The sequence below is a fragment of the Triticum aestivum genome, chromosome 5D (genome assembly GCF_018294505.1).
Source record: "Triticum aestivum cultivar Chinese Spring chromosome 5D, IWGSC CS RefSeq v2.1, whole genome shotgun sequence".
Taxonomy (NCBI): domain Eukaryota; kingdom Viridiplantae; phylum Streptophyta; class Magnoliopsida; order Poales; family Poaceae; genus Triticum; species Triticum aestivum.
This window is the reverse complement of record NC_057808.1, coordinates 81,421,773-81,493,861: the sequence shown is the minus strand read 5'-3', so window position 1 is coordinate 81,493,861 and position 72,089 is coordinate 81,421,773. Positions and strand designations below refer to the sequence as shown.

The window sequence follows — 72,089 nt, the reverse complement described above, 5'->3', positions numbered from 1 at the left end:
TGAGTCTTGTCCGTTGTATTCAGCCTGGCCGGATTTGCTTTTAGTATATCCGGCGTGACGATCATTGTCACGCGTTGGGGCGCGCCCTCGTGATCCGTAGATCGATCTTGTATGTCCTGCTTTGTTTTCCAATACGTCTCGCAGGTCCTGCGTGTTGCCCCGGGCGTTGGTGTTTTCGTTTGGCTGGCGACGGGGTGCGGGCTGGACTTCGGGCTGATACGCCGTTCTGTCTCGGCCACGAGGTGGCCCATCAGCCGCATCATACGCTGGTAGTGTGGGTTTTAATGCTTCCTCCTCGAGTTGGGGTAGCAACCTGCGCTTTGGGTAACTCTTGGTTGGGCGCTCGAGTTCGTATTCCTCGGCCGCCAGGACCTCTGTCCATCTATCCGCTAGCAGATCTTGGTCAGCTCGAAGCTGTTGTTGCTTTTTCTTCAGGCTTTTTGCTGTGGCTGTAAGCCGGCGCTTGAAGCGCTCCTGTTCGACGGGATCCTCAGGCACGATAAATTCTTCGTCGCCGAGGCTCACCTCATCTTCAGAGAGAGGCATGTAATTATCATCCTCTGATTCTCCGTTTGCTGCCTGTTCCTTAGGGCTAGCTTGCCCATCCTCCCGCTCGAGGCCTGGCTGGAGGGGATTGTCTTCGTCTTCGGCACTATCCGGAGCGTTATTGTCTCTTGTGCCAGTATTGCTGCTTTTGCTATGGCGGGGCTTAGAGCGGCGCCGATGACGCCGGTGCTTAGATTGCTTCTCAGGGGGATTATCCTCCGTTGCCTTATTGCCACCGCTTTCCTTGGGGGTGTCCACCATGTATATATCACATGATGAGGTGGCAGTCCACCGCCCTGTGGGCGGTGGTTCCTGTTCGTCTCCTGCATCATCGTCCATATCGTCGATGTCTTCGGAGCCGAAATCGAGCATGTCGGTTAAGTCGTCAATAGTGGCTATCAAGTGGGTGGTGGGTGGGGAACGAATTTCTTCGTCGTCCGCTTCCCACTCAAGCCGGACATAGTTCGGCCAAGGGTCTCCTGACAAGGAGAGAGACCTTAATGACTTTAGCACGTCGCCCAGTGGCGAGTGCTGAAAGATATCCATGGAGGAAAACTCCATGATCGGTGCCCAATCAGATTCGATAGGCACGGACGCAGGCGGTTCGGAGCCCGTGGCCGGGGACGAATCCAAGTGTCCGGCAACACAGGTCTCATAGGAGGTGAAGTCAGTATTCGGCTCTACCGCCGCTGAGTGTGCGGCCTCCGTGGCGGGGTCCATCCACCCATCCCCGGATGGCGTGATCTGCTCCGGATTGAGGGCTGGAGTAGCTACAGGTGTGATCTCCCGAACACCGTCCGACGACAAAGCTAAGTCATGCTCATCGTGACTGTGCGGCGCACCTGACATGGGTTCGAATCCGTCAAAGATCAAGTCTCCGCGGATGTCGGTAGTATAGTTCAAGCTTCCAAACCTGACCTGATGTCCAGGGGCGTAGCTCTCGATCTGCTCTAGATGGCCAAGCGAGTTGGCCCGCAGTACGAAGCCGCCGAATACGAAGAGCTGTCCGGGGAGGAAAACCTCACCCTGGATCGCATCGTTGCCGATGATCGAAGGAGCCATCAAGCCTTATGGTCACGGCACAGTGGAACTCTCAATGAAAGCACCAATGTCGGTGTCAAAACCGGCGGATCTCGGGTAGGGGGTCCCGAACTGTGCGTCTAAGGTGGATGGTAACAGGACGCGGGGGACACAATGTTTACCCAGGTTCGGGCCCTCTCGATGGAGGTAATACCCTACTTCCTACTTGATTGATCTTGATGATATGAGTATTACAAGAGTTGATCTACCACGAGATCGTAGAGGCTAAACCCTAGAAGCTAGCCTATGATTATGATTGTTGTTGTCCTACGGACTAAACCCTCCGGCTTATATAGACACCGGAGGGGGCTAGGGTTACACAGAGTCGGTTACAAGGGAGGAGATCTACATATCCGAATTGCCAAGCTTGCCTTCCACGCAAAGGAGAGTCCCACCCGGACACGGGACGAAGTCTTCAATCTTGTATCTTCATAGTCCAACAGTCCGGCCAAAGTATATAGTCTGGCAGTCCGAGGACCCCCTAATCCAGGACTCCCTCAGACGTCATCGAGCTGAACGTGTGCAGAACTCGGAGGTGCCGTGCGTTCGGTGCTTGGATCGGTCGGATCGTGAAGACGTACGACTACATCAACCGCGTTGATAAACGCTTCCGCTTACAGTTACGAGGGTACGTAGACTACACTCTCCCCTCTCGTTGCTATGCATCACCATGATCTTGTGTGTGCGTAGGAAATTTTTGAAATTACTACATTCCCCAACAGTGGCATCCAAGCCTGGTTTTATGCATAGATGTTATATGCACGAGTAGAACACAAGTGAGTTGTGGGCGATACAAGTCATACTGCTTACCAGCATGTCACACTTTGGTTCGGCGGTATTGTTGGATGAAGCGGCCTGGACCGACATTACGCGTACGCTTACGCGAGACTGGTTCTACCGACGTGCTTTGCACACAGGTGGCTGGCGGGTGTCAGTTTCTCCAACTTTAGTTGAACCGAGTGTGGCTACGCCCGGTCCTTGAGAAGGTTAAAACAGTACTAACTTGACGAACTATCGTTGTGGTTTTGATGCGTAGGTAAGAACAGTTCTTGCTCAACCCGTAGCAGCCACGTAAAACTTGCAACAACAAAGTAGAGGACGTCTAACTTGTTTTTGCAGGGCATGTTGTGATGTGATATGGTCAAGGCATGATGCTATATTTTATTGTATGATATGATCATGTTTTGTAACTGAGTTATCGGCAACTGGCAGGAGCCATATGGTTGTCGCTTTATTGTATGCAATGCAATCGCCCTGTAATTGCTTTACTTTATCACTAAGCGGTAGCGATAGTCGTAGAAGCAATAGTTGGCGAGACGACAACGATGCTACGATGGAGATCAAGGTGTCGCGCCGGTGACGATGGTGATCATGACGGTGCTTCGGAGATGGAGATCACAAGCACAAGATGATGATGGCCATATCATATCACTTATATTGATTGCATGTGATGTTTATCTTTTATGCATCTTATTTTGCTTTGATTGACGGTAGCATTATAAGATGATCTCTCACTAAATTTCAAGATAAAAGTGTTCTCCCTGAGTATGCACCGTTGCCAAAGTTCGTCATGCCCAGACACCACGTGATGATCGGGTGTGATAAGCTCTACGTCCATCTACAACGGGTGCAAGCCAGTTTTGTACACGTAGAATACTCAGGTTAAACATGACGAGCCTAGCATATGCAGATATGGCCTCGGAACACTGAGACCGAAAGGTCAAGCGTGAATCATATAGTAGATATGATCAACATAGTGATGTTCACCATTGAAAACTACTCCATTTCACATGATGATTGGTTATGGTTTAGTTGATTTGGTTCACGTGATCACTTAGATGATTAGAGGGATGTCTATCTAAGTGGGAGTTCTTAAGTAATATGATTAATTGAACTTAAATTTATCATGAACTTAGTCCTGGTAGTATTAGCATATCTATGTTGTAGATTAATAGCTCGCCTTGTTGCTTCCCTATGTTTATTTTGATATGTTCCTAGAGAAAAACTATGTTGAAAAATGTTAGTAGCAATGATGCGGATTGGATCCGTGATCTGAGAATTATCCTCATTGCTGCACAGAAGAATTATGTCCTTGATGCACCGCTAGGTGACAGACCTATTGCACGAGCAGATGCAGACGTTATGAACGTTTGGCTAGCTCAATATGATGACTACTTGATAGTTTAGTGCACCATGCTTAACGGCTTAGAATCGGGCCTTCAAAGACGTTTTGAACGTCATGGACCATATGAGATGTTCCAGGAGTTGAAGTTAATATTTCAAGCAAATACCCGAGTTGAGAGATATGAAGTCTCCAACAAGTTCTATAGCTAAAAGATGGAGGAGAATAGCTCAAGCAGTGAGCATGTGCTCAGATTGTCTGGGACTACGATCGCTTGAATCAAGTGGGAGTTAATCTTCCAGATAAAATAGTGATTGACAGAATTCTCTAGTCACCATCACCAAGTTAGTAGAACTTCGTGATGAACTATAGTATGCAAGGGATGACGAAAACGATTCCCGAGCTTTTCATGATGATGAAATCGATGAAGGTAGAAATCAAGAAAGAGCATCAAGTGTTGATGATTAACAAGACCACTAGTTTCAAGAACAGGGGCAAAGGGAAGAAGGGGAACTTCAAGAAGAACAACAAGCAAGTTGCTTCTCGAGTGAAGAAGCCCAAGTCTGGACCTAAGCCTAAGACTAAGTGCATCTACTGCAAAGGGATTGGTCACTGGAAGCGGAACTACCCCAAGTAATTGGCGAATAAGAAGGATGGCAAAGTGAACATAAGTATATTTGATATACATGTTATTGATGTGTACTTTACTAGTGTTTATAGCAACCCCTCGGTATTTGATACTGGTTCAGTTGCTAAAAGTAGTAACTCAAAATGGGAGTTGCAGAATGAACAGAGACTAGTTAAAGGTGAAGTGACGATGTGTGTTGGAAGTGGTTCCAAGATTGATATGATCATCATCCCACACTCCCTATACTTTTGGGATTAGTGTTGAACCTAAATAAGTGTTATTTGGTGTTTGCGTTGAGCATGAATATGATTTGATCATGTTTATTGCAATACGGTTACTCATTTAAGTTAGAGAATAATTGTTGTTCTGTTTACATGAATAAAACCTTCTATGGTCATACACCCAATGAGAATGGTTTGTTGGATCTCGATCGTAGTGATACACATATTCATAATATTGAAGCCAAAAGATGAAAAGTTAATAATGATAGTGCACCTTATTTGCGGCACTGCCGTTTAGGTCATATTGGTGTAAAGCGCATGAAGAAACTCCATGCTGATGGGATTTTGGAATCACTTGATTATAATCACTTGATGCTTGCGAACCATGCCTTATGGGCAAGATGACTAAGACTCCGTTCTCCGGAACAATGGAGCAAGAAACAAACTTGTTGGAAATAATACATACTAATGTATACGGTCCGATGAGTGCTGAGGCTTGCGGTGGGTATCATTATTTTCTGACCTTCACAGATGATTTGAGCAGATATGGGTATATCTACTTGATAAAACATAAGTCTGAAACATTTGAAAAGTTCAAAGAATTTCAGAGTAAAGTAGAAAATCATCGTGACAAGAAAATAAAGTTTCTACGATCTGATCGCGGAGACGAATATTTGAGTTACGAGTTTGGTCTTCAATTAAAACAATGTGGAATAGTTTCACAAATTCGTGCCACCTGGAACACCACAGCATAATGGTGTGTCCGAACGTCATAACCGTACTTTATTGGATATAGTGCAATCTATGATGTTTCTTACCGATTTACCACTATCGTTTTGGGGTTATGCATTAGAGACAACTGCATTCATGTTAAAAAGGGCACCATCTAAATTCGTTGAGACGCCACCGTATGAACTGTGGTTTAGCAAGAAACCTAAGCTGTCGTTTCTTAAAGTTTGGGGTTGCGATGCTTATGTGAAAAAGTTTTCATCTTGATAAGCTCAAACCCAAATCGGAGAATTGTGTCTTCATAGGATACCCAAAGGAGACAGTTGGGTACACCTTCTATCTTAGATCCGAAGGCAAGACATTTGTTGCTAAGAATGGATCCTTTCTAGAGAAGGAGTTTCTCTCGAAAGAAGTGAGTGGGAGGAAAGTAGAACTTGATGAGGTAATTGTACCTTCTCCCTTATTGGAAAGTAGTTCATTACAGAAATCTGTTCCTGTGACTCCTACACCAATTAGAGAGGAAGCTAATGATGATGATCATGTAACTTCAGACCAAGTTACTACTGAACCTCGTAGGTCAACCAAAGTAAGATCCGCACCAGAGTGGTACGGTAATCCTGTTCTGGAGGTCATGTTACTTGACCATGACAAACCTACGAACTATGAGGAAGCGATGATGAGCCCAGATTCCGCGAGATGGCTTGAGGCCATGAAATATGAGACGGGATCCATGTATGAGAACAAAGTGTGGACTTTGGTTGACTTGCCTGATGATCGACAAGCCATAGAAAATAAATGGATCTTCAAGAGGAAGATGGATGCTGATAGTAGTGTTACTATCTACAAAGCTAGACTTGTCGAAAAAGGTTTTGACAAAGTTCAAGGTATTGACTACGATGAGATCTCACTCGTAGTGATGCTTAAGTCTGTCCGAATCATGTTAGCAAATTGCCACATTTTATGAAATCTGGCAAATGGATGTCAAAACTACATTCCTTAATGGATTTCTTAAAGAAGAGTTGTATATGATGCAACCAGAAGGTTTTGTCAATCCTAAAGGTGCTAACAAAATGTGCAAGCTCCAATGATCCATCTATGGATTGGTGCAAGCATCTCGGAGTTGGAATATACACTTTGATGAATTGATCAAAGCATATAGTTTTATATAGACTTGCGGTGAAGCCTGTATTTACAAGAAAGTGAGTGGGAGAACTACAGCATTTCTGATAAGTATATGTGAATGACATATTGTTAATCGAAAATAATGTAGAATTTTCTGGAAAGCATAAAGGAGTATTTGAAAGGAGTTTTTCAAATAAAGACCTCGGTGAAGCTGCTTACATATTGAGCATCAAGATCTATAGAGATAGATCAAAATGCTTGATAAGTTTTTTCAATGATTACATACCTTGACAAGATTTTGAAGTAGTTCAAAATGGAACAGTCAAAGAACAAGTTCTTGCCTGTATTACAAGGTGTGAAATTGAGTAAGACTCGAAACCCGACAACGGCAGAAGATAGAAAGAGAATGAAAGTCATTCCCTATGCCTCAGCCATAGGTTCTATAAAGTATGCCATGCTGTATACCAGATCTATTGTATACCCTACACTATTTTCGTAAAGGGAGTACAATAGTGATCTAGGAGTAGATCACTGGACATTGGTCAAAATTATCCTTAGAAGACTAAGGAAATATTTCTCGATTATGGAGGTGATAAAGAGTTCGTCGTAAAAAGTTACGTCGATGCAAGCTTTGACACCGATCTGGATGACTCTGAGTCTCGATCTGGATACATATTGAAAGTGGGAGCAATTAGCTAGAGTAGCTCCGTGCAGAGTATTGTAGACATAGAATATTTGCAAAATACATACGGCTCTGAATGAGGCAGGCCCGTTGACTAAACTTCTCTCACAAGCAAAACATGATCACACCTTAGTACTCTTTGGGTGTTAATAACATAGCGATGTGAACTAGATAATTGACTCTAGTAAACCCTTTGGTTGTTGGTCACATGACGATGTGAACTATGGGTGTTAATCACATGGTGATGTGAACTATTGGTGTTAAATCACATGGCAATGTGAACTAGATTATTGACTCTAGTGCAAGTGGGAGACTGAAGGAAATATGCCCTAGAGGCAATAATAAAGTTATTATTTATTTCCTTATTTCATGATAAATGTTTATTATTCATGCTAGAATTGTATTAACCGGAAGCATAATACTTGAGTGAATACATAGAAAAACAGAGTGTCACTAGTATGCCTCTACTTGACTAGCTCGTTGATCAAAGATGGTTGAGTTTCCTAGCCATAGACATGAGTTGTCATTTGATTAACGGGATCACATCATTAGGAGAATGATGTGATTGACTTGACCCATTCCGTTAGCTTAGCACTTGATCGTTTAGTATGTTGCTATTGCTTTCTTCATGACTTATACATGTTCCTATGACTATGAGATTATGCAACTCCCGTTTACCGGAGGAACACTTTGTGTGCTACCAAACGTCACAACATAACTGGGTGATTATAAATGTGCTCTACAGGTGTCTCCAAAGGTACTTGCTGGGTTGGCGTATTTCGAGATTAGGATTTGTCACTCCGATTGTCAGAGAGGTATCTCTGGGCCCACTCGGTAATGCACATCACTATAAGCCTTGCAAGCATTTTAATTAATGAGTTAGTTGCGAGATGATGTATTACGAAACGAGTAAAGAGACTTTCCGGTAACGAGATTGAACTAGGTATTGAGATACCGACGATCGAATCTCGGGCAAGTAACATACCGATGACAAAGGGAACAAACGTATGTTGTTATGCGGTTTGACCGATAAAGATCTTCGTAGAATATGTAGGGGCCAATATGGGCATCCAGGTTCCGCTATTGGTTATTGACCAGAGAAGTGCCTCGGTCATGTCTACATAGTTCTCGAACCCGTAGGGTCCGCACGCTTAATGTTTGTTGACGATATAGTATTATATGAGTTATGTATGTTGGTGACCGAATGTTGTTCGGAGTCCCGGATGAGATCACGGACATGACGAGGAGCTCCAGAATGGTCCAGAGGTAAAGATTCATATATTGGATGATATGGTTAGGTCAAGGGGTCAGGCCCACGGGGCTATAAGTCGGTGCAAAAGGAGTTTTGCGGAGGCCAGGGGGCCAAACGCCGGAGACCCTGGCGTCTGGCCCTGGGCCAGACACCGAGGCCCATGGCGTCTGGGCCAGACGCCAAGGATTGTGGCGTTTGGTCCTGGAGTCCGAGTGGGACTCTTGCCTTTCGGGAAAAACCGACTTTGAGGAGGCTTTTGCTCCAAGTTTCGACCCCAGGGCTCAACATATAAATAGAGGCGCAGGGCTAGCACCAAAGACACATCAAGAAACACCAAGCCATGTGCCGGCAACCCCGTCCCCTCTAGTTTATCCTCCGTTATAGTTTTCGTAGTGCTTAGGCGAAGCCCTGCGGAGATTGTTCTTCACCAACACCGTCACCACACCGTCGTGCTGCCGGAACTCATCTACTACTTCTCCCGTCTTGCTGGATCAAGAAGGCGAGGTCGTCATCGAGCTGAACGTGTGCAGAACTCGGAGGTGCTGTGTGTTCGGTACTTAGATCGGTCGGATCATGAAGACGTACGACTACATCAACCGCGTTGATAAACGCTTTCGCTTACGGTCTATGAGGGTACATAGACTACACTCTCCCCTCTCATTGCTATGCATCACCATGATCTTGCGTGTGCGTAGGAATTTTTTTAAATTACTACGTTCCCCAACAACAGCCACTACCAGTCCTCGTGCAACTTCGCGGCCTATGATGAAGTTGACAAAGGCGAAACAAGCACCAACCAGGTAAGAGTACAAAAACATCCATGAACATTGCAAACACATGCATATATACATATATCATCTAACCATTCTTTATTGAAGATTTCAAATATTTGACTTGCCAGGCATATGTATGAGACCCATCTCCAGAACCGGTCCAGCAGCAGCTATTGGTACATGACATGGACATGCTTAGCCGTGAGCTTGTCGCGTCAAAGAAGACTACAATGAAGGCACTTAACGAGTTGAATAACTCCCTGAAGAAAGAGAAGGACGATATGATCGACGAGATCTCCAATCTCTGCGATAAGAAATTGAAGCTCATCGACCAGAAGCAGCTACTGGTCACCGAGATCGAGTCTATGAAGAAGGAGATACGGCTCCTGAAGGCTGAGAGGGAGGAGCTAAAGACCCGCAAAGTCTATTTCAGGAAGGAGGGAGAGAGCAACGGGAACAAGTTGCGTGAGATGAGGATCATTCTTCATCATAGCTAGTTAGCGCGCGGATAACAAGTTGCGTGAGATCGATGATGATACTTTTGCTTGTATATAGAGCTAGCCACCGAATAACTTTTGCTTGTAGGTAGTAGCAAGCTAGTTACTGAAAACTGTAGTAATAGCTGGGTATATTTTATGGATTTGAAACTTACCACTAGAAGTTTAAATGGCTGCACATATACTAATCGCTGGGTATATTTTTTTATTGCTGAAAAATACAAATTGTTGGCGTTGCCTCACAATAAACGCCATAGATAACACAATATATTGCTGGCGTTAGCCAGGTGGTACGCCATCAGTACTAAAATACTGCTAACGTGTCTGCCAATGCCACCACTAAAATATTTTCACTAGCACCATATTGGTGGCGTTGGGTCTCTACGCCAGCAAGACACTCTTTGCCACGCCATAGCTAGGCTTTTTCCACTAGTGTACCTCTCGTTATGTTGAGATTGCTATTTTTTCTTTCTTCTTCCTTGCATATGCTAGTTTTTGTTTGCTATGATAATTTGTTTACTTATAAAATGCCTATGCATAGGAAGTATGTTAGACTTAAATATGTTTGTCACATGTTTCATGATGCTCTCTTCGTGTTTCAATTGCTATCTTTCATGTGAGCATCATTAAAATTATTAATGCCTAGCTAAAAGACTTTAAAGAAAAGCACTTGTTGGGAGACAACCCAATATTTTTCTTTTCTGTTTTTATGAGTTTACACATTATTACCTCTGTAGTAATTGTGTTTTGGTGTTTTAGTTTAGTGTTTGAGCCAAGTAAAGCCTATGGCGTACTTTGGTATATCGTTGATTTGATCTTGCTGAAAACAGAAACTTTTGCGCCCATTGCCAGAATTGTTAAAAATCACAGAAGCGTGATAAAATCCTGATTTTTCTACACAAGATTGATATATGAATTTCCTCCGTTTTCCTAATTTTCAGAATATTTGGAGGTATAGAAGTATACGAAGTTTTCAGATTACTACAGACTGTTCTGTTTTTGACAGATTCTGTTTTCTATGTCTTGTTTGCTTATTTTGATGAATCTATGGGTAGTATCATGGGGTATGGACCATGGAGAAGTTGAAATAAAGTAGATATTGCACTAATATAAATAAAGAATGAGTTCACAACAGTACCTAAAGTGGTAATTTATATTATTACACTAATGGATCTCATGAGTTTTCTGTTGAGTTTTGTGTTGTAAAGTTTTCAAGTTTTGGGTAAATATTTGATGGACTATGGAATAAGGAGTGGCAAAAGCCTAAGTTTGGGGATGCCCAAGGCACCCCAAGGTAATATTCAAGGACAACCAAGCATCTAAGCTTGGGGATGCCCTGGATGGCATCCCCTCTTTCGTCTTCAATCCATCGGTAAATTTACTTGAGGCTATATTTTTATTCACCACATGATATGTGTTTTGCTTGGAGCATCTTGTATGATATGAATCCTTGATTTTTAGTTTGCCACAATCATCCTTGCTGTACACAATTTTTGAGAGGGACACACATGAATCGTGAGTTTATTAGAATACTCTATGTGCTTCACTTATATCTTTTGAGCTAGGCAATTTGCTCTAGTGCTTCACTTATGTTTTTTTTTAGCACGGTGGTGGTTTTATTTTATAGAAATTGTTGAACTCTCATGATTCACTTATATTATTTTGAGAGTCTCTAAACAGCATGGTGATTTACTTAGGTTGTGAATTTAGTCCTAATATGATGGGCATCGAAGAGGGATATAATAAAAACTTCCATATAAAGAGCATTGAATACTATGAGAAGTTTGATTCCTTGCATATTGTTTTGAGATATAAATATGGTGATATTAGATTCATGCTAGTGAGTAATTGTAGATTGGTAGAAATACTTTTGTGAAAGTTTGTGATTCTTGTAGCATGCACGTATGGTGAACTGTTATGTAATGAAGTCGGAGCATGATTTATTTTTGATTGTCTTCCTTATGAGTGCTTGGTTTTGATGACTTGTAGATTTTTGCAATAAGTATGTGAGTTCTTTATGACTAATGTTGAGTCCACGGATTATACGCCCTCTCACCCTTCCACCATTGCTAGCCTCTCTAGGATTGCACAACTTTCGCCAGTGCATTACACCCACCATATACCCTTCCTCAAAATAGCCACCATACCTACCTATTATGGCATTTCCATAGCCATTCCGAGATATATTGCCATGCAACTTCCACCATTTCCATTTATTATGACACGCTTCATCATTGTTATATTGCTTTGCATGATCGTAAGATAGCTAGCATGATGTTTTCATGTCTTGTTCGTTTTTTTATATCATTGCTACGCCAGATCATTGCACATCCCGGTACACCGCCGGAGGCATTCATATAGAGTCATATTTTGTTTTAGTATCGAGTTGTAATTCTTGAGTTGTAAGTAAATAAAAGTGTGATGATCATCATTATTAGAGTATTGTCACATGTGAGGAAAGGATGATGGAAGCTATGATTCCCTCACAAGTTGGGATGAGTCTCAGGACTTTACAAAAAATAAAAGAGGCCAAAGAACCCCAAAAATGAGAAAAAAAGAGAAGGGACAATGTTACTATCCTTTTTCCACACTTGTGCTTGAAAGTAGCACCATGATCTTGTTGGGGATCGTTGCAGAAATTGAAAAAAATTCTATGCATCACCAAGATCAATCTATGGAGAGACTAGCAACGAGAGAGAGGGGAGTGTATCTTCACCCTTGAAGATTGCGATGCGGAAGCGTTACAAGAACGCGGATGAAGGAGTCGTACTCGCGGCGATTCAGATCGCGGTTGATTCCGATCTAAGCGCCGAACAACGGCGCCTCCGCGTTCAACACACGTACAGCTCAGGGAGGTCTCCTCCTTCTTGATCCAGCAAGGGGGAAGGAGAAGTTGGGGAAGAGCTCCGGCAGCACGACGGCGTGGTGGTGGAGCTTGCAGTTCTCCGGCAGGGCTTTGCCAAGCTCAACGGAGGAGGAGGGGGCGTTGGAGAGGGGGAGGGCTGCGCCTTGGATGTGGTGCTGCTGCCCTCCCTCCACCCCTCTATTTATAGGGTGAAGGGGGAAGGGGGGCGGCCCCCTCCAGATGGATCTAGAGGGGGCGGCGGCCAAGGGGAGGGGGCTTGCCCCCCAAGTCAAGGGGGGCGCCCCCTTTAGGGTTCCCCCAACCCTAGGCGCATGGGCCCTAGGGGGGGTGGCATGCAGCCCACTTAGGGGCTGGTTCCCTTCCACATACAGCCCATAGGGCCCTCCGGGGCAGGTGGACCCTCCCGGTGGACCGCCGGAACCCCTTCGATGGTCCCGGTACAATACCGATAAACCCCCGAACACTTCCGGTGACCGTATGATGACTTCCCATATATAAATCTTCACCTCCGGACCATTCCGGAACTCCTCGTGACGTCCGGGATCTCATCCGGGACTCCGAACAACATTCGGTAACTGCATACTATTTCCCATAACAACTCTAGCGTCACCGAACCTTAAGTGTGTAGACCCTACGGGTTCGGGAATCATGCAGACATGACCGAGACATCTCTCCGGCCAATAACCAACAGCGGGATCTGGATACCCATGTTGGCTCCCACATGTTCCACGATGATCTCATCGGATGAACCACGATGTCGGGGATTCAATCAATCCCGTACACAATTCCCTTTGTCTACCGGTATGATACTTGCCCGAGATTCGATCGTCGGTATCCCTATACCTTGTTCAATCTCGTTACCGGCAAGTCTCTTTACTCGTTCCGTAACACATCATCCCGTGATCAACTCCTTGGTCACATTGAGCTCATTATGATGATGCCTTACCGAGTGGGCCCAGAGATACCTCTCCGTCACACGGAGTGACAAATCCCAGTCTCGATTCGTGCCAACTCAACAGACACTTTCGGAGATACCCGTAGTGTGCCTTTATAGCCACCCAGTTACGTTGTGACGTTTGGCACACCCAAAGCATTCCTACGGTATCCGGGAGTTGCACAATCTCATGGTCTAAGGAAATGATACTTGACATTAGAAAAGCTTTAGCAGACGAACTATACGATCTTGTGCTATGCTTAGGATTGGGTCTTGTCCATCACATCATTCTCCTAATGATGTGATCCCGTTATCAACGACATCCAATGTCCATGGTCAGGAAACCGTAACCATCTATTGATCAACGAGCTAGTCAACTAGAGGCTCACTAGGGACATGTTGTGGTCTATGTATTCACACATGTATTACGATTTCCGGATAACACAATTATAGCATGAACAATAGACAATTATCATGAACAAGGAAATATAATAATAACCATTTTATTATTGCCTCTAGGGCATATTTCCAACAGTCTCCCACTTGCACTAGAGTCAATAATCTAGTTACATTGTGATGAATCGAACACCCATAGAGTTCTGGTGTTGATCATGTTTTGCTCGTGGAAGAGGTTTAGTCAACGGATCTGCGACATTCAGGTCCGTATGCACTTTACAAATATCTATGTCTCCATCTTGAACATTTTCACGAATGGAGTTGAAGCGACGCTTGATATGCCTGGTCTTCTTGTGAAACCTGGGCTCCTTGGCCAGGGCAATAGCTCCAGTGTTGTCACAGAAGAGAGCCATCGGGCCCGACGCATTGGGAATAACTCCTAGGTCGGTAATGAACTCCTTCATCCAGATTGCTTCATGTGCTGCCTCCGAGGCTGCCATGTACTCCGCTTCACATGTAGATCCCGCCACGACGCTTTGCTTGCAACTGCACCAGCTGACTGCCCCACCATTCAAAATATACACGTATCCGGTTTGTGACTTGGAGTCATCCAGATCTGTGTCGAAGCTAGCATCGACGTAACCCTTTACGACGAGCTCTTCGTCACCTCCATAAACGAGAAACATATCCTTAGTCCTTTTCAGGTACTTCAGGATATTCTTGACCGCTGTCCAGTGTTCCATGCCGGGATTACTTTGGTACCTTCCTACCAAACTTACGGCAAGGTTTACATCAGGTCTGGTACACAGCATGGCATACATAATAGACCCTATGGCCGAGGCATAGGGGATGACACTCATCTTTTCTCTATCTTCTGCCGTGGTCGGGCATTGAGCCGTGCTCAATCTCACACCTTGCAATACAGGCAAGAACCCCTTCTTGGACTGATCCATATTGAACTTCTTCAATATCTTGTCAAGGTATGTGCTTTGTGAAAGACCAATGGGGCGTCTCGATCTATCTCTATAGATCTTGATGCCTAATATATAAGCAACTTCTCCAAGGTCCTTCATTGAAAAACACTTATTCAAGTAGGCCTTTATGCTTTCCAAGAGTTCTATATCATTTCCCATCAATAGTGTCATCCACATATAATATGAGAAATGCTACAGAGCTCCCACTCACTTTCTTGTAAACACAGGCTTCTCCATAAGTCTGCGTAAACCCAAACGCTTTGATCATCTCATCAAAGCAAATGTTCCAACTCCGAGATGCTTGCACCAACCCATAGATTGAGTTGGAGCTTGCATACCTTGTCAGCATTCTTAGGATCGACAAAACCTTCCGGCTGCATCATATACAATTCTTCCTTAAGGAAACCATTAAGGAATGCTGTTTTGACGTCCATTTGCCATATCTCATAATCATAGAATGTGACAATTGCCAACATGATTCGGATGGACTTCAACTTCGCTACGGGTGAGAAGGTCTCATCGTAGTCAACCCCTTGAACTTGTCGATAACCCTTAGCGACAAGCCGAGCTTTATAGATGGTCACATTGCCATCCGCGTCCGTCTTCTTCTTAAAGATCCATTTATTTTCTATGGCTCGCCGATCATCGGGCAAGTCTGTCAAAGTACATACTTTGTTTTCATACATGGATCCTATCTCGGATTTCATGGCTTCAAGCCATTTGTTGGAATCTGGGCCCGCCATCGCTTCTTCATAGTTTGAAGGTTCACCGTTGTCTAACAACATTATTTCTACGACAGGGTTGCCATACCATTCTGGTGTGGAGCGTGTCCTTGTGGACGTACGAAGTTCAGTAGTAACTTGATCCAATGTTCCTCGATCATCATCATTAACTTCCTCTCTAGTCGGTGCAGGCACCACAGAAACATTTTCTTGAGCTGTGCTACTTTCCGGTTCAAGAGGCAGTACTTCATCAAGTTCTACTTTCCTCCCACTTACTTCTTTCGAGAGAAACTCTTTCTCTAGAAAGGATCCATTCTTGGCAACAAAGATCTTGCCTTCGGATCTGAGGTAGAAGGTATACCCAATAGTTTCCTTAGGGTATCCTATGAAGACGCATTTTTTCCGACTTGGGTTCGAGCTTTTCAGGTTGAAGTTTCTTGACATAAGCATCGCATCCCCAAACTTTCAGAAACGACAGCTTAGGTTTCTTCCCAAACCATAATTCATACGGTGTCGTCTCAACGGATTTCGACGGAGCCCTATTTAAAGTGAATGCGGCAGTCTCTAAAGCATAACCCCAAAATGATAGCGGTAGATCGGTAAGAGACATCATAGATCGCACCATATCTAATAGAGTGCGATTACGACGTTCGGACACACCATTACGCTGAGGTGTTCCAGGCGGCGTGAGTTGTGAAACAATTCCACATTTCCTTAAGTGCGTGCCAAATTCGTGACTCAAATATTCCCCTCCACGATCTGATCGTAAGAACTTTATTTTCCTGTCACGTTGATTCTCAACCTCACTCTGAAATTCCTTGAACTTTTCAAAGGTCTCAGACTTGTGTTTCATTAAGTAGACATACCCATATCTACTTAAGTCATCAGTGAGGGTGAGAACATAACGATAACCACCGCGAGCCTCAACGCTCATTGGACCGCACACATCAGTATGTATGATTTCCAATAAGTTGGTTGCTCGCTCCATTGTTCCGGAGAACGGAGTCTTGGTCATTTTGCCCATGAGGCATGGTTCGCACGTGTCAAATGATTCATAATCAAGACACTCCAAAAGTCCATCTGCATGGAGTTTCTTCATGCGTTTGACACCAATGTGACCAAGGCGGCAGTGCCACAAGTATGTGGGACTATCATTATCAACCTTACATCTTTTGGCATTCACACTATGAATATGTGTAACATCACGTTCGAGATTAAATAAGAATAAACCATTGACCAGCGGGGCATGACCATAAAACATATCTCTCATATAAATAGAACAACCATTATTCTCAGATTTAAATGAGTAGCCATCTCGCATTAAGCGAGATCCAGATACAATGTTCATGCTCAAAGCTGGCACTAAATAACAATTATTGAGGTTTAAAACTAATCCCGTAGGTAAATGTAGAGGTAGCGTGCCGACGGCGATCACATCGACCTTGGAACCATTCCCGACGCGCATCGTCACCTCGTCCTTCGCCAGTCTCCGCTTATTCCGCAGCTCCTGTTTTGAGTTACAAATATGAGCAACCGCACCGGTATCAAATACCCAGGAGCTACTACGAGTGCTGGTAAGGTACACATCAATAACATGTATATCATATATACCTTTGGTATTGCCGGCCTTCTTATCCGCTAAGTACTTGGGGCAGTTCCGCTTCCAGTGACCGTTTCCCTTGCAATAAAAGCACTCAGTCTCAGGCTTGGGTCCATGCTTTGGCTTCTTCCCGGCAACTGGCTTACCGGGCGCGGCAACTCCCTTGCCGTCCTTCTTGAAGTTCTTCTTACCCTTGCCTTTCTTGAAACTAGTGGTTTTATTGATCATCAACACTTGATGTTCCTTTTTGATCTCCACCTCCGCTGATTTCAGCATTGGATATACCTCAGGAATGGTTTTCTCCATCCCCTGCATATTGAAATTCATCACAAAGCTCTTGTAGCTAGGTGGGAGCGACTGAAGGATTCTGTCAACGACCGCGTCATCCGGGAGATTAACTCCCAGCTGAGACAAGCGGTTGTGCAACCCAGACATTTTGAGTATGTGCTCGCTGACAGAACTATTCTCCTCCATCTTACAACTGTAGAACTTGTCGGAGACTTCATATCTCTCGACCCGGGCATGAGCTTGGAAAACCATTTTCAGCTCTTGGAACATCTCATATGCTCCGTGCTGCTCAAAACGCTTTTGGAGCCCCGGTTCTAAGCTGTAAAGCATGCCGCACTGAACCAGGGAGTAATCATCACTACGCGACTGCCAGGCGTTCATAACGTCTTGAGTTGCTGGGAAAACAGGTGCTTCACCTAGCGGTGCTTCAAGGACATATGCTTTCTTGGCAGCTATGAGGATAATCCTCAGGTTACGGACCCAGTCCGTGTAGTTGCTACCATCGTCTTTCAGCTTGGTTTTCTCTAGGAACGCGTTGAAGTTGAGGGCAACATTAGCGTGGGCCATTTGATCTACAAGACATATTGCAAAGATTTTTAGACTATGTTCATGATAATTAAGTTCATCTAATCAAATTATTTAATGAACTCCCACTCAGATAGACATCCCTCTAGTCATCTAAGTGATACATGATCCGAGTCAACTAGGCCGTGTCTGATCATCACGTGAGACGGACTAGTCATCATCGGTGAACATCTTCATGTTGATCGCATCTTCTATACGACTCATGTTCGACCTTTCGGTCTTCCGTGTTCCGAGGCCATGTCTGTACATGCTAGGCTCGTCAAGTCAACCTAAGTGTATTGCGTGTGTAAATCTGGCTTACACCCGTTGTATGCGAACGTTAGAACCTATCACACCCGATCATCACGTGGTGCTTCGGAACAACGGACCTTAGCAACGGTGCACAGTTAGGGGGAACACTTTCTTGAAATTATTGCGAGGGATCATCTTATTTAAGCTACCGTCGTTCTAAGCAAACAAGATGTAAAACATGATAAACATCACATGCAATCAAATAGTGACATGATATGGCCAATATCATTTTGCTCCTTTTGATCTCCATCTTCGGGGCGCCATGATCATCATCGTCACCGGCATGACACCATGATCTCCATCATCGTGTCTTCATGAAGTTGTCTCGCCAACTATTACTTCTATTACTATGGCTAATGGTTAGCAATAAAGTAAAGTAATTACATGGCGTTTTTCAGTGACACGCAGGTCATACAATAAATTAAGACAACTCCTATGGCTCCTGCTGGTTGTCATACTCATCGACATGCAAGTCGTGATTCCTATTACAAGAACATGATCAATCTCATACATCACATATATCATTCATCACATCCTTTTGGCCATATCACATCACACGGCATATGCTGCAAGAACAAGTTAGACGTCCTCCAATTGTTGTTGCAAGTTTTTACGTGGCTGCTATAGGTTTCTAGCAAGAACGTTTCTTACCTACGCCAAAACCACAACGTGATATGCCAATTTCTATTTACCCTTCATAAGGACCCTTTTCATCGAATCTGATCCGACTAAAGTGGGAGAGACAGACACCTGCTAGCCACCTTATGCAACTAGTGCATGTCAGTCGGTGGAACCTGTCTCACGTAAGTTTACGTGTAAGGTCGGTCCGGGCTGCTTCATCCCACGATGCCGCCGAATCAAGATAAGACTAGTAACGGCAAGTAAATTGACAAAATCGACGCCCACAACAACTTGTGTTCTACTCGTGCATAGAAACTACGCATAGACCTAGCTCATGATGCCACTGTTGGGGATCGTTGCAGAAATTAAAAAAATTCTACGCATCACCAAGATCAATCTATGGAGAGACTAGCAATGAGAGAGAGGGGAGTGTATCTTCGTACCCTTGAAGATCGCGATGCGGAAGCGTTACAAGAATGCGGATGAAGGAGTCGTACTCGCAGCGATTCAGATCGCGGTTGATTCCGATCTAAGCGCCGAACAACGGCGCCTCCACGTTCAACACACGTACAGCCCGGGGACGTCTCCTCCTTCTTGATCCAGCAAGGGGGAAGGAGAAGTTGGGGAAGAGCTCCGGCAGCACGACGGCGTGGTGCTGGAGCTTGCAGTTCTCCGGCAGAGCTTCGCCAAGCTCAACGGAGGAGGAGGGGGTGTTGGAGAGGGGGAGGGCTGCGCCTTGAATGTGGTGCTGCTGCCCTCCCTCCACCCCTCTATTTATAGGGGGAAGGGGGCCGGCCCCCTCCAGATGGATCTAGAGGGGGGCGACGGCCAAGGGGAGGGGGCTTGCCCCCCAAGCCAAGGGGGGCGCCCCATTTAGGGTTCCCCCCCAACCCTAGGCGCATGGGCCCTAAGGGGGGTGGCGACCAGCCCACTTAGGGGCTGGTTCCCTTCCACATACAGCCCATAGGGCCCTCCGGGGCAGGTGGACCACCGGAACCCCTTCGGTGGTCCCGGTACAATACCGATAAACCCCCGAACACTTCCGGTGACCGTATGATGACTTCCCATATATAAATCTTCACCTCCGGACCATTCCGGAACTCCTCGTGATGTCCGGGATCTCATCCGGGACTCCGAACAACATTCGAGAACTGCATACTATTTCCCATAACAACTCTAGCGTCACCGAACCTTAAGTGTGTAGACCGTACGGGTTCGGGAATCATGCAGACATGACCAAGACATCTCTCCGGCCAATAACCAACAGCGGGATCTGGATAACCATGTTGGCTCCCACATGTTCCACGATGATCTCATCGGATGAACTACGATGTCAGGGACTCAATCAATCCCGTACACAATTCCATTTGTCCACCGGTATGATACTTGCCCGAGATTCGATCGTTGGTATCCCTATACCTTGTTCAATCTCGTTACCGACAAGTCTCTTTACTCGTTCCATAACACATCATCCCGTGATCAACTCCTTGGTCACATTGAGCTCATTATGATGATGTCTTACCGAGTGGGCCCAGAGATACCTCTCCGTCATACGGAGTGACAAATCCTAGTCTCGGTTCGTGCCAACTCAACAGACACTTTCGGAGATACCCGTAGTGTGCCTTTATAGCCACCCAGTTACGTTGTGACATTTGGCACACCCAAAGCATTCCTACGGTATTTGGGAGTTGCACAATCTCATGGTCTAAGGAAATGATACTTGACATTAGAAAAGCTTTAGCAGACGAACTATACGATCTTGTGCTATGCTTAGGATTGGGTCTTGTCCATCAAATCATTCTCCTAATGATGTGATCCCGTTATCAACGACATCCAATGTCCATGGTCAGGAAACCGTAACCATCTATTGATCAACGAGCTAGTCAACTAGAGGCTCACTAGGGACATGTTGTGGTCTATGTATTCACACATGTATTACGATTTCCGGATAACACAACTATAGCATGAACAATAGACAATTATCACGAACAAGGAAATATAATAATAACCATTTTATTATTGCCTCTAGGGCATATTTCCAACAGATCTTCATGATAGAGAGTCTCCTATTTTGTCACTTTCATATACTAGTGGGAATTTTTCATTATAGAACTTGGCCTGTATATTCCAATGATGGGCTTACTCAAATTTCCCTATGTCTTCGTGAGCAAGCGAGTTGGATGCACACCCACTTAGTTTCTTTTTGAGATTTCATACACTCATAGCTCTAGTGCATCTGCTGCATGACAATCCCTACTCACTAACATTGATATCTATTGATGGGTATCTCCATAGCCCGTGAATACGCCTAGTTGATGTGAGACTTTCTCCTTCTTTTTGTCTTCTCCACAACCATCATATTCTATTCCACCTATAGTGCTATATCCATGGCTCACGCTCATTATTGCGTGAAAGTTGAAAAGGTTTGAGAACATCAAAACTATGAAACAATTGCTTGGCTTGTCATCGGGGTTGTCCATGATAAAATACTTTGTGTGATGAAGATGGAACATGGCCAAACTATATGATTTTGTCGGGATAACTTTCTTTGGCCATGTTATTTTGAGAAGACATGATTGCTTTATTAGTTTGCTTGAAGTATTATTGTTTTTATGTCAATATTAAACTTTTGTTTTGGATCTTATGGATTTGAATATTCATGCCACAATAAATAAAATTACATGAATACATATGTTAGGTAGTATTCCACATCAAAAATTCTGTTTTATCATTTACCTACTCGAGGACGAGCAGGAATTAAGCTTGGGGATGCTTGATATGTCTCCAACGTATCTATAATTTTTTATTGTTCCATGCTATTATATTATCTTTTTTGGATTTTTTATATGCATTAATATGCTATTTTATATTATTTTTGGGACTAACTTATTAACCTAGAGCCAAGTGCCAGTTTCTGTTTCCTTGTTTCTGAGTTTCATAGAAAAGGAATATCAAACGGAGTCCAGATGAAATGAAACTTTCAAGATGATTTTTCTTGGACCAGAAGACACCCAGGAGACTTGGAGAGGAGGCCAGAAGACCTACGGGGTGGCCACAAGCCCTAGGGGCGTGCCCCTAGGCTTGTGGGCCCCCCGTAGACCTCCTAACCCTAATCTTCGCTCCTTAATACCTAAATATTCCCCCAGCATCAGAAGCATCCACCAAAATACTTTTCCGCCGCCGCAAGCCTCTATTCCCGTGAGATACCATCTTGGGGCCTTTTCCGGCACCCTGCCGGAGGGGGATTCAATCACGGAGGGCATCTACGTCAACTCTATTGCCCTTCCGATGAAGCGTGAGTAGTTTACCACGGACCTACGGGTCCATAGCTAGTAGCTAGATGGCTTCTTCTCTCTCTATGATCTTCAATACCATGTTCTCCTTGATGTTCTTGGAGTTCGATTGGTTCGTCTTGCAATGGGAGAGGTGCTTAGTTTTGGGTTCAATCTTGCGGTGTCCTCACCAAGTGACAAAGTAGGGGTAGCGAGGCACGTATTGTATTGTTGCCGTCAAGGGTAAAAAGATGGGGTTTTCATCATATTGCTTGAGTTTATCCCTCTACATCATGTCATCTTACTTAAGGTGTTACTCCGTTCTTATGAACTTAATACTCTAGATGCATGTTGGATAGCGGTCGATGTGTGGAGTAATAGTAGTAGATGCACGCAGGAGTCGGTCTACTTGACACAGACGTGATACATATATTCATAATCATCGCCTTGGATATCGTCATAACTTTGCGCTTTTCTATCAATTGCTCAACAGTAATTTGTTCACCCACCGTATGTTCTCTTTCAAGAGAGAAGCCTCTAGTGAAACCTATGCCCCCGGGTCTATTTTCCATCATATATTTTCAGATCTATAAACCAAAAAATCAAAAAATACCTTGCTGCAATTTGTTTGTTTTTACTCTGTTTTACGTTTTAGTAATCTTTTATACATATCTCTATCCTTGCAAGTGACCGTGAAGGGATTGACAACCCATTTATCGCGTTGGGTGCAAGTGTTTGATTGTTTGTGCAGGTGCATAGATTGGAGACTTGCTTGTACCTCCTATTGGATTGATACCTTGGTTCTCAAACTGAGGGAAATACTTATCTTTACTTTGCTGCATCACCCTTTCCTCTTTAAGGGGAAAACCAATGCAAGCTCAAGAAGTAGCAGCAACCCATCTTCGGCATCCCGGTGATTAAATCACACTGTGTCTGGTCAGACAATGATGGATACTGTAACATCGAGAGGGCCCTAAGACTATCTCTCCATCGCCAGAGGATAAAATCCCAATCTTAACCTATCTAGTTCCTTATCCTACTTTTCCATGAACACATAAGCCACCGTAATAGCCACCCAGTTACGAATGACGTAGAACAAACCCCAAAGTTCATGAAGGAACTTGATACCCTCGTGGTCTAAGGAATTATGCAAGCATTAACTTTCTCTGTGTTATTTACCATTAACTTGTGGCGAATGGATCTCATAGCATAACATCAATTTGGGTCGATTCAATACAAGTGTTCTTCTAACATTGTGTCCTCAAAGTTGTCAACATAGACATGCCCATGATCAAGAAAACGTGATCATCATGCAATACTTGAGCTAGTCTTAGAGGCACTACTATAGCGATCCGACCTCAGACGGTCAAATCTCTGTGCATAAGTGTCATCCCTGGATCGGTAATACTGACACACACAGTACTTGAAGGATTTATAACAGAGTAGCAATCACACACTTATTACATCGATAGTCTCAAGAGAGAACTTATTACAATAAATATGGCTTAAGGCCATCTAAATAAGATAACAGCGGAAGGCGTGGAAGATAAAGTGAGTCCATCAACTCCAACGGCATAGCTGAGTGCACGACAACGACCTAGCGCACCTTACTCTTCGTCTGAAAAGTCTACAACATGATATGTTGCAGCCCGAAACGGGTCAGCACATGGAATATGCTGTCAATGTAATAGAATAGAGCAATGAACAGGATAATAGCTATCACTACGAGCATACATGGTTGGTGGAGGCTCTATGGTTACAACATTTTGCGAAAAGCCAATTTTTTCCTACCACAAAGGAATATATTTTATTTAACTATCATGGTAGTTGAAACATTGAGAAGGTTCCTCCAACTCAATCCCAATTAAAAGTAATTAACAAACCCAACAAATTAATTTAGAGTGATGAGATCAACATGATAATCCAAGAACCAGATACTCAAGATGTCCATAACCGGGGACACGGCTAACCATGATTAGTTTGTACACTCTGCAGAGGTTTGTGCACTTTTCCCCACGAGACTCGATCTCCTCCGTTGGATTTCTCGCACTACATGGTGTTTGAGAAACGGATGACCGAGACACAATCTTTCAAAAGCAATAACTCTAACCCTGGGTAGACAGTACCAACCTACATCCCCTACATCTGTTAGCCTACCACTGGAAGAGGTCATGCAACATACTCGACTATGCTAGAGCCCATAATAGCCTGTGGCTGCACACGGAAGTTTCTAGCATAAATGATCTTATGATCCCTTTGAGCCTGGGTGGCGAGCCATAGGATGATCACACGGGTACTCCGGGATATCCTAGGACAACACTGAATTCTCCAGGTGCCCGCAACCAATCCACCCAGATGTGTATTTAAGTAGCCACCTTAAGTTAACCATTAATTAACAATCTCACATCTGTCATGGATACACTAAAACCCAATCCACGTCTACGAGCATAGCATGGCAATAATAGCATAGCGTAGAAGTAACTCCCAAGGGTTTGAAAATAAAAGGGCAACAGGTACTACCTCAACATCTACTTCACAATACCCACATGTTAAATCACATCCTAATCATGCAGTGTTTGAGGGTTGAAACTAATGCATAAAAATTGGGTATGAAAAGGGTATGATCAATGTGTTACTTGCCTTGCTGATGATCCGCAAACCCTAGAGACTCGTAGCAGCATGCTTCGCACTCCGGGAATTCTATCGCAAACAAACAATAGCATACATAAGCACTCAAACAAGGATGCATAGGTAAAACTCAAATAAGAAGATCGAATCTGAAAATCCAACTGAAGAGATTCGATCTGCAAAAAGAATCAATCGAATCGGAGCTACGGAACTGAAACTAAGGTCAAAAGAACTTCGAATTCAAATATGCTTGAAACCAAATTTTAAATTGTCAAAACCTTGTTCAAGTTGATTAAGCAGAAAGAGGGGCTCAAGACGAAGATTTTGGCGTTGGTTTCACTGGATTTGGACAAACGGTTTAGAAACGGCGAGGGTTTGAAGACCAGGGGCTAATCTGCGATAAAAATAATCGTGGATAGGTCCCTGGCTGAAAATAAAATAAAAAAGAAAAGACTAACGAACGAACGTTCGCTAAATAAAATAAACCGACGAAAAACCGATCTAAGAAAATAAACCGGAAAACTAAAAAACCGGGGTTAACCGAGGAAAAACCGATCGGTCAAATCGGGGTCAACGGCGGCGGCTCCGGCGAGATCCGCGGCGGCGGTAACGGCGGTCGACGGCTGCGGGGCGGCGGGGCGCGGCTGCGGGCGACGGCGGCGGGGCTCGGGGCAGCGGCAGCGAGCGGGGGCAGTGGGCGGCGACGGCTAAAGGCGGCGGCGGCGTGCGGCTCGATGGGAGGAGGCGGCGGGGCTCGGCCCTATTTAAAGGCCGGGGGGCGTGCGGCTTGGGGAGGGGGTCGCCGGGAGGAGGAGTCCTCCCCGGACTCGGCTGCGGCGGCGGCCTAGCTTGGCTGGGCAGTTGGCCCAGTCGGGCACGCGACTTTTTTAATAAAATCCACCGAGAAAATCCTAAATAAAATAAAATAAAAATATAAAAATGCCAAAAACAATTTTCACCGTCTAAATAAAATATTTAGGACGAGGTGAACATTTTCTTGGCCTAAGAATGCAATTTTGGAAAATGCATATTTTTTCTAATTCAAATAAAATAGCAATAAAATCCAAATAAAATTATTTATTTGATTTTAACATTTTTCCTCCAATATTTCATTTATTTTGGAGAAGTCATATTATCTCCTCTCATATATTTTAATATAAAATATTTTTGGAGAGAAAAGTAATTAAAACCAAAATGATCCTTGTTTTGATATTTGAGAAAATTCAAATATGAAAACGGTGAAATCTCCAACTCTCTCCATGGGTCCTTGAGTCGCTTAGGATTTCAAGGATCGCAAAGCAAAAATGCAATAAAATATGATATGCATATGATGACCTATGTATAACATTCCAAATTGAAAATTTGGGATGTTACAAACCTACCCCCCTTAAGATGAATCTAGCCCTCGAGATTCTGGTTGGCTAGAAAATAGGTCTGGGTGGTCTTTCCGTAGATCATCCTCTCGTTCCCAGGTGGCTTCATCATCGGTATGGTGGCTCCACTGAACTTTGCAAAACTTGATAACCTTGCTGCGTGTGACTCGGCTAGCAAACTCGAGAATCTTGACTGGTTTCTCCTCATAGGTCAAATCACTATCCAACTGAATCGCTTCCAGTGGCACTGTATCTCTCAGAGGAATATTGGCCATCTCCGCATGGCACTTCTTCAACTGGGAAACGTGAAACACATCATGAACTCCTGACAATCCTTCGGGTAACTCCAACTTGTAGGCCACTTCTCCCATACGTTCCAGAACTCGGTATGGTCCTACAAATCTTGGGGCTAACTTTCCCTTGACTCCAAAACGTTTAACTCCTCGCAGAGGTGACACACGAAGATATGCTTTGTCTCCAATTTCGTAGACTACCTCCTTGCGTTTGGAGTCTGCATAACTCTTCCGCCTGGACTAAGCTACCTTCAGTCTATCTTGAATCAACTTAACCTTCTCTTCAGATTCTTTGATCAAATCCGGTCCAAACAACTAACGGTCTCCAACTTCATCCCACATCAACGGTGTCCTGCATCTTCTTCCATACAAAGCTTCGAAAGGTGCCATCTTCAAACTGGCCTGATAGCTGTTGTTGTATGAGACCTCCGGGTAGGGCAAATTATCATCCCAACTAGATCCATAATCTAGCGCACAAGCTCTCAACATGTCCTCCAGAATCTGATTGACTCTCTCGGTCTATCCATCTGTCTGCGGATGAAAAGTTGTACTGAACTCTAGCCTGGTTCCCAAAGTCTGGTGCAGCTGGTGCCAAAACTTTGAAGTGAACTGGGTTCCTCTATCTGATGCGATGGTCCTCGGAACTCCATGCAGACATACGATCCTGGTCATATATATCTTGGCCAACTTTGCACTAGTATAGGTAGTTTTCACTTGGATAAAGTGAGCCACTTTTGTCAGACGATCCACTACTACCCAGATAGAATCATATCCCGATCGGGTCCTGGGCAATCCGGTGATGAAATCCATGCCAAGCTTATCCCACTTCCATTCGGGTATCGGCATAGGCTGCAGCAATCCTGCTGGCTTCTGATGTTCTGCCTTCACTCTCTGACATACATCACATACGGCTACATACTTGGCAATATCTTTCTTCATTCCTGTCCACCAGAAACGCTCCTTCAAATCCAAATGCATCCTGGTGTTTCTGGGGTGTATTGAATATGGTGAGTCGTGGGCCTACTGTGGTATCAACTTCCTGATCTCTGCATTATTGGGCACATAAACACGGTCCTCAAACCACAAGGTGTCGTTCTCATCCTCACAAAAACCTTTGGCTTTTCCCTTGCTCATCCTCTCCTTTATCTCGGCAATTTCTTTGTCATCCTTCTGAGCTTCCCGAATCTTTCCCAATAATGTCGACTGCACTTCCAATGCTGCTACAAAACCTCTAGGGACTATCTCCAAACGAAGCTCCCTGAGATCTTCGGCTAACTCCTTTGGCAATCCTCCGCTTACGAGGGTATTGGCATAACTTTTCCGGCTCAAAGCGTCTGCTAGGACATTGGCCTTGCCTGGATGATAATGCAGCTTCATGTCATAATCCTTTATAAGCTCCAACCATCTCCTCTGCCTGAGGTTCAGCTCCTTCTGTGTGAAAATGTACTTTAAACTCTTATGATCCGTGTACACGTCACAATGATTTCCAATAAGAAAATGTCTCCAGGTCTTGAGTGCATGCACTACGGCTGCTAACTCTAAATCATGGGTGGCGTAATTCAACTCATGCGGTCGAAGCTGTCGTGAGGCATATGAAACAACTCTTCCATCTTGCATAAGTACACCTCCAAGTCCTAAGCGAGATGCGTCGCAATACACTTGGAAATCCTTGCGTATATTCGGCGGAATCAGCACTGGGGTTGTAACCAAACGTTTCTTCAGCTCCTGAAAACTTGCCTCACATTCATCGATCCATTTGAACTTGGTGTCCTTCTTCAACAAATCCGTCATAGGCTTTGCAATCTTAGAGAAATTCTCGATGAATCTCCGATAATATCTTGCGAGTCCAAGAAAACTGCGGATCTCTCCTACTAAGGTGGGTGATAGCCAATCAGTGACTGACTTAACCTTGGTAGGGTCTACTGCTATACCTTCTCCTGATATAACATGTCCAAGAAATCCTACTTCCTTAAACCAAAACTCACATTTGTTGAACTTGGCATATAGCTGATGTTCCCTGAGCTTCTCGAGAACTAGACGCAAATGCTCCTTGTGTTCCTCTTCATTCCTCGAGTATACCAAAATATCATCAATGAACACCACAACAAACTTATCCAAGAACTCCATGAACACCTTATTCATCATACTCATGAAATAGGCAGGGGCATTACTCAATCCGAATGACATAACCGTGTACTCGTATAGCCCGTACCTTGTGGTGAAGGCTGTCTTAGGTATATCCTGTTCTCGAATCTTCAGCTGGTGGTATCCTGATCGCAGGTCGATCTTTGAAAACACTTTTGCTCCTTGCAGCTGGTCAAACAAATCGTTGATCATCGGCAGTGGGTACTTGTTCTGGATCGTCACTTCATTCAATGCTCGATAATCAACAACCATTCTCAAGGATCCATCCTTCTTCTCAACCAAGAGCACTAGGGCTCCCCACGGTGAGGAACTTCGTCGATTGTAACCTTTCTCCAATAACTCCTTAATTTGCTTCTTAATATCCTCCAGATCATTTGCGGGCATCCGGTATGGTCTCTTCAATATTGGTCCGGTGCCTGGCAACAACTCTATCAAAAACTCAATGTCACGATCTGGGGGCATGCCTGGTAACTCCTCTGGAAATACATCCGGGTAATCCTTCACTACAGGCACTTCCTCCCGAACAACTCCTGAGAGGGAATTTACTTGGGTCCTCCTTGGTGCATGTCTGGATACATACTTAATCCTTTTTCCCTCCGGGGTGGTGAGCAGAATTGACCTACTAGCACAGTCAATGTTTCCTCCATACTTCGATAGCCAATCCATGCCTAGTATCACATCCAATCCTTGTGACTCCAAGATTATTAGGTCTGAGGGGAAAACATGGCTACAAATGGTTAAGGGTATCCGATCGCACCATCGGCTGGCCATATACTCTGCTCCTGGTGAGCTTAATAACAAGGGTGTCCTAAGGGCTAAGGTGGGTAGCTTAAACTTGTCCACAAATCCCCTTGAAATGTATGAATGCGATGCACCAGTATCAAAAAGAACAAGAGCGGTAAATGACTTAACCAAAAACTTACTGATAACTGCATCTGGCTGTTCTTCAACCTCCTCCACGTTCACGTGGTTCACTTGCCCCCTATTGAAAGGGTTGGGCTTCTTCCCAGAGCTTCCATTGCCATTTCCATTCTTTGGCTCAGGGCACTCAGTGGCATAGTGTCCAGTCTTCCCGCACTTGAAACAAGTAATGTGACTTAGATCCTTCTTGGCGGGCGTTGCGGGGTTAGAGCGGTTCTGATTGCTGCCTGCTCCATTCTCGTTTCCTTTCTTGGGGCCACTGTGGTTACGCGAACTTCCTCCATTGTGGGTATGGCCTCCATGGTTATGAGTATAACCTCCCGAGTTCGGGGTAACACGAGGCTTCTGCTGAGCTCCTGAATTGTACTTCCCTTGTCCATACTTCCTTTTGCGGCTCTCAATCTGCTGCTGCTTCCCTTCAATCATAAGGGCCTTAACTACCAACTCCTGGTAGTTGTTAAATGTTGCCACCATTGACTGTATGTTCATCTCATCATTCAGCCCTTCCATAAACTTCTCCTGTTTCGCAGCATCTGTGGCCACATCATCTGGGGCATAGCGGGCTAATTTACTAAACTCATCCATGTACTGCCCCACAATACGGTTTCCTTGGCGCAAGTTGTGAAATTCACGCTTCTTCATGCTCATAGCTCCAGTTGAGACATGTGCGGTGCGGAATGCTTGCTGAAACTGATCCCATGTGATATTGGCTATAGGGAAAGTGGTTGTGTAATTCTCGCACCATGAGGTTGCGGGTCCATCCAATTGATGTTCGGCAAAACACACCTTCTCAGCATCTGTGCAACCTGCGGTGGTCAACTCCCTTCCAATCCTACGTAGCCAGTCATCAGCAACTATAGGCTCGGTGCTACTGGAAAACACCGGTGGCTGTAACCTCAGAAAACGGGCTAAGTTGTCAACTGGAGGTGGTGGCGGTGGGTTGTTGTTGTTGTTGCCTTGGTTCTGAACTAGTAGCTGCATCAAGGCATTCTGCTGTTGGATCAACTGAGTGAGCTCCGGTGGGAAGACAAATCCGGGGTCACGTCTCGGAGGCATCTGATGGGTTTAGAGGGGAGAGATTAGAATGGAATGAGGTCTAGTGAGAAAGCACTACCCATATGCACATGAGACAAACACATTCATATCACACCAAATCAATTCAAGCAAGGGCATACAATCGATCTAACTATCGTTATAGTGCTCGGACTACTAATATATACATGGGGGAATACTACTAATAATATGATGGTCTACTAGAAATTTTGATCGGTGGAAGACTCCATGATATCTGCTCCAGCTTCGTCCTCATAATCATCATCACTATCATCGGGGTCGGAGTCGGTGTTGTTGATGATGATGTAGTCTTCAGAACGAATGTCATCCGAAGGGTCGTCATCTCCTCCTAGTGCGGGGTCTCCCATGAATACTCCTAGCTTCCTTGTCAGGTCGTCATTCTTCTCCACTAGTATTGTGATTTCCTCCTTGTATCCGTCGCGTGTAGACTTGAGTTCCTCTTCCAGCTCCACGTTCCTGGTCATCACCTTCTTCAAATCTATCATGCTTGCACACATCTGGTTCTCCTGTCGACGAATGTGCTGATTTAACTCCTGGATGAAAGCTGCAATGGACTTGTCCCTCCTGGTGCTGATCATCTCCCATTGCTCATCTCGGCACCCACATATCTGGTAGATGGTGTCCTTAAGATCCTTATGATAAACTTCGCCAATGCGTCCCATGGCGATGTGGGCTGCCATGCTCTTACCTAGACTCCAGGTTGGTGCATCAAAGGAAAACTCTATGGGCTCAGTGACTGGCATGAATGTCCTTCCTGGAACTTGAACTCGAATCATCCAATGCTCCTCTTCTGGTAAAGTGGCGGTGTAGGTCCCGGTGAAGCTTGGTATCCCGATTGAAAGATCGTGGATGTCGCCTAGAGGGGGGGTGAATAGGCGTTTTAAAATAATTACGGTTTAGGCTTGAACAAATGCGGAATAAACCTAGCGGTTAATTTGACAAGCACAAAACCTACAACAACTAGGCTCACCTATGTGCACCAACAACTTATGCTAAGCAAGATGAACAACTAAGTGATAGCAAGATGTATGACAAGAAACAATATGGCTATCACAAAGTAAAGTGCATAAGTAAGGGTTCGGGTAAGAGATAACCGAGGCACGCGGAGACGACGATGTATCCCGAAGTTCACACCCTTGCGGATGCTAATCTCCGTTTGGAGCGGTGTGGAGGCACAATGCTCCCCAAGAAGCCACTAGGGCCACCGTAATCTCCTCACGCCCTCGCACAATGCAAGATGCCGTGATTCCACTAAGGGACCCTTGAGGGCGGTCACCGAACCCGTACAAATGGCAACCCTTGGGGGCAGTCACCGAACCCGTACACTTTGGCAACCCTTGGGGGCGGTCACCGGTACCCGTCAAATTGCTCGGGGCGATCTCCACAACCTAATTGGAGACCCCGACGCTTGCCCGGAGCTTTACACCACAATGATTGAGCTCCGAACACCACCAACCGTCTAGGGCGCCCAAGCACCCAAGAGGAACAAGCTCAAGGGTACCACGCACCCAAGAGTAATAAGCTTCTCAACTTGTAACTTCCACGTATCACCGTGGAGAACTCAAACCGATGCACCAAATGCAATGGCAAGGGCACACGGAGTGCCCAAGTCCTTCTTTCTCAAATCCCACCGAAGCAACTAATGCTAGGGAGGAAAATGAGAGGAAGAACAAGAAGGAGAACACCAAGAACTCCAAGATCTAGATCCAATGGGTTCCCCTCACATAGAGGAGAAAGTGATTGGTGGAAATGTGGATCTAGATCTCCTCTCTCTTTTCCCTCAAAAACTAGCAAGAATCCATGGAGGGATTGAGAGTTAGCAAGCTCGAAGAAGGTCAACAATGGGGGAAGAACACGAGCTCAAAGGATAAGGTTCATTGGGGAAGAAGACCCCCTTTTATAGAAGGGGAAAAATCCAACCGTTATGTGCTCAGCCCGCATACGAGCGGTACTACCGCTCCACGAGCGGTACTACCGCTCTGGCGGAAGAAGCAGGGAAAAGGAGCAACCAAACATGAACCTTGGGGCGGTAGTACCGCTTATAAGCGGTACTACCGCGCACCCCAGCGGTACTACCGCTGGAGGAGCAGAACACGGGACTAAAAATGCAGTAGCGGTACTACCGCCCGACCGGAGCGGTACTACCGCTTACAGGCGGTACTACCGCCCATCGGGGCGGTACTACCGCTTATAGGCGGAACTGCCGTGCAACTACTGCAAAACTCGACACGGAAAATGCAAGACCCAAAATCGAGGCGGTACCAGCGCGGAACCGTAGCCGTACTACCGCTTATGGCCATAGGCGGTACTACCGCTTTGGACAGCGGTACTACCGCTTGGGGCGATAAGCGGTACTGCCGCTCTGGCCGCGGTACTACCGCTAGGAAACCAAAACTGCCATAACTTCTGCATATGAGCTCCGAATTGAGCAAACTCAAGCTTGTTGGATTGACAAAGACGAGTAGCATCAAAACAATGACCGAACAAATAGAGGAGTGAAACCTCCAACCGAGAAGAACCGGCATAACCTCCAACATCGAAAACATCATAGAAGATGCGAGTGAACTCCGTTTTCGATGAACTCGAGCTTGTCATCAAGATGACCATAAGCTCCAAAACTCACAAAGAGAAGAACCAAACAAGAACCAACAAAGACGATGCAAGGATGCAATGGTTTGAGCTCTCTATGAACGATACGATCAAGCTACTCATCGAGAGCCCCCCTTGATAGTACGGCAATCGATCCTATAACCCGGTCTCCCAACTACCATCATGAGACCGGTAAAATAGAAAACCTATCAAGAGCAAACCTTTGCCTTGCACATGGTCCACTTGAGCTAGATGATGACGATCTTGACTCCCTCAAGTTGGACCACCTTTCTTGGTTGTGTTGGCTCGATGAAGACTAGTTGATTGCTCCCCCATACTCCACCATGGGTGAGCCACTCTTCCGCACATCTTCACAAGTCCATTGTCACCACAATGGACGGCAAGCTTCAAGCATTTGATCTCTCCATGATGCTTCACTTGAACTTGCACACCGCAACATCTTCACAAGTCCATTGTTGCCACAATGGACGGCAAGCTTCAAGCATTTGATCTCTTCATGATGCTTCACTTGAACTTGCACACCGAAACCTAACCCCACAAAGAACTCTCACGAAGATCATGGGTTAGTACACAAAGCGTAATCGACAATGCTTACCACACCATGGGGTCGCTTGATCCCTCTCGGTACATCTTGTGCACTTTGTGTGTTGATCAACTTGATTCACTCTTGACTTAGTCTTGATCAACCTTGACTCTTTCCAACTCTCTTCATTTGGATGATGTCTTGAAGGTAAACATGAATGATCACACAATCTTCTTCTTCAAGACATGCTTGCAATAAGCTCTACTCTCACATGACCAATCTTTGGATAATTCCTTAATAACACCTTGGTCACCACATAAACTCCTTGAAACCAACACATGGACTTCAAGAAATGCCTATGGACAAATCCTTCAAATATAACTCAAGGCAACCATTAGTCCATAGAGATTGTCATCAATTACCAAAACCAAACATGGGGGCACCGCATGTTCTTTCACCGATGTTCAAGTACCTAGTGACTTCCTTCAAGTGTCGTCCAAAAGGTGTGTCTTCATCCGGTTGTGCAAACTTGTTCCTTGGGTCCGCCATCCTGTAGAGTAGAAAAGGGAGAGGAGTCAGAAATGAGTAGAGAAGACTGACCTATGGCTTATCTTAGTGGTCGTGTCCTACATTCAGCGTGTGCTCTGATACCATCTTGTAGCGATCCGACCTCAGACGGTCAAATCTCTGTGCATACGTGTCATCCCTGGATCGGTAATGCTGACACACACACAATACTTGAAGGATTTATAACAGAGTAGCAATCACACACTTATTACATCGATAGTCTCAAGAGAGAACTTATTACAATAAATATGGCTTAAGGCCATCTAAATAAGATAACAACGGAAGGCTTGGAAGATAAAGTGAGTCCATCAACTCCAACAGCATAGCTGAGTGCACGACAACGACCTAGCGCACCTTACTCTTCGTCTGAAAAGTCTGCAACATGATATGTTGCAGCCCGAAACGGGTCAACACATGGAATATGTTGGCAATGTAACACAATAGAGCAATGAACAGGATAATAGCTATCACTACATGCATACATGGTTGGTGGAGGCTCTATGGTTACAATGTTTTGCGAAAAGCCAATTTTTCCCTACCATAAAGGAATATATTTTATTTAACTATCATGGTAGTTGAAACATTGAGAAGGTTCCTCCAACTCAATCTCAATTAAAAGTAATTAACAAACCCAACAAATTAATTTAGAGTGATGAGATCAACATGATAATCCAAGAACCAGATACTCAAGATGTCCATAACCGGGGACACGGCTAACCATGATTAGTTTGTACACTCTGCAAAGGTTTGCACACTTTTCCCCACAAGACTCGATATCCTCCGTTGGATTTCTCGCACTACATGGTGTTTGAGAAACGGATGACCGAGACACAGTCTTTCAGAAGCAATAACTCTAACCCTGGGTAGACAGTACCAACCTACATCCCCTACATCTGCTAGCCTTCCACTAGAAGAGGTCACGCAACATACTCGACTATGCTAGAGCCCATAATAGCTTGTGGCTGCACACGGAAGTTTATAGCATGAATAATCTTATGATCCCTTTGAGCCTGGGTGGCGAGCCATAAGATGATCACACGGGTACTCCGGGATATCCTAGGACAACACTGAATTCTCCAGGTGCCCGCAACCAATCCACCCAGATGTGTATTTAAGTAGCCACCTTAAGTTAACCATTAATTAAAAATCTCACATCTGTCATGGATACACTCAAACCCAATCCACGTCTACGAGCATAGCATGGCAATAATAGCATAGCGTAGAAGTAACTCCCAAGGGTTTGAAAATAAAAGGGCAACAGGTACTACCTCAACATCTACTTCCCAATACCCACATGTTAAATCACATCCTAATCATGCATTGTTTGAGGGTTGAAACTAATGCATAAAAACCGGGTATGAAAAGGGTATGATCAATGTGTTACTTGCCTTGCTGACGATTCGCAAACCCTAGAGACTCGTGGCAGCACGCTTCGCACTCCGGGAATTCTATCGCAAATAAAAAATAGCATACATAAGCACTCAAGCAAGGATGCACAGGTAAAACTCAAATAAGAAGATCGAATCTGAAAATCCAACTGAAGAGATTCGATCTGCAAAAAGAATCAATCGAATTGGAGCTACGGAACTGAAACTACGGTCAAAAGAACTTCGAATTCAAATCTGCTTGAAACCAAATTTTAAATTGTCAAAACCTTGTTCAAGTTGATTAAATAGAAAGAGGGGCTCGAGACGAAGATTTTGGCGTTGGTTTAGAAACGGCGAGGGTTTGAAGATCAGGGGCTAATCTGCGATAAAAATAATCACGGATAGGTCCCTGGCCGAAAATAAAATGAAAAGAAAAGACTAATGAACGAACGTTCGCTAAATAAAATAAACCGACGAAAAACCGATCTAAGAAAATAAACCGAAAAAAAAATGGGGTTAATCGAGGAAGTTATAACACGATATATAAGCATAATTACGAACTTGAAGATAAATAATAACTGTTATTATTGTCTCTAGGGCATATCTCCTACAGTATTGCCATCACACCAAAATACCATTCGAGGAAAGGAGGGAACCACAAAATTTGGAGTCGCACCCCCATTGGGGGCAAAAGCAACTTTGGCGGAGGAGCAGTGCAACTTTCCCTAGAAAATCTGAGGGGAAGGGGCGTTCTGGTTGTGGGGCATGGAAGCAGTAGGGGGTCAGAGGGCAGGGGTGCGAGCATACCTGTGTTTACGGTGGGGAAAGCAACCATTTTCCCTATCGTCACTGCCGAGACTCCATTAACAAGTGTGTGAAAAGAAGTCGGATTGGGTGAGGAGGAGGGATGTGGGGGTTGTTGCGTTCTTAAGGCTGAGGGAGTGAGAGGAGCGGGACGCGCGGTGTGCAGGGACGAGGCAATGTGCTTGCTATTTTTCTCTTCTTTGGCCTGACGACAACGCGGGGAGGCGAAGACTAGGCGAATGTGCTCATGCCAGACATAGGGGGCGCGAGGGACTAGAGCTTCTTTTTTGAGTATCAGCTGGTATATTTTTTTTCCCTTTTAGCGTGTACAACGTGAAGCGCTAGCCAACAAACCTTCGTTAGTTAGGCGTGTCTTTATTTTAAAGATAGAGATATAATTACACCAAATTAAATGCGCCGGTACCCAGAAAACCTTGCGTGTTGGGGCAGCTTGGGAGCCAAGAGATCGTCCCAACCGCGTGGACGCCCTAAAACGGCATCCACCCGTCCATCCACCGCCACCAACCGCCCAGATCGACGCGCTCTCTCTGGAAGCAAGGAAGACCAGCGCAACCCTCCACGCGGCCGCCGCCTCATCAGCCTCAGCGGAGCCGTGCCTTATATTCCGTCCCCTCACGATTCGATCCGTTCACAAACGAAACAGACCCCGTCTCCTCCTCCTTCCCCTCGCCGCCGGGAGCCCAGATCTCTTTCTCCGCCGCGCAGCCAAGACGAGTTCCGCCCCCTCGTGAATGGTGGGAACCCACACGATCTCCGCCTCCCCCTCCTCGCCGCCGCAGACGGAGAGGGACTCCTCCGCCTCCTTCCGCTGCTTCGGCGCTTGCATGCAGGGCTGGTACCACCGCTGCATCGGCCTCGACCCCTGAGCGGCCCTCCCTCCGTCAGCGACCCGGCGAATCCGACGCTCTTTTGATTCCCCCCTGAACCGTCCCTGGTTATTTTGATCTCGAGTTTTTCCCTGCCAAGAAGAGAATTCATCAGAAAAGAAAAGAGGAACAAGCGATTTTGATTGATAGGTTTCGTTTGATTTGATTGATTGACCGTCGCTATGGCTGTTGCTGTGCCGTCGACGCTGCCGATGAAGCTTAGGAAGGTTGAGCTCCGTGGCAAGGCAGCGGCGACAGGGGTTGCCGGCCGCGCGCGCGTGCTGGTGACGGTTACCGTCCTCGGGAGCGCCGGCCCGCTACGGTTCTTGGTCGACGAGGGCGAGTCGGTCGACGGACTAATCCGTGCTGCGCTCCGCTGCTATGCCCGCGAGGGCCGCATGCCGCTGCTCGGCTCCGACGCTGCCAACTTCCTCCTCTACACGGCCAATGGCAGATCCGACGGTAAGCGTGGTTTCATCATTATAGATAGATAATTTACTCTAGTTCTTGGCTAGCACGTCCCTGAATTCCATCTTCGTTCATTGCAGCTCTCAAGTCCGATGAGAGGATCAGCTTCAATGGATGCAGGAGCTTCATGCTCTGGCAGAAGACCGTCGCCGACAACCATGGGTCTGAGCCGGCGGTGGCTACCACGGTTAATTCCTGCCCAGGCAGGAAGGGGATCAGCGGCTGGAAATTTGGCCTGAACAAGATCCTTCTCAACTTCAGCTTCAAGGTGTGAGCCATCAATGAGTTTGAATCGAATAAGTGCGCTCGATTCAGCGAATCATTGCTGTAATCGGCTGTCAATTTTACTGCATCGGGGTGTCTGTTGCTTCGTTTCTTTGTTTGGTTCAGTTGCTGTTTCATCATCCTCTACATCTAATGAGATTATAGTTCAAATCATACATTCAGAATTATCCAATGTGGAACTTATATGCATTGAGGTTACATTTACTCTGGTTCGATGCTTATGTTGTGTTTGTGTGCATCGAATATAAAAATTGCGTATCGAACAAAGAAATCTGCTCATGGTAATCTCAAAACTACCCGAAGTTGTTATTTGCAATTTTTTTTGTGATTATCCAGTGCTAATAATATGCTGCCATTTGTGTTTGATACATCTAGATACATCTAATATGCTGCCATTTGTGACAATTCAGTACTTATTGCATGCTGCCATCTGTGTTCTGAATCATTTACTCCTCATCCCATAAAAAAACGTCTTGCATTGTGGGACGGAGGGAGTAGTTCTCAAATCATTCCTTCGGTAGAATGCCACGCATCACTTGATTACTCCCATCTACTCCCTCTCATCCAAAATAGATGATTCGACTTTGTATTAACTTTAAGTTAGTACAAAGTCGAGTCATCTATTTTGGAACGGAGGGAGTAGTTGTCAAATCATCAATTCAATAAGCAATGACATGTGAATTTCCAGACACATCAATGTTTGGCATACATATTAGGGTTCCTTTGAAATTTTGGCATACATATTAGGGTTCCTTTGAAATTTTGGCATACATATTAGGGTTCCTTTGAAATTTTTATATTGTCCTATATTGGCCTTACTATACCCTGCATCCAATCAAACCTCTTTGAAAGAAGCCTTTGTTTTTAGGATCTTGTGAATCAAAGAGGCCCTTACCCAACATTGAGAAAACAATCATGTGTTTTGCGTCAAGGTCGTGGCTTCAGACAACCACAAATAAAGAACAATCATGTGTTGTGCGTTAAGGTCGTGGCTTCAGAAAACCACAAATAAAAAACAATTGTGCGTTAAGGTCGTGGCTTGAGAAAACCACAAATTCAGACAGTGACATGGATCGCCAGAAGTTGACGCAAGCCGGAGTTGTACTGGTTCTGATTGGGACGTAAAAGGAGAACATGTGCAGCTCATCTTGGCAGGCAGACCATACAAATGGCTGACAACAACGTGTAGCTGTTGCTGTTGTGGTGTCAGCTGGATAATGGCCCCTTCTGAACTGTAGCTGTCATATGTAATAGGCGGCGAATGCATACAAACGGGTTACACCTTGTTTATGGCATGCCAAACGTGGTTTGCTTGTGGGAGTTACAGAATTCGGTTATCCTGATCCAGCTAGTTGAATAAACCGTGTGCGTCTCCTCGTAGATGTTTTTAGTTTGTTTAGAGTTCCTATCCTACTCAGGAAGGAAGACGAGATGTTGGCGTCGTCTCGAAGATGGAATAACGTTCTTCTTGCCTAGTCTCTCTCCTAGCGATGCGTTTAGTGTCATCGGAGGATGTCTGTGGATCTTGCAAGATTTGATCGTTTCTCTTCTTTGTCTGTGGATCTTGCAAGATTTGATCGTGACGGATGTTGTGGTACTGTCATGGGTATGGTTAATATTTCCTGAAAAGAGAACTTGTTGAAAGAAAATAGTCACATTATTGTTCCAAAAAATATTTTAGACGGTTTTTCAGTCGTTGCTAGGTAGTCTACCGATGGGGTTTTAGTCGGTTTTATTTGAATATTTTTTGAAAAAATATAAATATTTTTCCGAAACATAAACATTTTATAAAATTTCTACTTTAGAAAAAAGCAACATTTTCTGAAAATTCTGATTATCTTTTTTAATTCGTGAACAAATTTTGAGAATGAGAATATTTCTTAAAATTCCAACCTTTTTGAATTCCTAAAGAAATTTAATAGAAACCTTTTAAATTCTAAAGAATATTTGAAAATCCCAAACAATTTTCGTAAATACAATCATTCTTAAAAATTTCAAGAATTTTTTTTAAAGGGGAACTTTTGGAAAAATAAAAAGGAAAATGAAAAAAAAAACTAGAGACAGCTGGTAAAGTGAACACCATAATAAGAAATAAAAACAGAAAAATCAAACCTAAACTGTTGCCTAAAACCAGGATCTATAGAACGCTAAACGGGTCAACCCAGTTAACTTACTCTAAGCCAGCTATGTGTGCAGGCCCATAGTTCGCCACACGTAGCGGCAAATAAATTTGCCATACATATCACCACTCTATTTAAATTTTGGAAACTACTAGGCATCAGACTACTAATATCCTACTTTTCATTAGACTACTAGTATAGTGAGCCGTACGATTAGAACCATGGAGGGGTCGGATGTGGGAAAGAGCCCACGCTAAGGTAAGTAGATTTCTTCCGTTGAGAATTCCACTAATTACGTGCTTCATAATTGCTAGAAGGCCCACTACGTGGAAGTTTCTGTTTGATTGATTAATGGTTATTCCTTTAACTACGCCTCTACTATGTGAACTGCTCCCTAAAATCACTCAAGGTTTGTTGATTCGTTGAACATGGATGGTTGAAGCAAAAGCACTATGAACATGGGAAACATACTACACCAATGTTGGATGCACAGTCGGATGAATAACAAAAGATTTATTCGGGTGTGTATGAAGCATAATGCGCTAACGTTGGAAGCATAATGCGCTAACGTTGGAAGCATAATGTATATGTGACAGAAACGTTGTCCAGCTATGTATGAAGCATATTAATTTCGTGAAAATTGTGTCACGGAAGCTTTAGTTGTTAGTGTATGGAAATATGATTACTATTGGTTCTGTGAAGCTTGCGTCATTTGTGTGTTGTGTGGCAGAAGCAGAGAATTCTTATGCATAGGAAGCAAGATGGAGCAATGTTTGCATACACAATTGGTAAACATCTGCTTCAACCAGAGTGATGCTTCCCAAAGAGAGGAAATTTGTTTCCAAGAATAGTTACATGTATTTTAATGGAAACACAATCTGATTCATGTATGTATCCATCTAACATGGATGCTCGCGAGATAGTTGTCCACCGATGTGGTCACTCGCGAGGCCGGAGCACAGCCAAAGCAAAACGCCCCGCGCCACCACCAATGGCTAGATCGACAAGGGACCTCGTGATTCAATGGACAACAGGGGTGATTGCGTGCTCGACGAGCGGATCACGTGACCATCAAGTAGTAGACAGGAAAGGCTGGCACATGAGGAGAGGTCTGCACGCCGGCCAGTTGGAGATGCAACACGCCGGTGAGATCGAAGCAAGGATGGTGGCACGCTGGAGTTCGAAGCATTGATTTTGTTAGATGGAAGCAGGGATGGTGGCATGCTGGAGAGATCGAAGCAACGATTTGGTAAGGGTGCTGTACAGGGAGAAGAGGTGGAGCGAGGGTTATATATGTTAGAATAGGTATGTGCACAGGACTAGTGATGCGGAGCATCCTATGGACATCACCATGTCAAGAGTCCGTTCGGCAAGCGACACGTGCGACATCTACTTCACATACACAAAGGTGAATCATCTCCTTTACGCGTGTTCACTTGACCCCTTCAAGGATGGTATACTACTTGACACTCCTCTCGTGTGTATACATAGGTATTGTCGGAACATCATGGACGAGGAGGAGGAGTGCGAGCACAAGTGTACAACTACACCATCCGCGAGAGAAGCATGGAAGAGAAGGAAGAAGAGGACCCGCCCAGTCTAGAACGAGCGGTACTACCGCCCACACCAGGCGATAGTGCCGCTGAAGGCACACCAGCGGTACAACCGCTCGACTACCGCCCAACTACCGGCCCAGCTTCTGTATTTGAGCGGTGCAAGGCCGGTACAGCCCCGGTTCTCCCCCCAGCTGCGACTAGACCGGTGCAACCGGCCCTACCACCGGTACAACCGCTCCCTACCTTCGCGAGCACCTCCAAAAACCAGTACCTGAGCTCCTAGCGGTACAACCGCTCACATATCCGGTACAACCACCCTGCCTGTGCGCAGTGAGAGGGGTTTCACCCCATGTATCCCCAACTTACCCCTTGGACTATATATACTTGTCCCTTAGCTCCGTACTAGGGTTAGCAAAGTGATAGCTCATTCTTAGGTGAGCTTTGCTCCTACCTCTACTCTTGAGAGAGAGAGAGAGACTACCACTCCCATGGGGTTCAAGACCCCCATGTGAGAAGATCCTGCGGGATATGTCCAAGACCCCTCACGGGAAGATCCGTCTAGGATATCATCAAGACCTCCTCTTGGAGATGAACTTTACCTTGTATCTTTCCCTTTGTTGTTCATGTACCTTGTGGATCTTGTGTGTTTGATTGTCTAGTGGATGTGTGATTGGACTTGTTCTTGAGTGTTTCCCCTTGTGATTTCTCTCCGTTCTTCCCCGTGTTCATCGTGTTCTTCGAGGGAGTCCACCCCAATCGTGAAAGATCGGCCTACACCGGGTTAGCCCCGTATCATATGGAATCAGAGCTTAGGTTTATCACGAATTTGGAGCCTCCCCTCTTTGTTTTCTAGCCTAATTTTGTTGTGTTCTTCCCCAATTTCGAAAATCCCCACCAAAAATAGCCCCAATTGTTTTTTGTGATTTGTTGGTATGATGAAGTTTTGTTGAATTTGATCCATGGATTTGCTTGGTTTCGAGTGGATCTAGTATCTCCCCAAGTTTCCCCACCTTCCATCCACGAAATCTTCGCAATTTTGCCTCCGAAATCATCCATTTCCGCCCCAAAGTCCATCTCGTATCCAGATCTGAGAATTTTCCCGATAAAAGCGGTACAACCGGCCCCCAAGGCGGTACTACCGCTCCCCCATCACCTGGCAGCCAAAACTGGTGCCCCAGCATGCCCCAGGAGCGGTACAACCGCCCCTCCCAGGTTCAGCCTCGGCTGATTGACAGTTTTGACCATAACTTTCACATCCGGAGTCCGATTTTCGCGTTCTTTAGCTCGTTGAGTAGCTATTGACATCCCCCATCCATCTCGATAGGTTCCAACACCTTTTGACTCCATCAAAGTTTTAGAAGTTTGGAATCTTTGCCTAGGGCTTCCACCATATCATCCGCTATACCACCATAGACTTCCGCAACTTAACCCAATTTTGTTTGTGTTGTGAGTTGTGTCTCCTAAGGTGTTTCAGCTACTTAGGGACCGTGCTTTCAACTCCGACACCGTGTATAGCCATCATACCCTTCCACCAGAATAACCCATTTTGACCGGGTTTCCACCAATACTTCCGCAACCACCACCGCTTTCCGGCTACCACCATTTTGACATTTGACATTTGAGACTTTGAGTACGTGGTTTTTCCGTTTCCTAGGGTGTTTCGGCTAACTAGGAACGGTTCGACATCGAGAACACCACCACTCATCATCGCCACGAGGTCGTCATCGTACACGGACGGTAACCTCGACAACACCATTGTATATTACCCTTGCAATTGCATTGTTAACCCCTAGCCCATTTTGCGCCACTTACCTATCGAGACTAGCCATTTGAGTATTGCCGGCAACGTTACTTGTGCACATTAGTGATCATTGGTCTACACCATCCATTGCATACATACCATATCATCTTGGTATCATATAATCTCTTGTGTCACAAAGATTGTTCCTATATATACACAATTTGAAGGAAATATGCCCTAGAGGCAATAATAAAGTTATTGTTTATTTCCTTATATCATGATAAATGTTTATTATTCATGCTAGAATTGTATTAACCGGAAACATAATATTTGTGTGAATACATAGACAAACAGAGTGTCACTAGTATGCCTCTACTTGACTAGCTCGTTGATCAAAGATGGTTATGTTCCTAGCCATAGACATGAGTTGTCATTTGATTAACGGGATCACATCATTAGGAGAATGATGTGATTGACTTGACCCATTCCGTTAGCTTAGCACTTGATCGTTTAGTATTCTGCTATTGCTTTCTTCATGACTTATACATGTTCCTATGACTGTGAGATTATGCAACTCCCGTTTACCGGAGGAACACTTTGTGTGCTACCAAACGTCACAACGTAACTGGGTGATTATAAAGGTGCTCTACAGGTGTCTCCGAAGGTACTTGTTGGGTTGGCGTATTTCGAGATTAGGATTTGTCACTCCGATTGTCGGAGAGGTATCTCTGGGCCCACTCGGTAATGCACATCACTATAAGCCTTGCAAGCATTGTAACTAATGAGTTAGTTGCGGGATGATGTATTACGGAACGAGTAAAGAGACTTGCCGGTAACGAGATTGAACTAGGTATTGAGATACCGACGATCAAATCTCGGGCAAGCAACATACCAATGACAAAGGGAACAACGTATGTTGTTATGCGGTCTGACCGATAAAGATCTTTGTAGAATATGTAGGATCCAATATGGGCATCCAGGTCCCGCTATTGGTTATTGACCAGAGAGGTGTCTCGGTCATGTCTACATAGTTCTCGAACCCGTAGGGTCCGCACGCTTAACGTTCGTTGACGATATAGTACTATGAGTTATGTTGTTGGTGACCGAATGTTGTTCGGAGTTTTGGATGAGATCACGGATATGACGAGGAACTCCGGAATGGTCCGGAAGTAAAGATTGATATGTGGATAGTAGTGTTTGATCTCCGGAAGGGTTCCGGAATCCATCGGAAGGGGTTTCGGATGTTTCCCGAAATGTTTGGGCACGAGAACACTTTATCTGGGCCAAAGGGGAAAGCCCACAAGGTTTTGGAAAGCGCAAAAGGAAGTTTTGCGGACTCCAGGGGCCAGACGCCAGGGTCCCTGGCGTCGGGGTCCAGACGCCGGGAACCCTGGCGTCTGGCCCTGGAGTCCGAGAAGGACTCTTGCCTTTCGGGTGAAACCGACTTTGTGGAGGCTTTTAATCCAAGTTTCTACCCCAAGGCTCAACATATAAATAGAGGGGTAGGGCTAGCACCCAAGACATCAAGAAACACCAAGCCGTGTGCCGGCAACCCCGTCCCCTCTAGTTTATCCTCCGTCATAGTTTTCGTAGTGCTTAGGCGAAGCCCTGTGGAGATTGTTCTTCACCAACACCGTCACCACGCCGTTGTGCTGCCGGAACTCATCTACTACTTCGCCCCTCTTGCTGGATCGAGAAAGGCGAGGACGTCATCGAGCTGAACATGTGCAGAACTCGGAGGTGCCGTGCGTTCGGTACTTGGATCGGTCAGATCGTGAAGACATACGACTACATCAACCGCGTTGATAAAACGCTTCCGCTTACGGTCTACGAGGGTACGTAGACAACACTCTTCCCTCTCGTTGCTATGCATCACCATGATCTTGCGTGTGCGTAGGATTTATTTTGAAATTACTACGTTCCCCAAAAGTGGTATCCGAGCTAGGTTTTATGCGTAGATGTTATATGCACGAGTAGAACACAAGTGAGTTGTGGGCGATACAAGTCATACTGCTTACCAGCATGTCATACTTTGGTTCGGCGGCATTGTTGGACGAAGCGGCCCGGACCGACATTACGCGTACGCTTACGGGAGACTGGTTCTACCGACGTGCTTTGCACACAGGTGGCTGGCGGGTGTCAGTTTCTCCAACTTTAGTTGAACCGAGTGTGGCTACGCCCGGTCCTTGAGAAGGTTTAAACAACACTAACTTGACGAACTATCGTTGTGGTTTTGATGCGTAGGTAAGAACGGTTCTTGCTCAGCCCGTAGCAGCCACGTAAAACTTGCAACAACAAAGTAGAGGACGTCTAACTTGTTTTTGCAGGGCATGTTGTGATGTGATATGGTCAAGACGTGATGCTATATTTTATTGTATGAGATGATCATGTTTTGTAACCGAGTTATCGGCAACTGGCAGGAGCCATATGGTTGTCGCTTTATTGTATGCAATGCAATCGCCCTGTAATGCTTTACTTTATCACTAAGCGGTAGCGATAGTCGTAGAAGCATAAGTTGGCGAGACGACAACGATGCTACGATGGAGATCAAGGTGTCGTGCCGGTGACGATGGTGATCATGACGGTGCTTCAGAGATGGAGATCACAAGCACAAGATGATGATGGCCATATCATATCACTTATATTGATTGCATGTGATGTTTATCTTTTATGCATCTTATCTTGCTTTGTTTGACGGTAGCATTATAAGATGATCTCTCACTAAATTTCAAGGTATAAGTGTTCTCCCTGAGTATGCACCGTTGCCAAAGTTCGTCGTGCCCAGACACCACGTGATGATCAGGTGTGATAAGCTCTACGTCCATCTACAACGGGTGCAAGCCAATTTTGCACACGCAGAATACTCAGGTTAAACTTGACCAGCCTAGCATATGTAGATATGGCCTCGGAACACTGAGACCGAAAGGTCGAGCGTGAATCATATAGTAGATATGATCAACATAGTGATGTTCACCATTGAAAACTACTCCATTTCACGTGATGATCGGTTATGGTTTAGTTGATTTGGATCACGTGATCACTTAGATGATTAGAGGGATGTCTATCTAAGTGGGAGTTCTTAAGTAATATGATTAATTGAACTTAAATTTATCATGAACTTAGTACCTGATAGTATTTTGCATGTCTATGTTTGTTGTAGATAGATGGCTCGTGCTGTTGTTCCGTTGAATTTTAATGCGTTCCTTGAGAAAGCAAAGTTGAAAGATGATGGTAGCAATTACACGGACTGGGTCCGTAACTTGAGGATTATCCTCATTGCTGCACAGAAGAATTACGTCCTGGAAGCACCGCTAGGTGCCAAACCTGCTGCAGGAGCAACACCAGATGTTATGAACGTCTGGCAGAGCAAAGCTGATGACTACTCGATAGTTCAGTGTGCCATGCTTTACGGCTTAGAACCGGGACTTCAACGACGTTTTGAACGTCATGGAGCATATGAGATGTTCCAGGAGTTGAAGTTAATATTTCAAGCAAATGCCCGGATTGAGAGATATGAAGTCTCCAATAAGTTCTACAGCTGCAAGATGGAGGAGAATAGTTCTGTCAGTGAGCATATACTCAAAATGTCTGGGTATAACAATCACTTGATTCAACTGGGAGTTAATCTTTTGGATGATAGCGTCATTGACAGAATTCTTCAATCACTGCCACCAAGCTACAAGAGCTTTGTGATGAACTATAACATGCAAGGGATGGATAAGACGATTCCCGAGCTCTTCGCAATGCTAAAGGCTGCGGAGGTAGAAATCAAGAAGGAGCATCAAGTGTTGATGGTCAATAAGACCACCAGTTTCAAGAAAAAGGGCAAAGGGAAGAAGAAGGGGAACTTCAAGAAGAACAGCAAACAAGTTGCTGCTCAAGAGAGGAAACCCAAGTCTGGACCTAAGCCTGAGACTGAGTGCTTCTACTGCAAACAGGCTGGTCACTGGAAGCGGAACTGCCCCAAGTATTTGGCGGATAAGAAGGATGGCAAGGTGAACAAAGGTATATGTGATATACATATTATTGATGTGTACCTTACGAGAGCTCGCAGTAGCACCTGGGTATTTGATACTGGTTCTGTTGCTAATATTTGCAACTCAAAACCGGGACTACGGATTAAGCGAATACTGGCTAAGGACGAGGTGACGATGCGCGTGGGAAATGGTTCCAAAGTTGATTTGATCGCCGTCGGCACGCTACCTCTACATCTACCTTCGGGATTAGTTTTAGACCTAAATAATTGTTATTTGGTGCCAGCGTTGAGCATGAACATTATATCTGGATCTTATTTGATGCGAGACGGTTATTCATTTAAATATGAGAATAATGGTTGTTATATTTATATGGGTAATATTTTTTATGGTCATGCACCCTTGAAGAGTGGTCTATTTTTGATAAATCTCGATAGTAGTGATACACATATTCATAATGTTGAAGCCAAAAGATGCAGAGTTGATAATGATAGTGCAACTTATTTGTGGCACTGCCATTTGGGTCATATTGGTGTAAAGCGCATGAAGAAACTCCATACTGATGGACTTTTGGAATCACTTGGTACTTGCGAACCATGCCTCATGGGCAAGATGACTAAAACGCCGTTCTCCAGAACTATGGAGTGAGCAAGTGATTTGTTGGACATCATACATACTGATGTATGTGGTCCAATGAATGTTGAGGCTCGCGGCGGGTATCGTTATTTTCTCGCCTTCACAGATGATTTAAGCAGATATGGGTATATCTACTTAATGAAACATAAGTATGAAACATTTGAAAAGTTCAAAGAATTTCAGAGTGAAGTTGAAAATCATCGCAACAAGAAAATAAAGTTTCTGCGATCTGATCGTGGAGGAGAATATTTGAGTTACGAGTTTGGTCTACATTTGAAACAATGCGGAATAGTTTCGCAGCTCACGCCACCCGGAACACCACAGCGTAGTGGTGTGTCCGAACATCGTAATCGTACTTTACTAGATATGGTGTGATCTATGATGTCTCTTACTAATTTACCGCTATCGTTTTAGGGTTATGCTTTAGAGACGGCTGCATTCACGTTAAATAGGGCACCATCAAAATCCGTTGAGACGACGCCTTATGAACTGTGGTTTGGCAAGAAACCAAAGTTGTCGTTTCTTAAAGTTTGGGGCTGCGATGCTTATGTGAAAAAGCTTCAACCTGATAAGCTCGAATCCAAATCGGAGAAATGTGTCTTCATAGGATACACAAAGGAAACTGTTGGGTACACCTTCTATCACAGATCCGAAGGCAAGACATTTGTTGCTAAGAATGGATCCTTTCTAGAGAAGGAGTTTCTCTCGAAAGAAGTGAGTGGGAGGAAAGTAGAACTTGATAAGGTAACAGTACCTGCTCACTTATTGGAAAATAGTTCATCACAGAAACCGGTTCCTGTGACATCTACACCAATTAGTGAGGAAGTTAATGATGATGATCATGAAACTTCAAATCAAGTTGTTACTGAACCTCGTAGGTCAACCAGAGTAAGATCCGCACCAGAGTGGTACGGTAATCCTGTTCTGGAGGTTATGTTACTAGACCATGACGAACCTACGAACTATGAAGAAGCGATGGTGAGCCCAGATTCCGCAAAATGGCTTGAGGCCATGAAATCTGAGATGGGATCCATGTATGAGAACAAAGTATGGACTTTGGTTGACTTGCCCGATGATCGGCAAGCCATCGAGAATAAATGGATCTTCAAGAAGAAGACTGATGCTGACGGCAATGTTACTGTCTATAAAGCTCGACTTGTTGCAAAAGGTTTTCGACAAGTTCAAGGGATTGACTACGATGAGACCTTCTCACCCGTAGCGATGCTTAAGTCTGTCCGAATCATATTAGCAATTGCCGCATTTTATGATTATGAAATTTGGCAAATGGATGTCAAAACTGCATTCCTGAATGGATTTCTAGAAGAAGAGTTGTATATGATGCAACCGGAAGGTTTTGTCGATCCAAAGGGAGCTAACAAAGTGTGCAAGCTCCAGCGATCCATTTATGGACTGGTGCAAGCCTCTCGGAGTTGGAATAAACGTTTTGATAGTGTGATCAAGGCATATGGTTTTATACAGACTTTTGGAGAAGCCTGTATTTACAAGAAAGTGCGCGGGAGCTCTGTAGCATTTCTAATATTATATGTGGATGACATATTGTTGATTGGAAATGATATAGAATTTCTGGATAACATAAAGGGATATTTGAATAAGAGTTTTCCAATGAAGGACCTCGGTGAAGCTGCTTATATATTGGGCATCAAGATCTATAGAGATAGATCAAGACGCTTAATTGGACTTTCACAAAGCACATACCTTGACAAAGTTTTGAAGAAGTTCAAAATGGATCAAGCAAAGAAAGGGTTCTTGCCTGTGTTACAAGGTGTGAAGTTGAGTAAGACTCAATGCCCGACCACTGCAGAAGATAGAGAGAAAATGAAAGATGTTCCCTATGCTTCAGCCATAGGCTCTATCATGTATGCAATGTTGTGTACCAGACCTGATGTGTGCCTTGCTATTAGTTTAGCAGGGAGGTACCAAAGTAATCCAGGAGTGGATCACTGGACAGCGGTCAAGAACATCCTGAAATACCTGAAAAGGACTAAGGATATGTTTCTCGTTTATGGAGGTGACAAAGAGCTCGTCGTAAATGGTTACGTTGATGCAAGCTTTGACACTGATCCAGACGATTCTAAATCGCAAACCGGATACGTGTTTTTATTGAACGGTGGAGCTGTCAGTTGGTGCAGTTCTAAACAAAGCATCGTAGCAGGATCTACATGTGAAGCGGAGTACATAGCTGCTTCGGAAGCAGCAAATGAAGGAGTCTGGATGAAGGAGTTCATATCCGATCTAGGTGTCATACCTAGTGCATCGGGTCCAATGAAAATCTTTTGTGACAATACTGGTGCAATTGCTTTGGCAAAGGAATCCAGATTTCACAAGAGAACCAAGCACATCAAGAGACGCTTCAACTCCATCCGGGATCAAGTCCAGGTGGGAGACATAGAGATTTGCAAGATACATACGGATCTGAATGTTGCAGACCCGTTGACTAAGCCTCTTCCACGAGCAAAACATGATCAGCACCAAGGCTCCATGGGTGTTAGAATCATTACTGTGTAATCTAGATTATTGACTCTAGTGCAAGTGGGAGACTGAAGGAAATATGCCCTAGAGGCAATAATAAAGTTATTATTTATTTCCTTATATCATGATAAATGTTTATTATTCATGCTAGAATTGTATTAACCGGAAACATAATACTTGTGTGAATACATAGACAAACAGAGTGTCACTAGTATGCCTCTACTTGACTAGCTCGTTGATCAAAGATGGTTATGTTTCCTAGCCATAGACATGAGTTGTCATTTGATTAACGGGATCACATCATTAGGAGAATGATGTGATTGTCTTGACCCATTCCGTTAGCTTAGCACTTGATCGTTTAGTATTCTGCTATTGCTTTCTTCATGACTTATGCATGTTCCTATGACTATGAGATTATGCAACTCCCGTTTACCGGAGGAACACTTTGTGTGCTACCAAACGTCACAACATAACTGGGTGATTATAAAGGTGCTCTACAGGTGTCTCCGAAGGTACTTGTTGGGTTGGCGTATTTCGAGATTAGGATTTGTCACTCCGATTGTCGGAGAGGTATCTTTGGGCCCACTCGGTAATGCACATCACTATAAGCCTTGCAAGCATTGTAACTAATGAGTTAGTTGCGGGATGATGTATTACGGAATGAGAAAAGAGACTTGCCGGTAACGAGATTGAACTAGGTATTGAGATACGACGATCGAATCTCGGGCAAGCAACATACCGACAAAGGGAACAACGTATGTTGTTATGCGGTCTGACCGATAAAGATCTTCGTAGAATATGTAGGAGTCAATATGGGCATCCAGGTCCCGCTATTGGTTATTGACCAGAGAGGTGTCTCGGCCATGTCTACATAGTTCTCAAACCCGTAGGGTCCGCGCGCTTAACGTTCGTTGACGATATAGTACTATGAGTTATGTATGTTGGTGACCGAATGTTGTTCGGAGTTTTGGATGAGATCACGGATATGACGAGGAACTCCGGAATGGTCCAGAAGTAAAGATTGATATGTGGATAGTAGTGTTTGATCTCCGGAAGGGTTCCGGAATCCATCGGAAGGGGTTCCGGATGTTTCCCGAAATGTTTGGGCACGAGAACACTTTATCTGGGCCAAAGGGGAAAGCCCACGAGGTTTTTGGAATGCGCAAAAGGAAGTTCAGCGGAGTCCAGGGGCCAGACGCCGGGAACCCTGGTGTCTGGCCCTGGAGTCCGAGAAGGACTCTTGCCTTTCGGGTGAAACCGACTTTGTGGAGGCTTTTACTCCAAGTTTCGACCCCAAGGCTCAACATATAAATAGAGGGGTAGGGCTAGCACCCAAGACATCAAGAAACACCAAGCCGTGTGCCGGCAACCCCGTCCCTCTAGTTTATCCTCCGTCATAGTTTTCGTAGTGCTTAGGCGAAGCCCTGCGGAGATTGTTCTTCACCAACACCGTCACCACGCCGTCGTGCTGCCGGAACTCATCTACTACTTCGCCCCTCTTGTTGGATCGAGAAAGGCGAGGACGTCATCGAGCTGAACGTGTGCAGAACTCGGAGGTGCCGTGCGTTCGGTACTTGGATCGGTCAGATCGCGAAGACGTACGACTACATCAACCGCGTTGATAAAACGCTTCCGCTTACGGTCTACGAGGGTACGTAGACAACACTCTCCCCTCTCGTTGCTATGCATCACCATGATCTTGCGTGTGCGTAGGAATTTTTTTGAAATCACTACGTTCCCCAACACAATTGCTATCTTGGTTTGTGCATTTCGCATTGTGGCCATCTCAAAGAAGAAGAAGAAGAAGAAGAAGAAGAAGAATAAGCTTTTAAGCAAAAGAGAAAGAGCAAAGAAGCTTGTAAGCAATAGCCATAGCATCATACCACATTTCATAAGATTGTCATATCCGATCATCTTGGATCATCTTGAGAGAAACACCGGGAACCATACATAATAGCATACTTGGGATAGAAAGTTGATACATTTTGCATCTTATAGGTTGTGCACAAGTGTCGTATCCGCCTATTGAGCAATCGTGCTAGCGTCTCTCTTGAGTTGTGCAACATGAGCGTTTTTTGTGGATTCCACATTTTGTGCTCATTCCTTGGTTGCACGACCCCATTTATCTATCCGTGTGTGTGTTTCCGTGTGCCAAATATTGCTTTTGGTCTACTTGTTTCACTTGCGAATTTGTGAATCTCTTTCAACATTATTGACTCTTGCTAACATTTTGCATTAAATTTTTTTGTGCCACTATCCTCACCGAGCTACTCCATAAGCTTTAGTTTGTAGGTGTGAGTGAATACGTCCGGTACCAATTCCACTATTCTTTCATCTCACATTGAGTGAAATGGGATACATCCTCAACTTTGGGAAAAGGTAACTTGGTATTGTTTATCTCATTTCCTACTCACCTCTACTCGAGTCTTGTGATGGATAGGCAAGGCATTTCACCTTCGGTCGACAACAACAACGGCGAGTTCGATGCCACGAAAAACTCCACCGACGCCAAGATGCATGCTCAAATGGAGGAGATCAAAGCCCTCATCAATTCCTACAAGAGATCTTCCTCATCTTCAAGAAGACGCTCAAGTACACGTGCTTCGAAGATACCATCTCCGGCAAGGTCACATCGGCATCGACTCCATCACCAACAAGAACGTGAAGGTCAAGAGCTCAACACCAACAACCGCTCAACGACTTCACCATCTCCCTTGGCATCTTCGCCAAGCGACTTCAAGGCATCTTCGCCTACGGACATACGACATCTTCGCCAACAAGCACCTCAAGACTACGCTCGAGAGAAGCTCCCCAAGCTCAAGTCCGCGACTTCCACGAGCTACTACGACCTCGACACCGACCACGATATTCCTTTCTATGGGACTCAAGAACCCGAGGAGTATCTCGAGTGGGAGCGTTTGATGGACGACTACCTCAAGCTACATCAAGTCCCCCCGAAGATAAAGTGAAGTGCGCCACAAGAAACTTCCACGACTACGCGTCAACATGGTGGCTTCACACACCTTCGGAGACCTACGACATGAGTTGGCCCAAGATGAAGAGAGCTATGCGGCGAGAGTTTGTGCCTCCAACCTACACGAAACAACTTCTACGTCAATTGGAGAACACCATACAAGGATCCAAGTCCATCGACGAGTACTTCAAGGAGATGAAGATTGCCTTGCGACGAGCCGGCGTGGACGACTCCATTTCGATGAAGTTCCACTTCATGGTGGGATTGCACAATGACATCTCCAAGACTCTCTTCTTCGAGAACTACAAGTCCCTCGACGACTACTACATTGGTGCTCTCAAGGTGGAACAAGAACTCATGAAGGCCAAGGCTTCTCCACCCCAAGCACACTTCTCGAAGACCAAGCTCCAAGAAGGTGAGCATGAGGATAGTACCACCAAGATGTCCAAGCCCGACGAGCTTCAACATGATGCTCCCAAGTTCGACTTCACCGCCATCCCTCTTTGTGGCATTGATGATGCCGAGTCTACCACGACTCTTTTTCAAGACGGTGCGGCGATGACTACAACTACGGAGCCAATCAAGGAACATGCTTTGGAGGCGAGCGACAAGGTGGCGAGCAAGGATGATGCTTCCATCTTAGGAGGCGAGAGTGATGATGTGCCATCTTCGGCCTTCATCCATGGCGATGATGACGAGATGATCGAGCATGGGATTTTCCCTTCGGTCATGGAGGAGAGTGATGATGTGCCATCTTCGGCCTTCATCCATGGTGACGGCGATGAGATGGTTGAGTATTTCACCTCGACCACGGCGACGTATGATGACTTGAGTGACTTTTGCCACCATATTGAGAGTGAGAGTGACTTCAACACTAGCCCCATATATGATGTGTTGCCAAATTCCCATGTGAGGAGAGCCACAACCCCCACCACTTGAGTGAGATGAGTGACTCCACCATATGTGACATTGAGTGCACCTACTTTGAGGGAGTGAGTGAACCACCACACACAGAGAGAGAGTGTGATAGTTGATAGGGCATGTGAGGCCATTTCGATTTCTAACAACTTAACCTCTACCTCTATTGTGTCTTCTTATTTGGTGCTAGGTCCCATATATGATGACGCGTCGATCCTTGACGACTTCATCCTCCCTTTGGACAAGACGATGACCATGGTGGAATATGATGCACCCCCACATGGTTCCATCAAGATGAAGATGACCACCATTTGGTCTTTGCCACCTCACCTACACCACATGAGTGGAATGAGAATGGTAACATAGGTGAAGGTGATGCTCTAGTCCCACTAGTGGACATTCTTGACATTGATTGCTTGCATAATGTTGATCCACCTAGTATCATGATTCATGCTAGTGCGACTTCCTCATGTGATGATTTCTTGCCCATTTATGATGAGTATGATGATTCTCATGTGGAGTCTATTAGTTGTGATGCCATGTTACATAGGATTTCTTGTGACAATTCTTTAGTTCACATCATGTTTGACAATTCGCTTGACTTGTCATATGCTATGCATGAGATCAATCATATGTCATATTTGCAATCTCTTCATAGTGACTATGGATATGCCATTAAAATAAACCCAATTTGCACATATGGCATAGATGACAAGCCCATGGTTATTGCCATTTGTTTTTCTTGCGATGATATTAATATGCTCCCTTTGCATCATTTATCTCATATGCCATGCCATGACTACCTAGCTTCGGATATGCATTGTTTTGGATGTTGTCCATTTTCTCCATATGATGTTTCTAATATTGCTCATGAGGAGACCACCATAGTTTCCTCATACATTTTAGGAGATTTTGATTCATCCCATGCATTGCATGATCCCAATACTTGTGTGCACCATATGTTTCCCATGAATAAACATGCTATTGATGTGCCATATACTTGCATTCTCAATTTGTGTCCCCATCGTGTCATACATAATAACTATTCTTTCATGATGGATGACATGTTCTTATACCATGCATCAAATTTATTAGACCGATGTTTATCTTGTGCTAACTCACACGTGCACATACACATCATGATGGATGATGTGTACATTTACCACACACATAATTTCTTTCGCTTGTGTATTTGTTGTGTAGGTACCCATGCTTACTTGTCAACCTCACAATCCCATGAGTTGACAAAACGAGCTCTAGAGAGCAATGATGACTTGGGATCCCATGGATTGTCTTTCCCACCGCTCTCTTCGCACAAAGACTTTGCGCATTTCTTCTACATGGCCCTCACTTGGCTATGGGTTATTGTCCATTACATATTATATGCCCATCTTGCCATGTTCACTTTGCATGACATGCTCATTCCTATGCCTTTGCCATGCATTTGTGACCCATGCTCTGCATTACACATGATGATTGATTCTAGTACTTGTATATGTATTTGCAAGCTTGGTGGAGATATTGCTTGTTATTGCCATGTTTGCTTTGTGCCCCATGCCTATGATGATACTATGATCTTGCTTTGTGTTCGTGCTCGCGATATGTCATGTGCATGGCCTATGCCTATTATTTACTCACATGACATGATTGCCATGATTTCCTCTAGTATGTTGCATCTTCGCACTACTAGCTTGCACGACTTGATTACTATGATTGCTTGCCTTGTTGCATCGCCAATGATTCATACTTGCTCATTTCATGCGGTTGATGACAACCATCTACATGCTTTGCACATGATTTTTATTGCTTCTTGTCATATATCTCCATGTGTTGCCTCTCTCATGCTAGACGATTTGACATGTATTGAGTGCAAAAATGCTTTTAGTCTTGCTAATGAGATTGCCCCCATAGCATTCTCGCATATATTCGGAGATTTGACATATTTCTTGTGAAGCATGCTTGCCTTCCTTCTTTGCACCATATACCTAATGCCATGAATATAGCCATTGTTGCATCATATTATTCATGCACTTGTGCTACTAATGGTTATGTGCAAGAGAAGCGAACCATCATGATGGATGATGTGTTTACCTACCATGCGCATATGCTCTTTGTTTTGTTGTGTGCATGTGTAAGATACTTGGACTTCGTCTCGACTTCCACTTCACGTGAGTTGACCATTCAAGCTCTTGAGAGCGAACCACTTTCTACCATGACAATTCTACATCGCACTTGCTTGTGCTTCGGCATTGTGAAGGGCGCACAAGGACATGCTTTCAAGGTGATATCCTTCTCTTTTGAGAACACCCAAACAATGAGCATGAATATTGCGGATCATACTACTTGTGTTGCTTGCACCTTGAGACTTATTGTTCATCTTGGACCACTTGTTTGCACACATGTTAGAGATCTTTCTTCAACTTACCGTTTTCATCGTTCCATGCATCATGATATATATGCCTTGTGTGTTGCATCCAATTCTTGGATTACTTGCCCCTATGATATGCTTGGTTGCACCAATGTCATCACTTCACATATGCCATGTCCCATTGATTGCTACATGCTTTCCTTGATTGCCTCACACATGATGAACAATTGCTCTTTCTATTGTGTTGAGTGCCACACTACCTTCACTACACCCTATGCACGTTATGCTTGGATTGTCTTGCACTTGAGCCATGTGTTTAGACACTTCATTTTAGTTGGTGTTGTGAATGATTCTTATGCCTACCATCGACCATTTGTTGAGCGCTTTATGCATGATTGCTATGACCTTGAGGTAGATGCTTACTCTCTTGTCAAACATATTTGCATCTCTACCTCACAATTGCATACTTGTCCCCATGCTATCCTTGATTTTGCTCAATTTATGTGCGTACATGCCATGTCACAATCCCTTGTCACACCATATGCTTTGCATGATGACAACACTTGTTGGGTGAATCACCTCATGAATGCTTGGTTTTGCACTAACGCTAACCACATTTGTTTTTCCAAGTGTTTGTTGTCCTTGCTCCGTTTGAAGGAATCCCAAGACGGTGCGACATTGGAGAGTGCCCATTTCGAGCTTCAAGATGACAAGTACTTGGTGATCGTCCACTTCTACACGGCGACGCCATCTCTTTCCCATGGTGATTTGGTTTTCGATCCGAGGTCAGATCTTTCCCAAGGGGGGGGGGTGATGCGGAGCATCCTATGGACATCACCATGTCAAGAGTCCGTTCGGCAAGCGACACGTGCGACATCTACTTCACATACACAAAGGTGAATCATCTCCTTTACGCATGTTCACTTGACCCCTTCAAGGATGGTATACTACTTGACACTCCTCTCGTGTGCATACATAGGTATTGTCGGAACATCATGGACGAGGAGGAGGAGTGCGAGCACAAGTGTACAACTACACCATCCGTGAGAGAAGCATGGAAGAGAAGGAAGAAGAGGACCCGCCCAGTCTGGAATGAGCGGTACTACCGCCCACACCAGGCGGTACTACCGCTGAAGGCACACCGGCGGTACAACCGCTCGACTACCGCCCAACTACCGGCCCAGCTTCTGTATTCGAGCGGTGCAAGGCCGGTACAACCCCGGTTCTCCCCCCAGCTGCGACTAGACCGGTGCAACCGGCCCTACCACCGGTACAACCGGCCCTACCACCGGTACAACCGCTCCCTACCTTCGCGAGCACCTCCAGAAACCGGTACCTGAGCTCCTAGCGGTACAACCGCTCACATATCTGGTACAACCGCCCTGCCTGTGTGCAGTGAGAGGGGTTTCACCCCATGTATCCCCCAACTTACCCCTTGGACTATATATACTTGTCCCTTAGCTCCGTACTAGGGTTAGCAAAGTGATAGCTCATTCTTAGGTGAGCTTTGCTCCTACCTCTACTCTTGAGAGAGAGAGACTACCACTCCCATGGAGTTCAAGACCTCCATGTGAGAAGATCCTGCGGGATATGTCCAAGACCCCTCACAGGAAGATCCGTCTAGGATATCATCAAGACCTCCTCTTGGAGATGAACTTTACCTTGTATCTTTTCCTTTGTTGTTCATGTACCTTGTGGATCTTGTGTGTTTGATTGTCTAGTGGATGTGTGATTGGACTTGTTCTTGAGTGTTTCCCCTTGTGATTTCTCTCCGTTCTTCCCCGTGTTCATCGTGTTCTTCGATGGAGTCCACTCCAATCGTGAAAGATCGGCCTACACCGGGTTAGCCCCGTATCAACTAGGACTTGGACTAGGACTTGGATTCTATGGTGTATACGGGCCTGGACGACACCGCCTCGATATGTAAACGATCGCTGCATCTTTGTAATATAAATATACGTCAAGGTGAACCCAACAGGCACCACACATCAACCAATCAATCTCTATTTTTTTAGGGGTTCGATCTCTGTTTTTAACAATATATAGATCATACCTAAGTCGTTGGATGTATAGGGCTTCGGAAGGTCAGGCGCTGGTCTGATAAATTACTTCAGTCAACTGCTGGTAAGTGTTTCCCTCAAATTTTTAAAGGAAAGAACCCAAGCTTTACTATGGAAATTTTTAGGGAAAGAACCCGAGCTCTACTATGGAGATACAAAGCCCGGGGGCTACAGAGCCAAATATGGCCGCCTGGACGTAAAAGTGACATTCTAGCTATATTATGAGCATCCACATTGTACACCTCGTTTCATGTTTAAACGAAACATCTCGTAGCACCTTCAAGAGAGTACTTAAGGCACCTTCAGGAGAGTATGTTTTAGCGCATGCATTTTCTTCACATTTGACCTTCATTGTAGTGCACGTGTTTCGTTCATTTGTTTTGTTTCATCTCCTCTAGAAAAACCAGAAATGTATGGTTTAAAAAAAGTGGATGTCCGTTTTTTTATAGATTTAGAAAGTTTATGACATAAGAAAATGTTAACAAGTTTTACAAAATTTAAAATGTTCATGACTAAATTTCGTGGCTTTGAAAAATGATCACAAATTTAAAAAATGTTCACATTCTAAAAAAAAATTGTGGACTTGAAAAGCTTCAGAATTTTTTTAAAAGTTATTGAATTCAAAAATCTCAAGATTTGGAAAAAAAATCATGCACTCAAAACATGCTTTAGGATCTGAAGAAAGTTATCGGATTTGAAAAAATGTCAACAAACTCGACAAAAGTTCACAAATATGAAAATAAACTTGTGAATCTAAAAAATTGTGCGCTGAAAAATTTCAGAAATTTAAATTGACGAGTTTGAAAATAAAAATTAAATAAAAGGCAGAAAAGAAAAACGTAAAAAATAAAAGGTAAAACATGAAAACAAAAACGGACGAAAGAAAGAAGAAACCAGCCCAACAAACTTTTTTTGAGGGGTAACAGGTGAGGCCCTTCTGGAAGGTTCCCAAGACGAATGAATGGGATGCCCCACTTAGGATGCAGCCGAAAAGGGTCATTGACGCTGCATACTCTTGTTTTTGAGGGGTAACAGGTGAGGACCTTCTGGGGACTTCCTATTTGACGCATTCTGCATTTTTTTTGAGCAACTCACGCATTCTGCATGAGGTTCGCAGAGGTGAGCGACTCTAAGAGCTCAGTGGGCCGGGGCCCATTTGGCGGTTTCGGGCGGGTGGTGTTCTCCCGGTTTTGGGAACCTTCCAGAAGGCTCCCCGAATCGGTTTCCTTTTTTCCTTGCTGTTTTTCGAGGCTGGTCTTTTTTAGTTTTTTTTCTTCCTTTTTTCCTATCTGTTTATTTTTTATTTTGGTTTTTATCCTTTCTGTTTCTTTCTTCTTTTTTCTTTTCTTTTCTTTTTCTGTTCATTTTTCTAAAATTAGACTTTACTTTAATGTTCAAAATTCAAAAAAAAAATCAAATTCGAAAATAAGTTCAGGGTTTTCAAAACAAATGTTCGTGTGTTCAACAAATTGTTCACAAATTTGTAAAATGTCCGTGTTTTCATAAATGTTCCCAAATATTCAGAAAATGTTTGTGTTGCCAGAAAATCTTCATAAATTTCAAAAACAATTCACGTTTTTCAAGATAATATTCGCAATGCGAAAACTGTTTGTCTTTTTGAAAAATGTTAGCGCTTTCAAAACAATGTTCGTCTTTGTGAAAATTGCTCACACAATCAAAAAAATGTTTGCAATTTTCAAACAAAATAATTTTTTTTTCAAAAGAAGTTCCCTTTTCCCAAAAAACACAAATTCAAAAAATGTTCACATGTTTAAATTTTCTTAGAAAATTGGAAAATATTTTGGAATTTAAAAAATGTTCCTGTCTCCATTTTTTCACAAATTCATAAATGTTTAGGAATTTCAAAAAATTCTTCTTACGTTCCAAATTTGTTCATACAGAAAATATTTTCGTTTTCAAAATTTGTTCACATATTCAAAACATTTTCATGTTCAAAATTTGTTTACAATTCAAAAAATGTTCGCATGTTTAATTTTTGTCCACAAATTTAAAAATTTGTTCACATATTCAAAACATTTTCATGTTCAAAAATTGTTTACAATTCAAAAAATGTTCGCATGTTTAATTTTTGTCCACAAATAAAAAAAATGTTCGCATGTTTAAGCTCAGTTACTAAAACTGCCTATGGATGCGATTCCATGGCAGGAGGTCTTGTGTTCGATCCCTCGCCAACTGATTATTACGCGAATTGTTTTTTATTTTTTGCCGCTGTCGGTAGTTTCTTTTATACCCGCGCCGCAAATATGTCACAATACCTCAGGTGTCGCGGTGGCTAGTGCATCGTGCGCATCACTCGCAGGTCGGGAATTTGATTCCTCAGCGCGCTCTTTATTTTTCGATAATTCATCTCGTGAAGGACAGTAAATGGGCCGGTCCAGGTGAGCCGCCTCCTGTGCGAATCACCTCCAGTTTGCCGCAGCAAGCGGCATATAGAAGGTCCCCAGTATCTGGTGCGTTTTCTCTCAAAAAAATAACTCGCGAAGGACAGTAAATGGGCCGGCCCAGATGAGCCGCCTCCTGTGTGAATCGCCACCAGTTTGCCGCAGCAAGCGGCATATAGGAGGTCCCCAGTATCTGGTGCGTTTTCTCTCAAAAAAATAAATTATCTGATGCGTTAAGCGCCAAATAGCATATGTGCACTTCAGCTTGCGCGTGCCTTCAAAATCACTAATTAAGAAGTACTTTTTGCAAAGGTCACTCCAACCACTCCAAGTTGCGACAACAGGCGCATATTTGAGAGCGTTTACTTTTTCCGTATATTCATTTATTCAAAAAACAATTATCTCTTAAACTATGCATCCAAATCTCCAAAAGTTTTCCCCGTTGAATTCTTCGCATCGAGATATTTAAAATTAAATCACATGTTGATAGGTTTTAACGAACTTTTTTTACGAAAAAACTGAATCGGGAGCATTTTTTCCTCTTTTCTAAAGTACTTGTGCCTCTCTCGAAAGAAAAAGAAAAAAAGAAAACTCGACCGTGCTTCTTGCATATGGGAAAGAAAACATGTTTTTCCTTTTCTGAGAGGCAAGATTGTGCCTCACGCGGAAGCAAATCTGTGCCTAGAAGTAAATTTGTGCCTCTCGTGAAAGAAAAAAAAACACGTTTTTTGCCTTCTTCGAGAGGGATGACCGTGCCTCTCATGGAAAGAAATCCGTACCTCATGAAAAATAAATCTATGCCTCTCGCGGAACGAAATAAATGTGCTTTTTTCCTTTTCCGAGTACACGATTGTGCCTCTCGCAGATGCAAATTCGTGCCTCCACGAGAAGAAAATCTGTGCCTCTCGCAGAAAGGAAAAAACACGTTTTTTTCTTTTATGAGAGGTTGTGCCTCTCGCGGAAGCAAATCCATGTATTCGAGAAGTAAATCTATATCTCTCGTAGAACAAAACCTTTTTTTGCGCAATTTTGTTTCAATTTTTTTTCCAAAACCTAAAAAAACAAGGGGAAACCGAAAGCCGAAAAGTCAGACAAAAAATTATCTAAAAGTCAAAAACATGTAAAAACACACAAAAAAAGGAAAAAAAATCGTCCAGACTGCGACACGTAGCGGCGGCTGAGAGCACGTCAGCCCACCAAAGGTGACCTTTGCAGGGGCTCCCGAAGGAGTACTCGCTGATTAGTTGCTCTTGCAGGCCTTGGATTAATATAAGCAAAAAATAGCGAGGCAAATCAAGCAAACGAGGCCTCTTGTGGGCTGGAATCTTCTTTTAAATTATTGAAACAATTTTTTTATTAATAAATTTGATTCGAGGCAAAAAATATTTTAGTTTGAAAAAGGTAAACAATTTATTTTTTGGACAAAATTCCCAAGTTCAAAAAAATTCTTTTTTTTAGAAAAATGTTCAATGACTAGAAAATTGTTTCCAAATTTAAAATTATGGTTAGGAGTCTTTAAAATATATAAAATTTTAAAAGTAAAACAGTTTTAAAAATATCATGAATTTCAAAAAGATCTTTGACAAAATTCATGTATTAAGAAAATAATGAGAAATGTCAAGGGGAAAAGGAAAAGGGAACAACTGAAAAATGGGTCAAAAAACTAGACAAAAACATGAAATAAAATAGAAGAAAATATGACAAAGCACCAAATTGCTTGAAAAATCCTAAGGAAAAGTTGTTAAATAGGCCGACCTATATGGCACTCTGTTGTGAGAAGATGATTCATATTTGTGGACCATTGCCAACATTAAGGAACCTGGGTTTAGAGCATCTCCAGCCGAGCCCCCAAAACGCCCTCCCCAAGCGATGTTTTCGCGCCGGCGCATAAAAATCGGCCCAGCCGCATCCCCAGAAGCCCAATTTTCGCCGGCTCGGGCCGAATTTGGCGCCGGCGGACCCAAGTCAAACCCGCCGCGCTGGGGGGCGCTCGGGGGCGCCGGGCGAAACGGTTTTGGCGCGAAAGAGCCGCGGGCCCGCCGTGTCAGCGACACTCGCCTCGTCGTCCTCAGAACGCCTCGGTTTCCCGCGGCGAATCAATGCCAAGGCTGCCGCCGGTCAGCCTTCCATTGATTCCTCACGGGCGGCGCGGCGACGCCTCACTCCCCGCCCCCGCGTACACACGCCTCCCCGGCGGCTATAAAAAGCGTCGCCCCCCTCCCACCACTGGCCACAGACGCCGTGCTCTCTGCCTCTCTCTCTCTCTCCGCCGCCGACGAACCTCTCCTTTCTCCCAGCCCCAGCCACGACAATGTGCGAGCGGTTCCCCGGCGACGGAGCGGCGGCCCACGGCATCAGCCGCCGCTCGCTGCAATCGTGGGAGGCGCACCTGCTTTTCGAGGCCAACATCCCAGCGCCTCTAGACATGCGCGTTGGGCCGACAGGATGGAGGCGCAGCGCCGGAGGCGTCCCCATTCCTCCCTGCCGGCCGTCGTCGCGCGCCCCAACTACTTCGCCGGCGAGGTCGACCGTGTTCGGTCATCACTGACCGAGGAGCAGCGCGCCTCCCCGCAGTACGCCGCCGACAACCACGAGGGCGTGGGCAGCGTACTTCCAGCGCCGTCAGGAGAAACGCCTTGCCTCCACCAATGGGGCACCGGTAGTGGGGGCGGCCGGTGGAACAGCGAGGGGCGACGCCTGTGGTGGTCCGTCCCCGGCCGGACGCTCCGCGAGGTTCTCGCGCACCTAGAGGGCGGCAACAACCCGCCGCTCATATACCCGGCCGCCGCCCCGGTCCCCCGCCGTGGCGCCGGGCAATGGATGCCCAGGAGGTTTGTCTCCGGCTCGTCGTCCTCGTTCCGCTCCTCCTCCCACTCCTCTTCCCACTCCTCCGGCTCTCCGGTGGTGTTCGGCGTCAAGGCCGAGCCCGCAGCGGAGACCCCGCTCGGCCGGCGCACCCACTCGGCCGGCATCGTCATCAACGAAGGCGGCGGCCGCACCTCGTCCTCGGCTCCTCCCCAACTCGTCAAGCCGAAGACGGAGCCCGGGCTCGCCAACGGCGTCAAGGAGGAGGCGCTCAACGACGAAGCGGCCCTCAAATGGGCACGCGATGACTGGGCGCAGACGGAGATGGAGTGCCAGTGCGCCGCCTTCGCGCGGTTCGAAGCTCGTCGCCGTGGCCGGGACGAGGGAGGCATCGTCGTCCTGGGCGACAGCGACGACGATGACGACGCGCCGCCACCACGGTCCGCCAAGGAGGCGCCAGGGAGGGGTCCAGCAGGGGCGGCCACGCCATCAAGAAGGAGAAGGCCGACGACTCCGATGAGGACGACGGCGACGTCGGCGACTTCACCGCGCTGATCGACTTCTTCGCCCCGTAGATGCCTTTTTTTAAATAATTTATGTAAACGCCGAACATGTTGAATATGAATGTCAAGTTTGCCGAATTTTAGCCAAACTTTGCCCAATTCAGATTTTTTAAAATAAAAAAAACGTGTCTGGGGCGACCCTGGGGCGAGCGGCTGGGAACCCGCTCGCCCCATGCCGATTTTAGCGCCGGCTCGCCCCCAGGGGGCGCGTAAAAGCGCCGCCTAGGGGGGCAACGGCTGGAGATGTCTTACCCTCCCACGACAATGGGCTCAGGGTGGGATCAGCTGCTTACCAGGGAGCAGCCAACAATGCGTTCGCAACTGATGCGGATGTTGGTGCCATGGTTTCAAGTTTGAGCATCTTTTCCTCTCGATGAATAGTTAACAAATGTCGCCGTTCCCATCGGTAGATGATTCCGAATAAACAAGAATCTTGGCGGTTGAGACACAAGGGAGATGAGGGGCGATAGCGGGGGCGACCGCGGGGCATCCACGCCAGCGAATCTCATGGACACAAGGGAGATGAGGGGCGATAGCGGGGGCGACCGCGGGGCATCCACGCCGGCGGCACTACTCGGCGGGAATAGGTTTTGGGCCCTCGCGGGTCAGACTCCGGCGACTCGGACGATGAGGACGGCCAGGATAGCGACGGATCTGGATCGGCAGCATACACCCCAACGCCTTCAGACTATGTATGCGAATCGCTCCGTGTTGGTTATTCTGAAGAGGAAGTGGCGGGCTTCATCGACGGGATACTACCGGAGAACGACCGTGCTTGGGAAGGGTTCGGCAAGACCGATGCGGTGGAGGTTCTCCGGCGGGTGGTACATCATCGGACGGCCTCGACGGCGATCCGCCCATGGAAGGTCCCTCTACCTAAGGTATGTCTTCCTTCTCTGACACTTGGTGATTGTATGGGATTTTCAACAGTCGTTAGACGGCGCCGGAAGAAGGGTCGGCTTGTAGCGGTGCAGCGACCGGCGCCGTCGCCGGCAAACGTCGATGAGATCCGAGCGGCTCGGGCAGCTCATTTGAATTTGCTGCTTGGCTATGTTGGGCCGCAAGCAGATGGTACGGCTCTGGGCTTGTCAGACTCTGGGCAAGTGGCCTAGAAAGACACCCAAGCTGATAATTGAGGGGTTTCGACCCAGGATGGGATGCATGCACGTACGAGAACGACGGTCTCTCTACCTAGTTTCCCACCGCTTGGGTCGGGACGGGCGAGCAAGGTAGCATCTGCAACCGCGGCTACGATGGGCCCAGTTGTGGAGTCAACGATTGCCGCGGATGTGGGCTCTCTTCAGACTGGGTATACGGCCCAGATTGAGGCTCAGGTCACGAGTCAGACTAGCGTGTTTACGTTGCATGAATCTCCCGTCTGCGAGCCAATCCTAGAACGATCGAGGACTTCTAGGGTTTGGTGTACGCCGGGCTTCCCATCGCTAGGACTGCGTCGGGCCGCAGGGATCAACAGCGCCGCCGAGGCACTTCGTCCGTCCATGGCTGGGCGAGGTGGGCCACCGCCCTCTAAGACAGGACCTCCTCCCGCGGTGGCGCCGCCGGCCACCGTGAGGCAGTAGGAGATGCCGACTGATGGCCAGGTCGCCGGGCGGGGCGGCGCCCATGTCGCTGGGCGGGGTGGTGCCCAAGTCGCCGGGCGGGGCAGCGCCCAAGTCACGGGGCGGGGTGGTGCCCAAGCCGCCGGGCGGGGCGGCGGCCCTGGTCGGGATGGCTATGGCGGCGGTGGCCGGGACTACGGTGGTGACGGCTTCAGATACAACCGATATGGACAATGGGGTGATGACGCATACGATGCGTACAGCGAGGGTCAACACAATGGCTCTTCGTCGGGCGGTGAACGTGGCTCTGGATGGTACAATGGCGGCGGGTGATACGTCTCCAATGTATCTATAATTTTTGATTGTTCCATGCTATATTATATTCTGTTTTGGATGTTTAATGGGCTTTACTATACACTTTTATATTATTTTTGGGACTAACCTATTAACCGGAGGCCCAGCCCGAATTGCTGTTTTTTTGCCTATTTCAGTGTTTCGAAGGAAAAGGATATCAAACGGAGTCCAAACGGAATGAAACCTTCGGGAACATGATTTTCGGAACAAACGTGATCCAGAGGACTTGGAGTCTATGTAAAGCAATCAATGAGGAGAGCACGAGGCAGGGGGTGCGCCTACCCCCCCCCCCCCAGGCGCGCCCTCCACCCTCATGGGGCCCACGTTGCTCCACCGACGTACTTCTTCCTCCTATATATACCCAAATACCCTGGAAACATCAGATACGGAGCAAAAACCCTATTTCCACCGCCGCAACCTTCTGTACCCGTGAGATTTCATCTTGGGGCCTTTTCCGGCGCTCCGCTGGAGGGGGCATTGATCACGGAGGGCTTCTACATCAACACCATAGCCTCTCCGATGATGTGTGAGTAGTTTACCTCAAACCTTCGGGTCCATAGTTATTAGCTAGATGGCTTCTTCTCTCTCTTTGGATCTCAATACAAAGTTCTCCTCGATCTTCTTGGAGATCTACTCGATGTAATCTTCTTTTGCGATGTGTTTGTCGAGATCCCATGAATTGTGGGTTTATGATCAAGATTATCTATGAACACTATTTGAATCTCCTCTGAATTCTTTTATGTATGATTGGTTATCTTTGCAAGTCTCTTCGGATTATCAGTTTGGTTTGGCCTACTAGATTGATCTTTCTTGCAATGGGAGAAGTGCTTAGCTTTGGGTTCAATCTTGTGGTGTCCTTTCCCAGTGACAGCGGGGGTAGCAAGGCACGTATTGTATTGTTGCCATCGAGGATAAAAAGATGGGGTTTATATCATATTGCATGAATTTATCCCTCTACATCATGTCATCTTACTTAAAGCATTACTCTGTTCTTATGAACTTAATACTCTAGATGCATGCTGGATAGCGGTCGATGTGTGGAGTAATAGTAGTAGATGCAGAATCGTTTCGATCTACTTGTCGCGGACGTGATGCCTATATACATGATCATACCTAGATATTCTCATAACTATGCTCAATTCTATCAATTGCTTGACAGTAATTCGTTTACCCATCGTAATACTTATGCTCTTGAGAGAAGCCACTAGTGAAACCTATGGCCCCCGGGTCTATTTTTCATCATATTAATCTTCCAACACTTAGCTATTTTTATTGCCGTTTATTTTACTTTGCATCTTTATCATAAAAATACCAAAAATATTATCTTATCATATCTATCAGATCTCACTTCCGTAAGTGACCGTGAAGGGATTGACAACCCCTTTATCACGTTGGTTGCGAGGTTCTTATTTGTTTGTGTAGGTGCGTGGGACTTGTGCGTGATCTCCTACTGGATTGATATCTTGGTTCTCAAAAACTGAGGGAAATACTTACGCCACTTTACTGCATCACCCTTTCCTCTTCAAGGGAAAACCAACGCAGTGCTCAAGAGGTAGCAAGAAGGATGTCTGGCGCCGTTGCCGGGGAGATTCGCGCCAAGTCAAGTCAAGACATAGCAAGTACCCATCAAAAACTCTTATCCATCGCATTACATTATTTGCCATTTGCCTCTCGTTTTTCTCTCCCCTACTTCACCCTTGCCGTTTTATTCGCCCTCTCTTTTCCGTTCGCCTCTTTTTCATTTGCTTCTTGTTTGCTCGTGTGTTGGATTGCTTGCTTGTCACGATGGCTCAAGATAATGCTAAATTGGTTGACTTTACCAATACCAGCAACAATGATTTTCTTAGCACTCCGATTGCTCCTCTTACCAATGCTGAATCTTGTGAAATTAATGCTGCTTTGTTGAATCTTGTCATGAAAGATCAATTCGCCGACCTTCCTAGTGAAGATGCCACTACCCATGTGAATAGCTTCATTGATTTGTGTGATATGCAAAAGAAGAAATATGTGGACAATGATATTGTTAAATTGAAGCTATTTCCTTTTTCACTTAGAGATCGTGCTAAAGTTTGGTTTCCGTCTTTGCCTAAAAATAGTATTGATTCATGGAATAAGTGCAAAGATGCTTTTATCTCTAAGTATTTTCCTCCTGCTAAGATCATCTCTCTTAGAAACGATATCATGAATTTTAAGCAACTTGATCATGAACATGTTGCACAAGCTTGGGAGAGGATTAAATTAAGGAACAATTCCATTTCTCCCCCTAACTTGAACCCACACCTGGCATTTGCCCCTAAATTTTGAGTATGCTCAAAAATACCCCTCTTTCGTCAAGTGTCCTTATAGAAATGCCCCTCCGTACAACTTTCGTCTGGTCAAAGGCCTTTGACCGTCTCTGAGACATTTTTCAGACATTTTTGCCCCTTCTAACAGATGGGACCACACGTTGTTGTTTCTTTATTATGTAAAACGTTATTTACCAGATTATTGGAAGGGGGGTCCACTGGTCAGCATCTAAAATACTAACTACTCTATATTGGTTAAGAACTAGTAATTGTGTTTAGCCCTAATTTAACCTCACACGGGCACATCCGACGAGTGTGCAGCACACCGACGATGCACCAGATGGCACAGGAGCATGCAAGGAGGGGGTTCAAGGAGCGCTTGAGCTCAATGGGGCTGCGGCGGACTAGTCAAGCACGGTAGTAGGATGCGGGACCTTCACAAACCACGACAACTGCGATCTCCGTCGGCGGCGAGCGGCGGCGCTAGGTGGGGTGGCGCTATGTGGCTCGGGCAGGCTCTGGAAAGAGGGCAATATGGCCAAGGGATCACCAGGAACTCGAGGACATGCTCAGACGAGGAAGGGCAAGCATAGCCGAGGAGATCAGGGCGCAGCGGAGCACCACCGGTGGCGGAGAAGATGAACACCATGGTGACGATTTGTGGCACCTCCGTTCAATTCATTCAAAGGTAACACTCTATAGGTAGAGGCGAACTTAACAGGTGTCTTTTCTGAGCTTCGAGTTGACTCTGGCCGTGAACTACTCCGACGACGGCACATACGAACGGACAAGGGAGGACTGGGCCTAGGTGGTTGCGTGGACTTTCGGCATAGAACAGGCACGCACGAGCAGGAGACAATGTGTGAAGGTTGCTGCAGCGCCCTTCTGCTGCCCGCTGCTACTGCTCGCCGGCGGCGAGCTACTGCGGTTGCGTCCAGAGACAGAGTGAGGGGAGGAGGGAGAGTTTTTTTTCTCTTTTCGGGTCCCACATGTAAGTTGCAGAGAGAGTTTTTATTTTTATTTTTTGGGGTTGGGCACTATATGTAAATGACAAATGGAGGTAGGGGCAAGAACGTCCAAGGAATTTTTCGGAGACGGTCAAAAGCCCTTGACCAGACGAAAACGGCATGGAGGGGCATTTCTATAAGGACACTTGACGGAAGAGGGGTATTTTTGAGCATAATCGAAATTTAGGGGAAAATGCCAGGTGTGGGCTCAAGTTAAGGGGAGAAATGGAATTGTCCCTTAAATTAATGATACGTAATTGCCCTACACATGGTTTGAATCTTTGGATGATTATACAAAAATTTTATGCCGGATTGAATTTTGCTTCTAGAAATCTTTTAGATTCGGCCGCGGGAGGCACTTTTATGGAAATCACTTTAGGAGAAGCTACTAAACTCCTAGATAATATTATGGTTAATTATTCTCAATGGCACACCGAAAGATCTAGTAATAAAAAAGTGCATGCGATAGAAGGAATTAATGTTTTGAGTGGAAAGATGGATGAACTTATGAAATTATTTGCTACTAAAAGTGTTTCTTCTGATCCTAATGATATGCCTTTGTCTATTTTGATTGAGAATAATAATGTATCTATGGATGTGAATTTTGTTGGTAGGAATAATTTTCGTAACAACGCGTATAGAGGAAACTTTAATCCTAGGCCGTTCCCTAGTAATTCCTCTAATAATTATGGTAATTCCTACAACAATTCTTATGGAAATTTTAATAAGATGCCCTCTGAATTTGAGACTAGTGTTAAGAATTTTATGAATTCGCAAAAGAATTTCAATGCTTTGCTTGAAGAAAAATTGCTTAAGGTTGATGAATTGGCTAGGAACGTTGATAGAATTTCTCTTGATGTTGATTCTTTGAAACTTAGATCTATTCCATCTAAGCATGATATCAATGAGTCTCTCAAAGCCATGAGAATTTCCACTGATGAGTGCAAAGAAAGAACCGCTAGGATGCGTGCTAAGAAAGATTGCTTTGTGAAAGCGTGTTCTTCTAGTTTCTATGAAAATAAAGATGAAGATCTAAAAGTTATTGATGTGTCTCCTATTAAATCTTTGTTTTGAAATATGAATCTTGGTAATGATGGGACTGGAGATGAGTCACCTTTACCTAGGAGGCGTCCCAAAAATTCGGAGTTTTTAGATCTTGATGCAAAAATTGGTAAAAGTGGGATTGAAGAGATCAAAACTTTAGATATTAATGAACCCACTATTTTGGATTTCAAGGAATTTAATTATGATAATTGCTCTTTGATAGATTGTATTTCCTTGTTGCAATCCGTGCTAAATACTCCTCATGCTTATAGCCAAAATAAAGCTTTTACCAAACATATCGTTGATGCTTTAATGCAATCTTATTAAGAAAAACTTGAGTTGGAAGTTTCTATCCCTAGAAAACTTTATGATTGGGAACCTACTATTAAAATTAAAATAAAAGATCAGTGTGTGATTTGGGTGCTAGTGTTTCCACGATTCCAAAAACTTTGTGTGATTTGTTAGGTTTCCGCGAATTTGATGATTGCTCTTTAAACTTGCACCTTGCGGATTCCACTATTAAGAAACCTATGGGAAGAATTAATGATGTTCTTATTGTTGCAAATAGAAACTATGTGCCCGTAGATTTTATTGTTCTTGATATAGATTGCAATCCTTCATGTCCTATTATTCTTGGTAGACCTTTCCTTAGAACGATTGGTGCAATTATTGATATGAAGGAAGGGAATATTAGATTCCAATTTCCGTTAAGAAAAGTCATGGAACACTTCCCTAGAAAGAAAATAAAATTACCTTATGAATCTATTATGAGAGCTACTTATGGATTGCCTACCAAAGATGGCAATACCTAGATCTATCCTTGCTTTTATGCCTAGCTAGGGGCATTAAACGATAGCGCTTGTTGGGAGGCAACCCAATTTTATTTTAGTTTTTTTTGCTTTTTGCTTCTGCTTAGGAATAAATATGTGATCTAGCCTCTGGTTAGATTTGTTTTTATGTTTTAATTAGTGTTTGTGCCAAGTTAAACCTATAGGATCTTCTTGGATGATAGTTATTTGATCTTGCTGAAAATTCCAGAAACTTTCTGTTCACGAAAACAATTGTTAAAAATCACCAGAACGTGATA

The 72,089-nt window shown here is 44.9% G+C and overlaps 1 protein-coding gene across 1 annotated transcript; it reads left to right on the top strand.

Moving 5' to 3' along the window:
• The first annotated feature begins 37,134 nt into the window (after nucleotides 1-37,134).
• On the top strand, nucleotides 37,135-38,350 carry LOC123119582 (uncharacterized protein At4g22758). The gene is made up of 2 exons (XM_044539440.1): nucleotides 37,135-37,855; nucleotides 37,942-38,350. Exons 1-2 carry the CDS (start codon nucleotides 37,576-37,578, stop codon nucleotides 38,133-38,135), a joined length of 474 nt encoding a protein of 157 aa, XP_044395375.1. The 5' UTR covers nucleotides 37,135-37,575; the 3' UTR covers nucleotides 38,136-38,350.
• The last annotated feature ends 33,739 nt before the right edge of the window (nucleotides 38,351-72,089 follow it).

Excerpts from the sequence above, each read along its gene's own strand:
- LOC123119582 (XM_044539440.1), top strand. The coding sequence starts at position 37,576 with ATGGCTGTTGCTGTGCCGTCGACGCTGCCGATGAAGCTTAGGAAGGTT. Across the intron at positions 37,856-37,941 it reads GGCCAATGGCAGATCCGACG|CTCTCAAGTCCGATGAGAGG; the intron begins GTAAGCGTGGTT and ends CGTTCATTGCAG.